Source organism: Pteronotus mesoamericanus, unplaced genomic scaffold (assembly GCF_021234165.1).
Source record: "Pteronotus mesoamericanus isolate MK-2021 breed Mesoamerican mustached bat unplaced genomic scaffold, CSHL_Meso_final contig_182, whole genome shotgun sequence".
Classification (NCBI taxonomy): Eukaryota; Metazoa; Chordata; class Mammalia; order Chiroptera; family Mormoopidae; genus Pteronotus; species Pteronotus mesoamericanus.
In genome coordinates, this window is record NW_026555078.1 from 21537224 (window position 1) to 21592500 (window position 55277).

Here is a 55277-nt window from a genome sequence, read left to right on the forward strand (position 1 = left end):
CCACTAAGGGTTTTTATTTTTGCAGTCATTGAAGGAGCTCTTTTCGACTTGGTTAGTCGCAGGTTTTCATCATAAATCACTCATGTGCATAATAAAATGGGAAATAGAAGTGAAATAACTGGGGAATGGAGTGGCCAACAGCCTGCAGAACAACATGCCCAAGTTTTGTCATGACCATCATGATACATACCTCACCCATGACCCTCCATCTATGCGAAAGACACACTGCAGTGGGCTAGCCGGATCTCCAGAGGAAGAATACTCTGGAAATTGTCAGTTACCAAGCAACTGAGTCTACCACTTAAGAATCCATACTAGAAAAGATCTCAGTGGAGATTTTTGGGGCCTATGACAGAGGAACTCAATAAATTTGTGGAAGAGAGAGGGAACTCATTTAAAAGATTTATAAAATAATTTACATGTTAACATATAATTATTTGCATATCCTAGAAAGGACATTGACTGGGAACTGAAATACCTGAACCTCCACTTAGAAGTTGTGTGACATTGGGCAAATCCCTTAACCTCTATGGGATTCATTTATCTGTGAATCAAAGAGAGGGCTATTGTGAAAAAAAGAAAAGATAAATCAAAGTGAAAGTACTGGTATAGAAGACTAAATAAATGATGGTTGAGGTGAAGACTTATGTTTCGTCTCTTAAAGGAGAGAACAATTGGGATATTGAACACCATAATGCAGTGTTGCAAAGCCATCCCCTTCCTTCAGCAGCTTCAGCTCCCTTTCCCACCGGAATTGGCTGTCCCAGCTCGGAGCATGCTGCCATCTGCTGGGAAGAAGGGAGAAGGCATGCCACGGCATTCCTCAACACTGGGCCTTCCCGGGAACAATCTGGAAGAGGGGAAGCGCCCGGACCCAACTCCCCCTCCGCTATGATTTTTATGCCGAGGTAGCCCCCTCACCATTGGCTAACAGTTTGTCAGAAAAATAAGATGTCAATCGATGTTTCTTTTGAAAAGGGATAAGATATTATTTAACCTTAAAGAAGGAAGGAAATTCCAACACATGCTACAACATGGATGAACCTCCAGGACACTGTATTAAGTGAAATAAGCCAGTTTCAAAAGAGACAAATACTGACAATTCTGCTTTTACAAGGTATCTGAAGTCACGTTCAGAGAAACAGCAGAATGGAGGTTGCCAGCGGCTAGGGGAGGAGGAAACAGATAAAGAGTTTCAATTTTGCAAGATAAAATATTCAGAAGATTAGTTGCACAATGATGCCTTACATTATTAAACTGTGCAGTTAAATAGTTAAAATGGTAACCTTTATATTATGTATATTTTACCATAATGAAAAACATCAATAAGTGATAAGGATAAGCCCGGGGTAGGTGCCTGACTTCATGATAAAATCCTGGTAAGTATCTGTTGGGTGAGGATGGAAGGAAGCGATGCTGGCAGATGGGCTCAGACACCGGGGTGGATGCAAGAATGCACACCTTTCCTTTCCCAGGAAAGCCTTGCCGGCAACTCTACTGAGTCACAGCCACCTTGTGGTGATAAACCGGTTCTCTTTCCTGCTCTCATCTCAGAACTGAAACTTTTTCTTTTCACGTCATCTGACGACAGCACAGCATCAAATCCAGCCTGAGCCAGAACGTTCTCCCAGGGAACTATAATTTTGATCAGCACTGGCTGTGGCAGTTCCGTTTCTGTTGATTCCAGAGTTGCACGTTCCCAGATCGCAGAACTTCAGAACGGTAGGGGCTCTGAGCAGTGTGGTGAGGTTTAAGAGATTTGTCTTCTACTTAATAAACAATATATAAATACATAAGACATTTTAAATAATGACTTTGCAGAAGCCACAGAGCCGGAAAGTGGCAAAGCCTTTCTCCCTCAGAGCCCCCCACCCCTCCCATCCCTCTGCTCTCACTGTCCGCCACGGCAGCAGGCAGAGCATGGGGCAGGTTACCCCCCTCAGCTTCTAGTGGACAAGGCCACTGCTCTGCAAGAGGAAAGTTCCCCTTGTGGTTAGTGACCCATGAGGCCCATCTGCCATGGGATAAGAGGGCAGCTGAGTCTGTTCACAGCAGAACTCTCAGCCCTGAGGCAGGTGTCAGATCCTCCAGGGGAAGCAAGGCAGAGAGCAAAGAGCTCATGAGCCCAAAGGCACTGCCAGCTGGCTCCTCAGCTGCCTGAATATCTCCCGGAGGCTTGGAGGCTCTGAGGTCAAGCCTGTGAACAGCTCTGTCTCCCTTCAACTTCCCTGCCTGATTGTCCTGTCTCACCCAGAGGGACGCAGAATGCCAGATCTTACTGAAACTATTGCAGGTAGAATTCACAAGAGGATTTAGTTCATTGGCCCACAACCCCTAGGATTCCTGGGCTTGGAGTGCTTCCTAAACTTCCTCTAACCACCTCTAACCCAACAGGATGGAGAGGGGAGCTTGTTTCTGGGTCAAGGGAGTTGGTTGCCATGAGTGGAAGCCCAAGTCTAGGGAAGGGAAGGGAAGTAGAGATGGGACGTGCAAAGAACCAGGAACCTGCAAAGAACCAGGAACATTACACTGCACCCATCCACACCTGCTTGGAAGTTTGAATAACCAGTTTCTCCCCGTTGCTTTCAGTGTCCAGGAGTGGATCTCTGTTTCCACGTGTCAAGAACAACACTGTATCCTCTCCCAAAGCCTTGCCAAAGACATTCCTTTGCCCTCAATCACCAGGGGTGGGGCGAGGTAAGAGAACTCAACACTCCCCCTTTCCACCCCTCCCCATCAAAGCTGCAAGGTTTCTCACTTTGGGGGGCCCTTAGGGAGACCTTGCAGTGGGATGGGGTCTGAGCAGCTTCATCCTGGCTCATCACAGGAGCATAAGGTTCCCAGGGGCAGCTGGCCTTCATCTGAGGGCTCCAAAACAGCTCATCTGTGGGTTTAAGTAACTACCTTCTTAGTTAAACCAAATCCCACACACCCGGAGACTTGAGCGAGTTTCTGTTCCACCATCATCTTTTCTTAGGGGTTCCAAATGTCACGTGGATGGCGCCTGAGCATCCACAGGCTGCCCAGGTCACATGGAGCTGGCTGGGATAGGATGGGTGGTGGGCAAGAATTACATCCTCCAGAAACAAGTACACAATGGATCCTCCCCGGGGCAGAACCCACTGCTTTATGGGTCTCAGGCCTCATCCATTAACATATCATTGGGGAAAAGCAGATGACCATGGAACTATCATCCAAACTGGGACATTTATGATAGCAAATGAACATCATGAACCAAGACATCCCTGGCACGAGGATACCTCACCTATCCCATCAGGAAATAAACCAAATAGGAGAAACCAGCTATTACCATGTCTTGCTTTCCCTGATATGATTATGAAACCGAAGCATGAACCTCTCCTCATCAGAGCAGGTAAAATCGTCAGTTTTTGGTGGTGATACTGAAACCAGAAGGCCATAAAATGAGGTTTAAAACTTTGTCTCCCTGAGGCTATTCTCACTGGCAAAGTGCACTCTGTCCCTTTGGTTCATGCTCAAATCAGAAGAAAATCCATCTGGTAGCCCTTGTTACATGAGAACATCCAGGACCGCAGGGCAGGAACACAGATTTTTCAGTTAATTATTAAGAAGCCACTTCTAGGAGGTGCAGCAGTATGGAGTACTTCCTCAGGGGTAGAGAAAATTTCCTGAATGTTAAGAGTACAAGCAAGCTATTCTGTAATTCCATATTTGACCTGCAGGGGGCAACATCTCCTCAGCAATGACCAATCACAGGCATTATTGCAGGAAACATTTAATTGGCCAACGAGTAAGGGGTTAAAAAAAAACCAGATCAATATATTTCCAATAAGCAATTTCCACCTTTACATATTTTCATACATGGATTTTGCTCTTTTTCTATTTACAGTACAAGGTACACAGTGAGTTTTTAACAAATAAATACTTATGAATTGACCAGTTTGTTGAAGAGAAACCCAGATTTGCCTGAGGCATTGTAAGTACAGGGTGAAACAGGAGGAAAGAAACTAGGGATTGGTGAATGTGCATGGAAAAACACTTTCCTTTCTGGTTGATAGCTGGCCCAGAAAAAATTAAATGCATTTGAGAATGTCCAAATGGTCTTTCTCCAAAAGCAAACCAGTATTAATATAATGCTTTAAAAACAAAGATGCGAAAAATAAAACAGTGATCTTGGTGTTATAAGTCTTCCCCGACATTTCAAAGTCCATCCTACATACACATTGCATAAATTATTTCCAGGTTTATGCAGGTTTCTACATGTTTAAAGGTCTTACATTTAGACTCTGATTTAGATGCATTAACTCTGAAGCACCTCCACCTCTGTCCCCACCTAGACTCGGAAGAGATTGGCTGAAGCCATCAAAGTCCACCATCCACGGAGGAAGGGCTGCTGAGATTAGTCTCCCCAAGCAGCTCTGAGCACGAGCAGGGGACATGCACGAGTGTTGAGTCAGCAATACTCCTCTTCCCACAGAAGAGCCCCACACAAGTCCCCAGGGAGCCGCGCCTCTGCAGGGACTGACCCTGCAGCCATCTGTCCATCTCTCTGATTGAGCTCCTCACTCAGTTTTCTAAGCAGCAGAGAATCAGCACCTTTAATGCCACCAGTGTCCCTGAGCACCCTAATCCCAGATGGATCCCCTTTCTGAAGGGACCAACAGACTCGGAAGCTTTGGAGGGCGGGCCCTGAGAGGGAGGGGCTGGGTGAGGGGCATACCCCACAGCCCTCAGCTTCATGGAGGGTGGTGGTTTTCCACAAAAGCTGCAGGTAGGTGTTTCAGCTTCACCCCTGATGACATGGGCCAACCTGGGGCTACTGGCCATTTCACAGGCCCAAGCCCCATCTTTCAGGGTTCACGGTCACACTGCTTCACTGGGTAAAACCTCTGCAGGGAGAGGAAGGAGCAAGGCCACCAAAGCAGGGGCAACCAGGAGGGAGTCATCTGTGACACCTTGAACCAACAGGGCCACCATAGCCAGAAGGAGCGGCCTCTCTGTCCAACCGGAAGACCCTGCAGGAGCCTGGGCCACCTTCCCCCGCTCCCCGACTTGCTGAGTCCTCTGGGAGAGCTCTCAGCGTCGCTGCCGCCCCAGCTCCGAGCCAGGGGCCAGGGCCCTAGGTACACATGCAGGTGGGATGCAGGGGATGGGAGCTGCATTACATCACCCCCACAGGGTGCAGAGGCTATAGGTGGGTGAGCTCACCCAAGGAGGGGAGCGAGCAGGCGATCCCACAGCCAGGGCCCAACCTCAGGACAGGTGATACTGTGGCAGTACGGTGTGCCACGGACCCAGATGTGGCCAAAGCGAAGGCCCTCCACTAAGGAATGTCTATAGGTCGCTGAAGCAGAGAGCATTAGGAAGCCCCCCAGGGGAGGCAAATGTCAAGGTGAAGAGGGGAGGCCTTCACGTACCAGGACGGGCAGGGTGGCAGAGTCACAGAGAGGTAGAGTGGGCATGTCAGAGAGCTGTGGGCCCTGCCCACCACACTCCCCAGCCAAAAAGAAAAAAGTCTCCACATGCAACCAGGCCTCTTCCCGGCCTCGTCATGACAACCAGGCAGCTCACAGTTGGGACCAGCATGGGCCTGGTATAGACCCAAGGGTAGAGTCTGGGGCAGGGGGTGGTGAGGGAGGTAGTGTCCTTGTCCTTTGAGGGTGAGGCTGCCCCCAGGTGCAGCTCTGGCCCAGAGGAGAGCTGAGAGAAGCCAGGTAGAGTCAGCCTCCCCACTCTGCCTATTCCCAGCCCCCACCCAGGAAAGACCTGGGAGATGGGGAGGAAAGCACATCACTTTCCACCCTGGGGAAGCGCCGAGGATGGTCCAGGCTGAGTCACCATGATGTGGTAGATAGATTCCCGGAAGCGCTGATCTCGGCTCAGCCGCTTAGCCACCTCTTTCAGCTCCTCTATGTTGTTGGCTTCCAGCTGGGAGGTCATGAAGGACTGGGACGGCTTCACTGGGGAGATGACGGCCCCACGGGCTGGTGAACGGCCCTTCCTCCCTCACGGCTTGGCCCTGTCCCCACCCCCAGCTCACCTCCCTCACTCACCGCCCTAGTGCGGGTGAGCTTTCCCAGCCTCTTCCCATCCATGGGCTCTTCTACTCCTGGGAGAAACCCAAGGCTGGGGGAGCAGGTTCAAGGCCACAGTGTCTGGCCTCAGAGCTGGGCCAGCCCTTCCCACTCTGCACCCTGCCCTCGTCCTGCTTTGTCACTGGTGGCCTGCAACTATCCCCATTCCACCAGGACACACAGACGCACACACTCACTGTCATTCCAAGTGGTGCTGGACCGGCGCCGATGGAAACGGCAGCTCTTGATACGGCGAGTGGCTGCCTTGTGGATGTACACGGAGTTCTTCATGATGACCGGCATCTTGGCCTCCAGCTCCGCGTTCCGGATGCACTCCTCGAAGAACCCTGCGTGGAAATTTCACGGCATCCTCCTCCCCTCCCGCCCCATCCCGCCCGCTCTGCCCCTCCCAGGATCCAGGCGCAGAGCGAGAAACTCATTGACCCCATCTCTTGGGAGACCAGCGCCACCTGCTGGAGGGGGCAGAACTGCAGGCTTTTCCCTCCCAACCACGGAAGTCCAACACCCAAAAGGAAGCTGCACCAAGGAGATGGCTGCAGGCAGGATTCTGGAGAAGCTCCATCAATATCTACAATATCTAACGCACACCAGACCCTGCTCTAGGCCCTGCTCCAGGTTCCATGGGGCTGGACATGGCTGGGGCTGAGCTCCAGGACTGAGGGTCTGGGCACCCAGGCCTTACTTTTCAGATGGCTCACGTCAGCCCGCATCCTCTCCTCCTTCTCCTTGTTCCGCACCTTGGAGTTGAGCCCTTGTTCCAGGCTCCTCAGGGCCGCCTCGGCCTCCCGCAGGCGCCTCTCCAGGTCCATGCGGACCTTCACCTCGGCCTGAAGGGAGAGGGAAGGAGAGAGATGTGGGGTCCTGGGCAGCAGGTGCCACCTGCCCCGGAAGCCTTCCCTGATCACCGCCCCCGCCCCCCCCCCCCGTTCAAGAGGGCCTTCTCGCCTTTCGATGTCAATGGAAGCTTCCACCTCTGGCCTTGTGTCTTACACCCTCAACCAGATGCCCCAGACTCGGCTGCACACCCAGCAAGGACGCCCCACGGAAGCGGCAGGCCCACTGCCTCCCCTCAGAGTGGCCTGCACCTGGCTGCTCAGGCCTGCAGACAGCATTCAAGTGGCTGCCTGGTAACATGCAGGCCTGCAAGGGAAGTCTCCGGGGCAGGGGAGGCACCTTGAGCTCCTGCTCCGCCTGCTGCTTCTGTGCCGTCAGCTCCTGCAGCGAGTTCTGCAGCGCCTGGGACTGGCTGGAATAGAACTCGCGCTCCTCCTCCAGGGCCCGCGAGCGTTCCTCGTTCTCCTTCATCCTGCCCGGTGGAAGAGGCCCTCCGTCAGGGCTCACCCAGTGTTTCCAGCGGGAGGGCAGCCCCTCACTGAGGGACCCGGCCGGAGAAGCCTTAAGACCCAGGCTTCAGGAGCCCCTGAACACTCGGGGTCACCTAGGTGGCTAGAGGAGCAGTCTTCGAGTCAGAAGACCTGAGTCCTGGGTCCAGGTCTTTTTGGTTCTGCGACCTTCAGAAAAGTCCTATGACCCTTCCATGGCTCAGTTTCCTCATCTCTAAAAAGGGGCTAAGAGGGCCTTCCCAGAAGGCCACAAAGCATTGTTATACGGACCTACTGACTGTCTGGACGGCTTGCACCATTCTAAAAGATACTGATGCAGTCAGTTCTGGGTAGAGAAGGTTCTCTCATTTGCCTGGTGAGAAAACTGAGTACTAGGCAAAAGGAAGTAAGTGGCCTATATGGGCAATGGCAACTAGAACCTAAAAGCCCAGGTGTCCAGTTCATGGAAAATTACTGATCACCAAAGTCAATGATGAACTCCAGGGTCCCGGGCTCCTCACCGCTTCTCTGCCAGGAGCTTCTCCTCCAAGAGCTGCTGCATCTTCTCCTCGATCTGCCTCAGGTTGCTATGGAGACCCCCATTGGGAGAGGGCTGCTCGCTCTGACTGGCCAGTGTCTGCAGTTGGTTCTCATTCTTCTCCAGCATTTCCAGGGTTTTCTTCTTCTCTATGGAGAGTTCCTGGCATCAAGGGAGGGAAAAGAGAGAGAGAAGGAAGAGAAAGAGCCTAATTTAGGTTCTCCACCGTGGCTGCCCTCACCTGCCTCCCAGCTTCAGGGAGTGATCCCCTCCGCTCTCAGGCCTCGGTGAGGCCCAGCTCAAATGTCTGTATTCCTCTCTTGAGGTAAACGGCCAACCAAGACTCCTTCCTCACAGCAAGGCAAGGTCACCCCTCCATCGAGAGTCAGAGAGGAGCCCAGTGAGGCTGCCCCGAGGAGGGGGTACCTACTACAACCAGGGCCCAAGATGCAAGGGCATCATGACCGTCTGGGGTTCTTGATCCTCCAGGGACAAGTGTGTAGGGGCCATGTGATAAACACCCAACAGGACCAGACCTAGAGCTGGTTTACATCGTCTGCATTTATCAGGCTGGGATCTTGCACTCCCCGGAAATTCTGGAATTGAAATATCCAAGGGAACCCCCTCCCACAATATGAAATGGAAAAAGATAAACAAATAAAGGCACCACAAACAAAGCCCCAGTCAGCCAAGGAAGAGTAGAATCCCTTGCGCTCTGCCAGGCAGCTCATGAATACAGTAAACACTATGCTCCCAGGTCACGCCAAGCTCGCTTTAAGCGCTGGGTTTGGGGAGACCTTAAGACACAGGTTAGCGAAGTTCTCAGTGTGGAAAACACAACCTAGTGTATTGAGAGCCATAACAGATGTACAAAGTGCCGTGGGAGCCCAGAGTTCAAAGCAAATTCCTGCCGCAAAAAGTCAGGGAAGCTTGACCACAGTGACATTAAACTGAGCCTTAGAAGGATGAAAGAGTTCTCCAGGCAGAAAAGAGGTAAAAGACCCTCCGAGTAGAAGGGACAGTGTGAGCAAAGGTGTGGAGGATGAGGGATCTTGGCTTCCTCAGGGCACGTGTGCTCAGTGTTTGGAGTAGGGGCTGGGTGTCTTCGATCGGGGTGTGGAAGGGCAGCAGAGGGCAACAGGGGAGGAGAGGCTGGCGCCAGAGTTTGCCCTTGCATGCCATGCTGAAGAGTTGGCACTTTGTCCTTGACACATGCCACGTCATCCCCTTCACAGTTTCTGTGGTATCAAATGGAGGTGATCAGAGCGTTGATTTCCCTTCATGCTCAATTTCACCCTGGAGTAGCTAAGTGAATGAGCCACAAGAAGGAAGTGGTGAGTGGCCTGCTACCCGTCCTAATCAGTCCTCCATCTGGTATAAAAATATAAGCACTGGAGAAGGTAGATTTCCTGAGGCCACGGTCACAGCAAGGGCGAACTTGAATTTGCCCTTCTGGGTCATGCCATGGGCCTCAGAAGTTGGCTGGAGTTCCCAATGGTCCACAGAGAGGGGCCCCGTAGACCAGTGCCCCTTCATGCTCTGTTTAGGTTTGCAGATGGCTCAGTAACTGGAGAAACACTGTTGGAAAAAACGGTATCACATGACCCAACTAACCAGCCTGCTTCCTGGTCAACCAGCCCACCAATGGCCCCTCACCTCCAGCGTCTGCTGCAAGGACTCTGTGAGGTGCCTCAGCTCCTTCTTCTCTTGCTCCACACCTTTGAGGCATCTTGCAGTCAGTTCTAGCTCCCTGCAGGGACAGAGGATATGGGTATATGGCAGTGCCCACCCCTCCCAGTCCCTTTTGTACACAGAATAGCTTGTTTCGCCTCCCAACAAGGCTCAGTGGGGTCCTTGGAAGGCCAGCCCCCCTGCATGACTGGGTCCTGCCAGCAGCTGTAGGGGCCCAGGGCTGAAAGAAGGAGACCTCTGCTAAGTGGGGTTGAAGTCATTTGCTCTAGCGACTCATGCCTTTGTCAGTGGGGAGAAACCCAGGGCCACGCCACACGCAGAGAAGCACTAGGGGAACAGGCAGGTCCTGGCCTCACCCTGTCTTCCATGGACAGTCCCTGCTAGAACCCACATTCACTCTGACATGGGACACAACCGAGACTTTTCTCCGGGGTGACAAACTCCTTGCAGCTTCCTTTTTCTTTCTTCTTTGCTGCTTTCTTAACAAACCTGGGCCACTTCAGGCTTTTATGCCTGGTTTCCCCTCCTCCTGCTCAATTTTCCAAATCCATCCTCAAGGGCCAACTCAGTCCAATCTCTGTTCAAGCCCATGAGGATTGTGCATATATTTTAATTCCTATAACACAGGGAGTCTGCCCCGTGCCTCCTAGCACTTGGCCATATATTATTGTGTTGATGTTTCCTAGATCTGAGTCTGGTTTTCTGAACCAAATCTCAAGAGAGAGGACTAGTCTTCTATTCTAGGGTCTGGCATAATTTTGGAAGTGAGTGGGTGTTTGGGCTATTTACTTAGTAAGAGTCTCTGAGATTCTCCCTCCCCAGGTTATGTATCTAATGACTTCCTTCGTAAGACTATTGCAGAAAAGTCTTCCTGGGCTGTCACTGATGATCAACAGTGATGATGATGGTGATGATGATGCAGATGATAACCATACCGCCACCAACAACAGTGCCCAGAGCAGGAGTCTCCAAATTCCCGGATAAGCTACATCAGAATGACCAAGGGAGCTTTTTAAAAATACAGATTTCTGGGCTCTACCTTTAGGAGATTCTGACTCCATTAAATAATCACAACGTGCAACTGGTTTGGAAGCCAGACACAGGACTAACGATCCCAAGGGACATCACCTGCCAGAATGTGAAGGGATTGTGCAAGAAAGACAGGGAATGCTGAGGATCTTAGCAGACGGCGCCTCCAGACCAGCTTGGCCGTGTCTGCCCTGGGTAAGGAAGGTTTGATGGAGGCAGGAGGGCTTGTTGCATAGGGGATGACTGTCTGCACGTGCACGTGCCTCAAGCCCCAGTGGGCAGAAGTGGCCCATCTGTGCGGGATCTACAGCTTTCTGGGGCACACCCCAAGGCCTGGAGCAAGGGTGTCCAACCTTTTGGCCTCTCTGGGCAACACTGGAAGAGTTGCCTTGGCCACACATTAAATACATTGCGACACATAATCACAAAAAACATCTCATAATTAAGTAAATTTACGATTTTGTGTTGGGCCCATTCAAAGCCATCCTGCACCACATGCGGCCCACGGGTTGGACGCCCTGACCCTGGAGCACTGGGAAGACAGATCAAACCAAGTCGTCAAGTAGTGAGGTTCCTGGAGAGGGCTGACCAGGGGCGTGACTTCTAGGTGCCCTCGCCCAGCTGCGCCTTCCTCCCGCTCCCCTCCAGGGCACCGCCACTACCTCTTGATCTGCTCCTGCTCCACTCTCAGCTCCTGTACCACCTCCTCGAACTGCTGCTTCTCAGCCTCCAGCACCTGGTTAAGGCGTTCGAGCTCCTGAAGAGAACAGAGAAAGCGGGGTCAAGGGCAGCAAAGGGGACCCCTGCTGTGACCTGGGGCGCCCTCTGGGATTCAGCACAGCCTGGGGCGCACGCCGGACCAAACTTGAAGTTAAGTCCTACGGAGACCTGGCCCCTTCAAAGACACAGATTGTCAACCAAACTGAAATCTGTGATGACCTGGGCTCACTTAAAACACACTTAGCGAGCTGAAGGCGGAGTTTAGGATTGATCCCAACATCATTTCTTGTGATATCTTATTCTAGATGTCACTCACACCCGAAGGCATGTTGGCTGACCCTCCAGCCCTGGAGGATAAAGTGGTGAGTGTATTTCCATTAAAGATCCCTGGAGTGACATTTACCAGAAGTGGCAAAAGAAAAAAATAAAAGCTATTTTCAATCCAAAAGTCAGGACATAAGAATTCTTAGTTTCTCAAGGCATCTGTGAAGCAATGAGTATATAAGTAGCTGCAGCTTCCCCTGCGCCCAGCCCCAAGGGAATGGAAGAGCCAGGAAGCCCAGGGCAGGCTGGCCCAGGGGGCCAAACCAGTAGCTCCAGGAATTCTGGCAAACATGTGGGTTTCTCACCGAGCATGTGCCCTCCAGGAGTCCTGCTTTCCTGGGTCTCAATGGCAAGTGGTATTGGGGGACACGCTTCAAGTGAAGCTTGGCTAGAAGCATTTTTGTGACGGCTGCTTTGCTCCTACACATTTCACACTGTGGAAGGGTTTAATTTCTAGGTCCACTTTCTTTCTCATCTTCTAGCTCCAAATTATACTCTCATTTTTCACCCAGGGGCTGAGTTCTCAAGGATCACGGAAACCCCACCAAGGAGTGGGGCTCCTGGAGGGCAAAGTTGCCATTGGCTTTGAGGAGATAAAACCTAAAGAAAAGGGAAGAGACTGATTCCAAACCCCATGTCCTCCTTTCCTAAACTCCTTACCCCCCAAAAGTTGCTCTTTCTGCCCTGGCCAGTGTGGCTCAGCAGACTGAGCACAGGCCTGAAAAACAAAGAGTCGCCGGTTCAATTCCCAGTCAGGGCACATGCCTGGGTTGCAGGCCAGGTCCCCAGTAGGGGGTGCATGAGAGGCAACCACACATTGATGATTATTTCTCTCTCCCTCCCTTCCCCTCTGTCTAAAAATCTTTTAAAAAGGAATAATAAAGTTGCTCTTTCTTTCTCTTCAGATCGTTATTAGCACTCTTGGTGTGGTTCACTAGTGGTCACCATGAAGGCTGTTCACTGGCATTCTGATGCCCCTCTGGGCACAATGCATGGCCACAGTGCACCTGCACAAGCGGGTGGGCCCGTGGGACAGACTAAGGCCAATGGAACGTGAGCAGAAGTGTGTCACTTCCAGGCAGATGCCGCTAAGAGATAGGGCATGACACACTATGTTCCCTTTCCCCAGCGATAAGGGCCAGTGTTGCTGCAAGTGACGAAGGCTGCATTGGCCTGGATCCCTGAGAGGTGATGTGGAGCTGAGTCCCCAGCTGACCCAGGTCGCTGAGTGAGAAATAGATGTTCACCATTCAAAGCCACTGATACTTTGGAGTTATGCATTATTGCAGTAGACATAGCCATATATAGACAAAATAGAAACTTAATTAAAATTTTATTCTTGTAGACCCTCCCCCTTTCAATGATAGAAAAGTTTAGTTTCAAAAAGTTCAAAAACCTCAATTTTACTACATTCTCAGTAGCTGACACTGGGTGTTGTTAAGGACGATAACCTCTCTGTGGCCCCCAATTCAAAAAACCAACTCTCTTCCTCTCTCTGATGGCCTCTGCCTGCTTGGCTGGGCTGTTCAGGGGCCTGGGAAAGTGGTAGGCTGCAAACATCCCTGAGCTTAGACTCAAAAAATCACAAGGGCAGCTGGTTCTTACAGGCACCTGGCTCCTGCTGCTTCAGAGCTGATCACCGAGGACACCGCTGGGGATGCCCCCCCCTTGGCTTCTCCTCACTGAAGAGCCCCTTTCTCCAGCACTCTGACTGACAAACAGCTCCCTGTACTTACCGTGGCGCTGGGATATCTTTTTGTAATTGAAAATGGGAGAAAGTAAATGATTAACACTCCATGGAAATGTCCATACACTGCTGGTAAGAGTGTAAATTAGGTACAAATTTTCTGAAAAGCAAGGTGGCAATAGGCGTCAGGAGTCTTGAAGTTTCTTGCCCTTTGAGTCAGTAATTCCCCCTACAGGACCCTATCCTACAGAAGTCATTAGAGAAGTAGACCAGGGTTGATATACAAGGATGTTCACTGTGGTGTAATTTATAACCACAGTTATAGCTGAGTGAAAACAGCTCAGATGTCCAAAAACAGATTAGTTAAATGAAACATCACATATTAACAAATCAGTACACAGTCACTAAAAATGATGTTTTCAAAGAATGCTGAATGACATGAAAAATTGCTGCAGGTACAATGTTAATACAGGTATGATGAACGCGCAGGCCACAAAAGTGAATATCTGATATGATCCTATTAAGCTTAAAATATATACGTAAGAATAATGCATTTTTAAAAACATGGGAAATAAACACAGAAGTTGACAGTAGTTGTCTGACAAGTGTGGGATTAAGGATAAGTTTGTTTTCCAAGTTTCCTGCAAAGACCATGATTTCTACCACTAGTGAAAGGTTACGTATTAAAGATGAAAGACAATCTCCTTCCTGGTTGCTCGCTTCTTTTCCACCTTTCATTTCCCCTGTACGGCTCTCAAATGAAGCTGATGTCCAGGTGCAGCTGAGAATGCCGATTAGAGTGGAACCTTCAGCCTACAAACGTGGAGTGGCCAGGACCTCCTGAGGCTGCAGCCCAGGACGCTGTGAGTGTTTGCAGCAACACTGTCACAGACTGCGGTCACCAAGACCTGCTTCAGCTAAAGCCTTTCCTCCCACAGTGTTTGTTCTCCTGACTATTGGCCTTGACGTAAGTTGCAGGAGTATAAGGTTGGACAGGAGTCACTAGACGGCAAATTCCATCTCAATGAAAGGAAGAACTTTCAAACAACGAAGCCACAATGCAAAGGTTACCTCCGGAGGGAGGGAATCGCCCATCAGAGGACCAGGACCAACATCCCTCAGGAAGGTCAGCAAAGAGCCTCACTTTGAAGTGGGAGGTGCTTTCCGACTCCAAGAGTCTGTGTTCTGACCGGAGCATGCGGGTGGCAAGAGCCCTGCCTGGCTGGCCCTGGGCATTTCTGATTTCCCACACGGCTGCCCGTGTGCAAGGCTGCGCTCTCATGGTTCTGCCAGAAAAGAAAAAAGGGCAGGCGGCTCTCCTCCAGGGAGTGTGAGAGATTAGGCCCTAGGGAGCCAGGGACATCAGAGGGACCTGGGATGAAGGAGGGCATGGCCCCCGGGCAGATGCGCCCAGGATGGCTGCCCCTGCGCTCTCTGCTCTCGTGCCCGAGTCCCAGGCCCTTTCCGTGCCGCGGGGGATGTCAGGGCTGCACCGTCCCAGGCACACAGCGGCATGGGCCCCGCCAGCCCGCCAAGGACTCCCCCGCTTTCTATCTCATTAAACCTCACAGCAACCCAGGAGCGAGGCAGGCACAGCCATTACTCTTATTGGAGGAGCAGCACAGATGGAGACGCTGAAGGTCAGAGAGGCTAACTTGTCCAAGGCCACACAGTTAGCAGTAAAGTTGAAACTAATCTAGGTCTCCTAACCCCATACCCTGAGTCTTCCTTTAGGCCCAGGGGCCTCTTGAGACCAGAGAATCTCCGTCTCATCACTGGGCCATTGTCGCAAATGCCCTTCTAAGTGGCACAAGGCACACCCAGACAATCTCCATGACTGAGAGTGGAGAGGGAAAGGGCGCAGGGAACAGGCAGACCCATTATATGGATGATTAAATTAAGGGAGGAAGATCCTGGACAGAGCGCCTCAGTGAGTTCTATTCCTGATCTGGAGCAAGCAGCTGACATGGGATCACGAGCCTGGGCACAGCCCTCTCCCTCCTGCCTGCCCAGAGCAGCCTTCACTGTGGAAACCAGCTGGGCCCCAGTGAGTCTCACTCACATTTTGTACCAAAAAAACCCACCAAAACCAACAACAGGGAGTTCACAGCTGACAGGCATCCCCCCTTCAGAGTGCTATGGCTTTAAGCAAGGCCTGTGTGCAGTGGGTCTCCACTGTCCTCATTTCCTGGCTAAAGACCTAGATAGAGTGTCTAAATTTTCCTCCAGCTGACTCTGCCCCAGATTTAGCCTCTCTGATGGATAAGCCTGTCTGTCTCCCTGCCAGGGGCTATGTCTGTCACTCCATCCCGTCCCCTGGCTTCTTGAGTTACCTGTCTTTAAGTCACTGATAGTCCACCAGAAGTATCCCTTCTCCAAATGTACAGAGCTGTAGGAAAACTTGCCAAAACACTCATGTGGGACTGAGAATGAGAACCTGGAGACCCAGAGGCCCAAATGCTGCCATCACCATGCCGGTCCTCAAATCCGCGCCATTCTAACACAAATCCACAACAGGTTTTGGTCTGGAAGTTTAGTTTGTTTGAATTTGGATTTTTTAATGGTTGTTAATTGGAAAAAAAAAATGATACTGAAGCCCGTCCAGGAGAATAAGTGGGCAAAAATATCTGATAAAATTTTGGAAGAAGAAAAATGAGGGTGAATTGTCCTACTGGATTAAAGTCAAGATGTAACATAAAATTGCAAGAATCAAAAATGTTCAATCAGCCCTGGCTGGTGTGGATCAGTGGATTGAGTGCCAGCCTGCGAACTGAAAGGTCGCTGGTTTGATTCCCAGTTGGGGCACATGCCTGAGTTGCAGGCCAGGTCCCTGGTTGAGGGGTGGTGGTGTGAAATCAACGTATCTCCCATACATTGATGTTCCCCTTCGTCTCTTTCTCCCTCCCTCCCTTGTTTCTAAAAATAAATAAACAAAATCTTTTTTTAAAATGTTAATTTGTTGTTAAAAGGTCTTCTTTGAGAAGAAAAAAAATTAAAAATATGAACAATAAAATGGCAATAAATACATATCTATCAACAATTACTTTAAATTCAAAGGGATTAAATGTTCCAATGAAAAGACATGTGGGGGCTGAATGGATAACAAAACAAGATCCTTTCATATGCTGTCTACAAGAAACTCACTTCAGATTAAAAGATACACACAGACTATAAGTAAAGGGACATCCCCCCCTCAAAAAAAGTAAAGAGATAGAAAAAGATATTTCATGAAAATGGAAACAAACAAACAAACAAAGCTGCAGTAACAATATTTATATCAGCTAAAAATAGACTTTAAAACAAAGAGACAAAGGACAACCTAGCAATTTCATTTCTGGGTATTTATCCAAAGAAACCCAAAACACTAAATCAAAAAGACATTCATATGTTTGTTATAGTATTATTTACAACAGCCAAGATATGGAAGCAACCTACGTGTCCATGAATAGATGAATGGATAAAGAAGTGGTGCATATATACAATGGAATATGACTCAGTCATAAAAAAGAATGAAATTTTGCATCTACATCAATATGGATGGACCTAGAGGGTACTGTGTTAAGTGAAATAAGTCAGGCAGAGAAATACAAATGCCAGATGATTGCACTTATACGTGGAATCTAAAATACAAAATAAATGAGCAAGCAGAACAGAAACAGACCCATGGATACAGAGAACATTCTGATGGTTGTCAGATTCGGGGGCAGAGGTGGTCAGGGCAATGGGTGAAAAAGGTGAAGAGACTAAGAAGTACAAATTGGTAGCTACAGATGGTCACGGGGATGTAAAATATAGCATAGAGAATGTAGTTAATAATTTTGTAATAAGTACGTATGGTGTCAGATGGGTACAAGATTTATTGAGATGATCACTTAGTAAGTTACATGATGTCTAATCAGAGTTGTATACCTGAAACCAATATAATATTGTCCATCAACTATAATTGAAAAATAATAAATTATGTAAAGTAAAAAAAAAAAAAAAAGGGTCATTCATAGAGTCATTCCAAGAACATTTAGGAAGTGCTCAACCTGGGCCAGGGACTTTGCCAGGCCCTGGGACTGTCTCAGGCACTATGGGGACATGACCGTAGGGCCTGTTTCAGAGCCCAGTAAGGGATGCCTGGGAAGGCTGAGCAGGCAGCAAGAGTCAGATCAAGAGTCAGGCGGTGAGCCAAGGCTCACGGCCCCAGCCTGTGACTCACCTGGGCAAGGACAGGGAAAAGCCACTGGGCAGAGAGAAGTGGCCTCCCTCTGTGGGTTTCTCTGGGCAAGCCACTCTGCAGCTGTGGGCCTCAAGCAATTCACATGCAGGATAGGCCCATAATTAATTACAACATGACTGTAATACTAACAAACACAGATATCCATTAAGCATGCATTATGTGCCAAGCATTTTCTATCTAACATGTCATTAATCCCCACAACACCCCTCGTTAGATGGGTTCAATTATTATCCTCAGTGTTCATGTGAGAACACTGACGTTCAGAGAGGTCACACAGACACAGTGTGGCTCCAGGGTCCATACTGCTAACCACGACCCCAACCTGCCCTGCTGGGAAGGAATGACTCAGAACAGGCAAGGCCCAATGCTGCATGGAGATGCCAAATACAGGGGACTTTAGTGGCTCCCCAGCCTCAAATGAGGCACAGGCTGCCTCAGGCCAGAGCTTGGCCCCCTTGGGACTTGCATTATCGACATTTAGAGCATGAAGGAACCCCTAAGATCTCCCAACCCCATCACCCTTCAGGTGCCAGAAGACCCTCTATGAATAGTAGAGGCCATCCCAGCCTCCTGTGAATATCATCCACGGACGGCAAGCAGCTCATTACCTACCAACACAGCTAATGAAATTCTGGGATGGCTCATTCTCTAGAAGGTGGCCACCTACCCTTTTTACGTTGCTCCCCAGGACTGGCCAGAAGAAATACACTACTTGCCAAGAAGCTACTGCAGATCTCAAGCACTGTCCTCTCACTGGCCCCCTGCTCCGCCAGTCTGACTTTCCAGCTGGTTCTCAGGGTGCGCAGCTCCCCCACACCCTTCCCTAACGCTGGAAGCATGAGCCAGCACACCTAGGCTGTCCAGGGCCCCCAGATCGGGAGACGGTGGAGAAGGGCAGCGATTCTGAGTGGCATCGGTGGGCACCCACCTCTCTCTGCTCCCTCTGCAGGCAGAGCTCTTCGGTCTCTTCCATCAGCTTGTCTGCCAAAGTGAGCACACACACACACTCCATGAAAAGCTCACTCCAGATCAGGTCCCAAGGGGTTGGTGGCACGGTCACCTCTGCACCCCAGCATCTCCCAAGGAAGAGGTCAGCACAACGGCACCAGGTCAGCCAAAGGGTGGGGCCGGCTCCTGGGGATGGGGACCGCTACCTTCCTTTCCTGTCATTGTCCCTGTTTTGTGCATTCACAAGTCAAGGATGGTCTTATCCTCAGGTGCTCAAGTGAGTCCCTGCAGCCCCAGGACGCTGTTTACCCCCGCACTAGTGTCTGGCTAGTGGGGGAGGGCCAGTCCTGGGCAGAGAGGGGTATCTGGAGCTGGCAGAGGGAAGCCAGTGTTGGGGCCCCAGGTGTCTAAGGAGGTGCAGGGAAGAGAGTCCCAGGGGAAGGACCAAACTCCAGACTCAGCTTCTTTCCCAAACAGCATGTTAACCAGCCAGTCAGGGGCACCAGGGCCTGGAACCTTGTTTAAAGTGGGCTGGGGTGTGATAGCTGGAGGCAAGCCTGGGACCTGGGGGCCCAGGGCAGGATAGCAACATGGGCTCCATTTACGGAGCCATTACTGCGTGCTTGACAGTGCTCCCACATGTTTTCCCATTTAACCCAATCCCCACACCAACTCTGACAGCTCGGGGCTATTTGTGTCTCCAGTTTAAGGATGAGGCAGTTGAGACTCAGAGAGGTTGTGCTGCCTAAAGACATTCACAGCTGACAAAGCTGGGTCAAGAGCCCAGGCTCCTAACCACCAGGCTCTCCTGCCTCCTGTCAGGGTGGCCAACAGGATGTTTATTGGAAAGACCTCCAGGCTCCAAGCTGGTGTCTGGCTCCTCGAGGCCTGCTAAGTCCCACCCAAGACACAAGGACCTCTGTCCTCCAGCACGCCCCTGGGCCTGAGGTGCCACGATCAGGGAATCCCAGCTTCCAGCCCACCCCTCCAGCCAACCTAAGTACTCCTGCTTCTCCTTGGCCAACTGCAGCCCCTGGGCCTCCAGGCTTTTGATCATGGCTTCTCCGAGCTGGGCGTTCTTCCAGGTCCTGGGGAGGGAGGGCAGATGGGACGGAGCAGAGGAAGAAATACAAAATCGTGAAAACAGAAGAGTACAGGAGAAAGAGGATGTTAGTGTTTTTTGCTGTCCTGTGCCTTCTCTCCAGAATCCCGGTTCACATTCACCCTGGCACCCCCGGCTCTGGGCACGCCACCAGCATCGATCAGTTACGGCCCCTGGAGGCTGGCCCAGGCTGCAAAGTGGGCCACTGTGGGCTGGGCCAACAGCACTTTTGGAACAAAGAGGAGATTGCTTCCTGGTTGCTTTCCACAGCACCGACTGCCTACCATGCGGCACAAGGCCTGGCACAGAGCACGCACTCAGGGTTATTTGTTGAACTAAAAGCATGACCCAGCTTGAACAGGCAGGTGCCAGGACCAGGGTTTACGGGCAAATGAACTGTGTTGGGCTGGAGGCCACTGTGATATGGGCCCTGCTTTACAAAGCTCTGGTCTGTGCCAGGATCCATGGTGGGTCTGGGGACTTGAAATGGGGATGCAGAGGCAGTAAAACCCTACTAGTGATGCTGGACTCACTCTGAGGGTTGGAGGAAAATGGTGTCCACACCTGCCACCTGCGACTCTAAACCAGTAAAGCTCACTGTGCTTGATCAAGGCTCACTTAGGAGACCCCTCCCAGACACTCTAAACCTGGCCTGTATCCCCTCTCGCCCACCCTAACCAACTCCCATGGCCCTGTCCTCAAGGAGGCCCAGGCATTTCCCTCCCACCCTGCCCTCAGGGCCCACTGGGACCCCAGCGGAGAGGGAGGGGAGGGTGAGTCCCACCCACACCCCCTCCCCTCGGGACCCCCTGCCCCCTCCCCTGCCGGGAGCACTTACACCTTCCCCGACTCCTGCAGCATCTCCAGCCACTGCGTCTGCTCAAACTCGGACTCTGCCGCCAGCAAGATGTTCCCCTGCCAGGAAGAGGGGCCACGGTGCACCTGAGAGAAGGCCGCTCTGAGGACAAGGAGGCCGCCCCAGGCCTCCGTAGGCCTGGCTCTTCTCCCCCCTGACCCACATCCTTATGGCACTGACTCCTCTCCCAGGCCAAGTCACCAGGGGTTGCCCCCAGGGACCAGGGGATCCCACGGAAGCTGCCCTGTCCCTGCGGAGCCCACGCTGAGATGAGAGCTTTACTCACATGAAAGTCCTGGTGGGAGATTTTCATGGCATAGGGCATGCTGGGCTCTTCCTTAGCCTCTACCAGGCAGCCCCCGAGAGGGATGACGCCCTGAGAAAGAACCAGAACAGGCCGCTCTCACCTCACCCAGCCCAGGTCACTCCAGGCCTGTGGGAGTCCTCAGCCAAAGCCCGGGCCTGCAGGCTGGGAGCCAGACCAGAGCTCCTGCTGCAGGGAGAGGCAGGGCCGGGCCCCAGGGCACGGGAGGCTGGGGGCCCAGCCCAGAAGGGGCAGGGGATCTTGTGCCCTAGGAAGGATTTGTCCTCCAGGCTCTGTCAGACCAGGGACAGAGACAGTTTCCTCCCCTGGCAGAAGACCCTCCCCCAGTGCCCCACTCGGTCCTCCCCTGCCTTGGCCGTGCGGAGAGGCCCCCTCACCTTCGGATGTATATTGAAGTATTTATTGGTTTCAAAGCTCTTTTTTTCACTTTCAGAGTAGTAAAGAAGAAAGCTCTCTTTGATGATGAAAAACCTGCATCCGGAGGTGGAGAAAGAGGGACAACCAGGAGAGAAGGGTGAGGTTTCCCAGGACAAGAAGCAGGTCCTTGGGGGCCCTGCACTCACATGGGGAGCCCCTGGCGACACCAAGACCCGTCCTCACCCGCTCACGCTCCACATCTGGGCAAAGGCCTCAGCCGGCCAGCTGCCCACCGCCCGAGGCAGCGCGAGCCTCGCTCCAGGGGGCAGCTGAGGTGAGAGGCCCACAGCAGCCCCCAGGGCCGGCTCCTCCATCCCTCTTGAGCTGCCACCCTTAGCACAGGGGCACATCTCTGCCACATCCTCCTGGGCACCCTCAGCCCCTTGAGCCATTGTCTCCAGTCCTTTAGGGTCTATCCCAGGTCGGGCAGAAGGTGGAGGGAGGGAAAGAAGATACAAGATTCCAAGACAGGTCTTCTGACAAGCGACCAGGAAAGCTGGCGATCAAACAAAACAATGTGGGAACCGGGCTCACGGCCGGCTGCACCCTGAGTGTCACATGGGCATTCCCTTTGCTCTGCAGCCTCCTTCTGGGACTTGGGTCCCACTTAGGGTTTCTGGGACCCTGGTGCTTTCTGGCTGTTGGGGAGACGACAGTCCTGAGGCCCACACGGGGGGGTACTTGGACCCCCCTGGGGACCACCTCAGGACTAATGATCAGAGCAGATGAAGATAAGAGGACCCCACTGGGCCTTGAAGCCCCAGGGCTCAGGGACACCCAGGGCGGCTGGCTCCTTCCTCCCAGGGCCCCTGCTAATGCCGCTGTTGCAGCGATGGGCCTGGGGGAGCTGGGAGCGCAGTGAGCTGGCGCCGCTCAGCTGGGCTCACAATAGCCAATGGCGTGAGTCTCCTCTGCTCTGAGTTCGGTGACATTGTGTTGGTCGCTTGGTATCAGTCACAGTGGGAGTATTTACACCATGAAAATCATCAGATGCTACAAAACACTGTTCCACCCCACACCACCCCGAGACCCCATTGTTAACCACTGACCAGCACCCCTCTTGAAGGGGGCCTGAAAAGTTGCTGGTGGGCACCATGAAGTCAGTGACTCTCTGAGGGTTCCCCCAGCCACCTGATCCTTCCTGAGGCCATAGCTGCTGCGCGGAGGGCCCCTGGGACTGCTGACAGCTGCCATCCCCCTCCTCCAGGAAAATGGAGCACACTTTGTCTTTTGGTGTGTGTCTTACGCCCATCCACGTTCTCGATTTGCACTGACCCTCTCGGCCCAACCATTCGCCAAACAGAGCTGTGGGCCTCGGAGGTGGCACTCTGCTAATACCAACTCTTCCCAGGCCTTTCGGCCCCCCGTAGGGAAAGAGCATAGGGACACCACCCTCAGCAGGATGGTGAGGACCTTCTGGGCCCCCCAGCACCTGACCCTTGCCCACCTTCTCAGCTTCCCCCCTACTTTTGCCTTCAGCCTCTCAGGTGAACGCTAAGCTCACTGCTTCCCTCCTCACTATGTCCTGTAGGATCCTACAAAGACCATGCAATGCCCCCTGGAACGCCCTTCCTCTCGCCCTTCAGCTGGCAGAAGCCTTCTCACCCTTGGCGACCGGCCCAGCCCACACTGCCGTCTGAGCGCCTCCTGTACCCCCGCTGATTGGGCTGTGCGCTGGCACTTAGAGCCACCGCCATACCCCGTGTGCCCATCTTGTCCCCAGGATGACATTGGGCTCCTGGAGGATAGCCGTATCTCCTCCATCCGGTGAGCTGAGGGACCTTCACAGAGTCATTAACAACACAGGCTTTGCATCACATAGACCTGCCACTTCCCGGCTGGGGGGCCTTGGATGAGTAAGCTCACTCTCTGAGCTTCAGTTTATTTACCTGGAGAACGGGGGCGATGACACCCACTGCATCTGATCACTGTGAGGATCAAATGAGATTGTGCTTACCACTCTGCCAACATGCTCCAGGACAGTTCCTGAGTGATGCATCCCCATGGCCTGGACATACGTCACCAACAGAAAAATGTGAGCCAGGCAGCACAGGGTGGCCGCCTGGGGACACTTCTCTTCCCCTTTTGATGGTTTCTGAAATACTCTCATGGACTGAACTATGCCCCCCCAACACACAATTTGTATGTTGAAGACCTAACTCCCGATGTGACTGTATCTGGAGATCAGGTCTTTAAGACGGATGGGAAGTCCTCCCTTACTGCCGTTGATAGGTTCTGCGACTTTAAGCAAAATGACAAATCATGAAAGTAATTTTACCATAGGCTAATTGATATAAATGAGTTAAGTTCCTATGGCCTCTCATCAACATTATAATGAAGTGAGGTTGAACAAAATGACATTGTTCGAGGACCTACGGTGATAAGGTTAAATGAGGTCAAAACAGCGAGGCCACCACAATCTGATGGAACTACAGCCTTATAAGAAAAGGAAGCATTCTCTCGGTCCCTGCCACGTGAGGACAGAGTGAGAACGGAGACTTCTTCAAGCCAGGAAGAGGACCCTTTCCAGAACCTCGCCATGCTGGCACCTTGACCTGGGACTTCCAGCCCCCAGAACAGTGAGAAAATGAATTTTTGTTGTTTAACTGAACCGTTTAACAGACGGTTACCATCTATGGCATTTTGTTATGGGAGGCTGAGCTGATGAAGACAAATACTTTCTTGCTTCCCCAACACTTCTAGGGCCTTTCCCCGTCTCAGGGCAAAGCCCTGTGCCAGGGACTTGGGGGTGGGGTGTGGCAGGCAGAGGATCACTAGACACGGGGGCAGAAGGAGAAGAGGGGCTCTGGGGTCCAGTGACCTCCGTCCCTCCGGCCACAGCCTCAGGCAAGCTCCCAGACTGGCTGAGCCACCTTTTCCAAGTTCCTCTGTAAAATGGGACTATGAGTATCTGTCTCTTGGGGCTGCTGTGAAAATTCACTCATTGATTTAACAAACAACTACCATGTCCTTTCTGGGCCCTGTGGAGTTGGGCTGGCTGTGCAAGGGTTGGGTGTTTTCATGGGCAAGCTGCTGTGCTAAGTGCTCTGAGAGTGTCAGAGTATTTGATCTGGGTAACTCTCTTGCAAGGTAGGCTTAGGGGTGAAGTAATGTGTGCGAGGTCACACAGCCAGGGCAGAGGTGGAGCTGGGATTGGAACCCACCGACAACAGTCCCGGCTCCTACTTCCCACATGACACTGTTTAAGGAACTCCTTCCTCCCTCGCGCTAGCACCTGGGCAGGAAACAGATGTGCCAGCGGCTGTAGGTATCAAGACTGGGGTAATCGAGGGTCAGAGCTCTGCCACTTACCATCAGGGTGACCAGGGCAAGTCACCTGATCTCTCTACGCCTCAGATCCCTCAGTGTAGCTTGAGGATTATAATAGTGCCTAGATCTCTTAGGATTGTCTAGATTAAATGAGTTTGTTCACATAAAGATTCAGAACACTGTGTGACACATGATATTCAATAAATGTTTAATTTTATTAGTACTATTATGATTAGATTCAGTATCTGCTGCAGCCTCCCCTGACCTTTCTCATTTGTGCTCACACAGTTCCTACCAGTGGGAGCTCTTGGCTCCAACCCCGCTGGCCAGCTCCCTGTCCCCTGAGCTCACGGTGCTTTCCCTCCCTCCTTTCTGAAGCCCCTCCTTCCATTGAGGCCCACCTCTAGTCCTGGGCGAAGCTTTGTCTTCAGCACAGGCCTTAGGACCCTCTTTGCCCACCCCGTTGGGCTGTGGTCAAGGCTGGAGAGCGTGTGCGAGGTACAGGGTCTGTGTCAATCTTGGCTGCCTCCTCTCTCCAGTCATCAAAAGTGGTATTTTCACCTCTAGACTAAGGGGCATTTACAAGGTGCCAAGACACACACTCTGCTAAGTGTTTTATTGATACTATCTTATGTACATCTCTCACAATCACTTTAAAGGTGGAGATATCTGTTTTTCTATTTTACTGGTGAGGAAACTGAGGCACAGAGATTAAGCAACTAGTAAGCGGCAAACTTGGAATCCAACTTTGTCTGCTGACAAAGCCCACCTTCTCCACCAAGGTGCTCCACGGTGCCTGGTCCTCCTCACCCAGTGGCACTGTCGTGTCTGCTAGTTCTGGCCAGCTCAGGTCAGAGAGCCTTGAGGAACTACCTGGCACACTCCTACGCTGGGCCCCCAGGCTTCATGATTCCCAGCCCTCAAGGAGCTTATAGTTAAATGAGGGAAAGAGAACAGAACTCAATAGTTTGCAAAGTAACTAATGTTTCTGGATCTCTTCCTTTGTGCCAGGCCATGTTCTAGAAATACCATTATGTATGTTAACTCATTCAATCCTCACATGAGGTAGGTGAGGTGATGAGCACAGAGAATTTAAGTAACATGCCCCAGATCATGCTGCTGGTAAGTGGGGAGCTGGGGCAATTATAAATGTTTCCCGCAACACTGTAAAGCACCAGGGTGCCCTGTGACATTGTAAGTTTGTATGAGATACAGGAAGAGTGCAGGCCAGGGTGGAATGAGATTTAGGTGTCTGGCCAAGGGAGTCCTCCGAGAGAAGGGTCTGAAGAATGAATGGGAAGGATTATCTTAGGAACCTAAGGGGCGGAAGGGGGAGGTGGGTGCATTCCAGAGAGCAGGAGCAGAGGGGTGTAAGGGGGTTGGAGCCACCGGCTCCATGGTTCCCCTGGCACTTAGTGGACACTGTCAATCAGCTCCCTGAGGCAGGGACCCACTCCTTCTTGTGCCACCTTACACCTGGGGGAAGGAGGCACAAGAGGGAGTGTGGCTGCCCCTGCTGCAGGCAGGACTTGGCTGGGCCCTCCTCATCGGGGCTCCAGCCTTGCAGTGGTTCAGAAGGGATCTGGGCAGGGACTGGAATTCTGGAGAGAGCATTCTAAACCCCGGGGAAGAGTTCAGCTGTGTGCCAGACCAGCCCTACCATGGGGCTAACACCGGCCAAGGCTGAGAACGCTCCACCCCTTTCCTCCTTGTCGCTGAGCTGCCCGGGGCTTTGCCAACAGCACCTCTGTCTCCACTGCTCACAGAGTAAGGGGAGAAAAGCCTTCAACCTCACCCTCCAAACACCTCTCCCTGATGCTCTTATCTCTGCGAAGTGATGTTTTTTACCCCTTTCTCCTTTTGTTCCCCATAGGAAAAAACAAACAAACTCAGCCTTTAGCTCAAGGGCATCTTCCCAGCTGAGGAAGGGAAGGGCTGCTTGGGCGGTAGAGGCTGGAGGCCCCGAGATGGACCCCGAATGGAAGATGTTTTGTGAAAGCCAGCTGGTCACAGCCGGTTCCATCCTGCCCATTCCTTATTTATGCAGCACAGAAGACTTTCCAGGACCCCTCCTCGCAGCTGCCCAGCAAGGGCATCGATCGCCCTAATGGCACAGCTCTGTGGGCTGGGCCTGGGCTGCCCACTCCCCAAGCCTTGCTGTGGCTGCTAATTAGCTGAGGTCCAGAGACTACATCCACTTCACAAATGGGGAACTGGTTCCCAGGGGGCTCTGCTGGGAAGTGAGAGGGGTCTAAGCTTAGCATCATGCCTCTCCCATCCCCAGACGTTGGCTGGCTCTGTCACTGGCCCAGGCTAATAAACTGAGTGTGTGTGTGTAAGGGGGGTTGTATTTCCACAACTCTGAACATGGACAGAGGACAGAGTGATCAGATAGGATGTTAGTTCTTTCCTGAGCCCCAGAGGAAGGGAAGTCTTTGCACAGTAGCAACTCTAGAATTCCTAGACTGGATGGTTTTTTGAGTGGCCGTGGGACTACTGAGGGAAATTCTTGGGGTGTGGGGGTGCTACAATTCTCCAAGTCCTCCTCAGCTCCACCACTGCCTTTTAGCTGGGAGCCTTTGTCCCTGACACCTCCCAGCCCTGGGATCAACTCTGGGTGCAGAATCCATGTCTTCGCCATGTGGATGAACAGGGGTCAGAGACATAGCCTCTGTGGGGTCGGGGCGGGGGGGTACTGGTCATAGGCTCCTAGCATTTACTAGGCATGCAATCAGGTGGAAATGCCTGGCAGGAGAAGTCCTGGATAACAAGGCCCAGAAGCAAAACCAAGGACAAGCAGCCAGACCCAGTGGAGGGGCGTTGGCTGCTTGGAGCAACTGAGGCAGAAGATAGAAAGGTAGGGGCATGATGCTGATGGTATTTGCACTTCCAAGCACCGGAGTGCCCCGACAGAGACAAGGCTGCTCCTGGCCCTCGGGAGCCATGGCTCAGTCAGCACAACACTGGGAGCCCCTCGCAAGGTGTGCCCCATGCTGCCCCAGGCCTCTGCTTAGGGGATCAAAGATAAGCTTAACTCTGGAGGAGCTCAAGGAGCCTATATCCCACTAAATCCCAGAGAGAAACCAAGAAGGACTAATAAAAGTGTGTATGTGAAACCAGCTATGTAATGTGTGAGACACCACCATTCACAGCTCCATTTGTTCTGTGGTCTTGTAGAAATATTAAATTATTCATCAAAATAGAATATTAGAACCACTACTAACTACATCCTCGCGACCTGTGCTCCGGGGGATATCTTAAGTCCCTCACGGTGTGGGACGCAAAGGGGCATCAGGTGCATCCGGACACACTCCTAGTTTCCTGGCAGGGCCACACCTCCAGGGAGCAGGATCAGGGTCGGGTTCTATAGGCCATTCCAGTTGCAAATCTCAGAACTGAGATTGGCTTGAAGGTGGAAACTGTCCGGAAGATGGTCTGTTGCTCCCGAAACCAGTGCATGAGCTCCCCTTTCCTTTCCTTTATACCTTTCAGGCTCGTTCGTAAGTGCAAAGTGGCTACGGATGTCTGGAGAGTGGCCTCTGAGTTAGGGACCAGGAAGCCGCGGCAGCGCCGACCCCTTCCCACCCCCCTCCCTCACACACACCTTCCAAGGGATCAGTTCTTCGCAGGGGACCAATCCATCCCCTCCCCCACTCCCGTCAGTTTCTGCTCCATTTCCACCTTAGCTTAGTCCTTCCCCTCTGTTCCAGCTTCTCTGCTTGAAGCACTGGGATCTCTTCCCTCGGCCCAGGGTTGTGTTTGTTTGTTTGTTTGTTTGTTTGCAATTATTTCAAGGGTTAGTTGGAGTGGCTGCCAACATCGGCTCCTCAGGGCTGGGCACAGACCCTTTCTGGGCCTTCCTCCCTCCCCTGGCCTGAGCCTTTCAGAAGCTCCCACAGTGCGCCCCGGTGGGGTTAGGACACCCGGGCCACACCTCCAAGTCCGCTCGGTGGCCTGGGGGAGGGGTGTTGTGAAGCTAATAGAATCGGCAGTGGGGGTCCCAGGAGACTATCTTGGCTGGAGATGGAGCTTCTCCTTAGGAAGCAGAGTCTGGCCCAACCCGACCCAGCCAGGCTCCTACCACAGCCACGATCTCTTCAGCCCACACCTAACTTCCCCACCCGGATTTAGATCTATTCCACAGAGAGAATTCACCGCCCCCTAGCCCCGGCCGGTGGTCCCACCCCAGCTCCACCGGCCCTCGGGCAGAGATGAACCCGGCCCAGGCTGGGATCCACACTTTTCAGGGGAGGCAGCTTAGAGTGAAATGAGGCGAGGCCAAGGTCACAAAGGGAGGCAGAGGCAGGATGTTAATAAAGGGGATAGAAGGGGGTCCACAGGCCCTGGTCTCCCTCCCCTGGTGGTCCTCAGAGGGCACGGGAGGCTCACTCACCGCCGGGACCACTTGGCGGATGGCCGCCCGAAGGGCCGCTTCCACAGCACGCCGTAGAGCTGCACTTTGGTGCTGATGTCCAGCGCATCCGAGTCAGCCTGCTCCAGGGACGGCGACGGCGACACCGAGTTGGACTTGGACATGAACATCCCGCCTTAGTGGGGTTGCCCCCTGCCCTGTCCAGCCAGTCCCCGGGCCGGCAGGGAAGCTAGGTTCCGGGCGCGGGCGGACGCGCGGCGGGAGGCTGCGGGGAGGCGGAGTGGGCAGGCCGCTCAGGGCGCCGTCGGGGCGCGTCGCAGCGAGCGGAGATGGGGGGCAGCCGGGCCGGGAGCTGCCACATTAAAGCGTGCGGTCCGGGAGCGCAGCGCCGAGGGGCCCCGGGGCGCGGGGCGCGGGGCGCGCAGCCTACAGCTTGAGCTCGGGATTGGGGCCGGCCCGGAGGGAACTCGGCGGGGAGCGGGCCTCAGCCTCCGCCAGCAGCATCCCCACCCCGCCCCGCCACCTTCCCGCGTCAGCCCCAATTCTGGTGGCCCGGATTGGCTGGGCGGGGCAGGTGAGCTGGCTGGAGGCCTGTCGCGAGCGCCAATCAGTGCTGGCGCCGGCTGGAAGGCCGGGCTCCGTGCGTCCGGAAGGTCCGGGCTGGTCGCTTGGCCTGGGAAGCGGCTACTGCACTTCCCCACCCCCACCTCTCGCGTTGCTCTTTCCCGGGTTCCTTCTTGTGTTCAGCACTGACATTGGTACTGGGAACAACGTTTGCCTTGTGATGGGCTTGGAGTCACCCCTGCAGATCCCTACACGCCTCTGGGCGGGGAAGGGTGAGGAGCAAGAGTTTGGGGTCAGACATCCCCAGTTCGGGATGATTCTGGGTTTAGAATCCCCACTCCGTCCTTACGTAGCTCCGTGAAGATGCGGTGAGCCTTGGTTTTCTCACCTGAAAAGTTTAGATGCCTGTGCCTCTTCAGGCAAAGCGGTGGCCAAGTAAGACCAAAGTTAAGTGTCCAAAGCGCCTGCCCCAGAGGAGGCTCCATCCCGGCCGGCGGCCGCTCCCTGCCCTCCCCGCCTCCTCAGGTGGGTGTCACTGTGCGCCGCCGCCGCCTCACGGGGATCAGGTTTCTTTTCCCGGAGCTTGGCCGTCTGCGTCGGCGTTTGGCACTCAGTGCCAAGCCCCAACTGCCAGCGCAGTTGGTGTCTGTGATTTATCTGCGCGCCTCGCCCGTGCTCGCAGGGCCGGCGCTCCACCCACGTCCGCACCTCTCAGCCACTCTAGGTGACCGTCCCACTTTCAGGCCCGGGCAGACTTCTGTCTGGTCCCTGGGGACCGCCCGCGGGAAGGCTGTGTTCGCACCACTGTCTGCCGGCACCAATCCAATGGCAAAGGAGTGAGTTGCGCAGGATGAGGCTGCCAGCCAGACCGCGCTGCACTCTCCCCAGGCGGAGCAGCCGGCCGCAGGCCGCCTCCGGGCAGGCAGGATTCACCTGCGCCCTTGGGAAAACCACTCCCCTGCTCAGGCTCTGTGATTCCTCGTCTGTGAAAGAAGTCCGATTGGAACAGAAGTTTGCAAATAAGGAGTCTGAGCGCCAAGTCAATTTAGAGACAGACTTTAACTTCCCCGTGTAAAAAATTGAGGTATAATTATTATATGATAAAATGCATAGATCTTAGGTATTTATTTGATGAAGTTTATCTGATGAACGTAGAGCAACCACCACCCAAAGCAAGATGCAAAACGTTTCCATCACCCCAGAAAGTTCCCTCACGCCGCTCCTGTCCAGTCAACTCCATTGTCCCCCACTCCCTCCCAGGCAACCACTTTCCGATTCTTAACATTTGCACACTTTTTTTTAAGTTTAAAATTTTAATACCTAAAATGGCCTTCTCCTGCAGAGCCACCATGCTTTGCACAGCTTGCTTCCCTCGTTTACTGCCTGGCTCCTGGTAGGCTCTGGGTTTGTATCCTCACTAGATGCTTCTTCCCCAGGCCTTCCCAGGTGTCACATTTAATGAGCCCAGTGAGGAAGAGGCCCCCCAAAGGGCTCCACACCCAGGCACCCTTTTCCCTAACCAGCTCTGGGGGTTCCCGAGCCCAGGAGGCATCCCCTTGTTGCTCACTGTCCGAAGGGGCCTATCGGAACTCTTACGTGTCCTGGCAGAAAATTACAGGCCAGGCCTGTACACACGGCCCAGGATCTGGCTTCATCAGTAGGAGGAGACAGGACTAGGAAGAGGAGAGCCCATTTCACACGGTTTCGGCTATTTTTGACATGTTCTAACGCTGGGAAAATTTCCCACTCTGGGAGTCCTCCTTTCCCGAGATGGAAGCTAGAAAACTTGTTAGAAGCCTATTGGAGTTCACTGGCCAGGGGCACCAGGACAGGACACTGAACTCAAAGTGGCAGGTGACAAATGTGAGGAAAAACCATGCCCAGGCACCCGTTTTCTCAGGGGAAGGTGGTACTAAAGGCATCTGACTTGCTTGGGGAGTCAGCTGTGGCAGCAAGGTTGTGTTACTAATGCAGCCAGCGGCATTTGCCGTGGCCTCGGTGGCAGCCACTAGTAGGTGGGCTCCTGGCTGCACACATATGGCAGCATGGAGGGCTCTGTGACAGCAGCGGCTTCAAGTTGCTTCCGCAGCATGGTTTGGGGTGGCATTCCTGGAGGCTTCACCTCCGGTCAGGTCTGGTTCTCTAGCCCTGCCCATGTCTTTTTAAGAAATTAATTTTTTTCTGCTTAATCAGGTCAGTACCAGCTAGGACTAGGGATGAGCTCATGAACCACAGGTGGGAGAAAGGCAGGATACCTGGGGGGGGGGAAATCATTCTTAAGGAAGTCCTTCCCAAGCAGGAGGGCTGGGTGGAGCATAGATGGTTCCTGGGAAAGGTTCAGTGTCTTCAATGGAAGAAATAGAGGACAAGTTTCCTCAGGGCAAAGAGAAGACAACCTTGCCCACTCCCTCTGCATACTGGACTCTGTGTACACCTTAACTGATGGCAGGTAAAGCGGGTGGATACAGTCCCCTGCAGTGAACAGCATGAGTATGAAGGACCACTAGATACTTCAGTGGCTTCTGCTTTGCTCAACTAACCAGCCCACATCATGCCAAAGCAGCCTTGGGAGAAGCTGTTTCTGCTTCCGTTGTGCCCTCTGCCCCAGCTGGTGAAAGTGCCAAATGCCTGGCAGACAGTTCTGTGAAAAGACAAAACAAGCTGGGTGCCAACCCAGTGCTCCAGACCAAGTGCGGGCGAGGGCTGCCCAATCTTATCAGGGACTGGGGGAAACCAGCCAGGGATGGAAACTCAGGGTCCTGAGAGCCCTACATGCGCAGACAGAGCTGACGTTCACAGTGTTATTTTATCTTACCCATTTCATTTACTCTTTGAAACAGCCCCTATGAGCTATGTATTATTTCTCGTTTTCCAGATGAGAAATAACGAAGTTCAAATGGGTTGTCTACCTCAGGTCACTCAGCCAGTCATTCCCTGGAACGTGATAGGCACTCGACTATGTGTCAACTGAGGGGAAGTGGCAGGATCAAGAGTGACTTGATGTGGCCTGTCCTAAGCTCACATGCAGCACGCTGCAGCACAGTGCCCTGTGAAGTGCCGTCTGGGAAAATGCTAGACCTCTCCTTCAGTCTTTCCCCTTTTTTCTAATAATTTTTCTCAACTGCCACCTCATCCAAGACTCCAAGTTCCTGCAGAACTGAAGATGCAATTCTATTTGCACTATAAATACCAGCCACTCAGCTGTTTAGGGATAGACTCCTAACGAGCACACATTTTCTTTTTTTTATGGTTTTCCCCCCTGCATTATTAAGATATAACTGAAAATAAAAATTGTATATATTTAAGCTGTAAAACAATTTTTTAAGGTGTAAAATGTGATGATTCAACATATGTGTACACTGGGAAATGCTTACCATGATCAAGTTTGTCAACACATCGATCACTTCATACATAAACTTACTGCTTTTGTGGACACTTAAGATCTACTTTCTTAGCAAATTTCAAGCACTATACAGTATTAACTGTACACTAATCTCCAAAACATATTCTTTCAACTGGAAGTCTGTACCCTTCAACCAACATCTCACCATTCTCCACACCCCCCAGCCGCTGGTAACCACCCTTCTCCTCTCTGGTTCTATGAGTTGGACTTCTAGATTCCACATGTGAGATCATATAGTACTTGTCTTTCTGTCTGGCTTATTTCACTTAGCTATGTGTCTGTGTCCCTTCCAGACGGAGCTTCTTGGGGACAGAGGCCAGGGCATGCAGTAGGGGCTCGACAAATGCTTACTGACCAGTCTTCACTTGGGCCCTGTTCCCGTGCTGCAGTTTCTTGTTCGGGTTTGCTAGCCAGACGGAGCCTGGCCTCTCAGGGCCTCGGCTTTGCCTCACCTATGAAACAGAATCTGTGAAGTGGCTGAGAATTTATGCGAAAGCAATCTTTAATGGCCAACTTGCCACCTGCTTTTCATGTTAAGATGGGTTTAAGGCCAGACTCTGCCATTAACTGTGTGAACTGAAGACAATCACTGGCCTTCTCCGAGCCTTCCAACTTACACCACGTCGTCCTCTTCAATTTTTCAAATGCCTCTGCCATGTCGCTACAGCAGGGTCCCCCAAGGAGTCCTCACTCCCCACCAACACTCATGTGATGTTTGCAAGTCCAGAGATGATCATGTGAGCTTCCTATTTAAAACCCATGGCTGAGACTCAGTTCCTTCGACTCCAGCTCCCAACTCCTGACACTTGATGGTCACACCCTCCACAGTCTGGTCCTGAGCTACTATTCGGGCTCTTCCCATTGCTCCCCCACCCCCTGCTCCAGCCACACTGGATCTAATATTCTGAGAAGCCATCATGCTCAAAGGACTCTTCTGTGAAGCCTTTTCTGCTGCCACCTCCCCCTTTTCTGAGGATTAAAACACCTTTTCACTGAATTGTATGCTACTTTGGCTGCATTTCCTAAGGCCAGGGCTAGGGCTGAGGCTCCTTTGTGGCAGAGCTTGGCTGCCTGAGAAGAGGAGGCGGGGTGGAGGAACCCGGGAGGGAGAGGAGGCAGGGTAGAGGGCGTCACAGGCAGCTTTGAAGCCAGTAGGCCAAAGGACTAAGGGGGTGGGCATCAAAGGGGAGCATGTCCCCTTTAATGAAGGAGACCAGAGGGTACAGGAGTGTTAGGGAGGGAGAACCAAAAGACAAAAGGAAGGCTGGGCACCCCTCCTGGGCCAGGCCTGGTCCTCTGTGTACAACTGCAACACAGATGTTCATAAGTGGGATGAGGGGAGCCCTTGGACCCCAGCCAGGAAGTGGAGGAGACAAGTAGGGATAAGGGAGAAGTCACCAAGCCCCCCTCGAGGTGCCAGAGGAGCCACTGGAGCGCAAGGATCTGGAAACTGAGCTACCGTGCCCGCGAGTCATCCATGTGGTGCCAGGAACTCAGAGGCCAGCCAAGGCGACCTGGCAAGGGGGGGCAGTGGAGTTGAGGCAGGAATTACAAAGACCCTTGTAAGGCCTGATGACTGTATAATTTTAAGTCTGGGGGCTTAGTCATCCTCCAGAGAACTGACATGTCTGGCACACCACCTCTTGCCGCCCCTTCTACTTCAGCCAGCGGCATTGCTAGAGTCCACTGTGCAGAGGTGCTACCAGGGCGTGGCCCATGTCGGTCCTCCCACTCAGAGAAACTTTCCTTTTATTTATTTATTTTTAGACAGAGAAGGGAGAAACAGAGGGAGAGAAACATCAATGTGTGGTTGCCTCTCGCACACCCCCTCCCAACTGGGGACCTGGCCTGCAACCCAGGCATGTGCCCTGACTGGGGAATCGAACCACTGACCCTTTGGTTCACAGGCCAGTGATCAATCCACCGAGCCACACCAGCCAGGGCCCTACCTTCTTCACTAGCTCGTTCTGCTCAGCCTTTACAGTCAGCTCTGGTCTCATCTCCCTCCGGATGTTCTCCCAGGAGTCCCCACTCGGGGTTCCTTGGTCCCATGTGTTCCCTGAGCAGCCTGTGCTTCCTGTCGCCCATGCTTACCTACTGGCAATTATGTTTTGTTGGAATCCTCACTGAACCACAAGCTCCTTAAGGACTGGTATGATCCTCACTCCCTTTTGTACACTCAGCACCCAGGAGTGTCTGGTGCATAGGAAGAGCTCCATGAACTGAATGAAGAGGGGAATGACAACACGTGGAGGAGAGATGGGGCGCAGCCTGCTTCCCAGCCTGCCCTCTGGAGAATACAGGATTTACACTCTCCTCTACCTGAGAGCCTTTGAGTGTCTGCTGATGGCTATCAAATTCTGCCCCCAAGGGCCTCCAGACACAGGTAGACAGTCCAGTTCCTTCCGGGCCTCCTCCAGGGTCCTCGCTTTCCATCCCTTCTCCCCAGGGCTCCCCCTGCTGGCGACTCTTGAACTTTCTCAGGATCCCACTACAGAAGAGGCACCCAGAGTGGGACACACGCTTTCACTCCCATTCCTAGCCAATATTTATAAAGCCGAGCAGTGGCTAACACTGCACAGAAATCAGGAACTGAGCCAGAAATGGGATCCAGATTTTCCAGTTCCCAAATCAGTCATACAGTACCTTACTAAAGTCAGTCAGTACTGGATTAGTAACCTGAACCCCATTAATTTCCCACCTGTACACTCAGCCCCTTTTCTTTTCTGACTCCCAACCTCCTTGCTAATAACACCCTAGCAGCACTCGCCCCAGTGCAAGACAGAGGCGGAGCGACCTACCCGAAGGCCAGCAGCTGGTTCTGCCAGGGGTCAGGGCAGCAGCTGGTGGGGGGCAGGGGCGTAGACTGGAAACAAGTGCTCCCTCAGGGCAGACCAATTCATTTAACAACATATATTTGTTGAGAACTATCTTCCCAAAGCTCATTTTATCGAGAAAGAGAGACAAAGTAAAGACTTATTATAAAGCAGATTAAAAGGCCATCAGTGCTAAAGAAAATTAAATAGAGCAGGGCGAGAAGCACTGGGGTGGGGGTGGGGCAGATTACAATTTAAATAGGGCAGTTGGGGGAGAACAATGGAAGAGGGCTTTGGATCCAGACCTAAAGGAGGGGAGGGGCTAGGGGACCAGCATTCCGAACACAGGGGCAATTCCGGACAGAGGGATAGATACAAGGCTGCTTACTTCTTCCGTTATAGAAACCACACTGTCAGACAGCTCTAGCTTAGAAGAATTAGAAATGAACCTAAACAAAATAAGGATTGCTGGCTATTTGGGCTAAACCTATACACTGTATAGACATTTTGAACCCAAGGAAGCAGGATGAAAGGCCTGTTACTTAGTAACGCTGGCTTCCTAAGATTTCGAAGGTCACTGCACAAGGCAAAGGAGGTATGCAGGCCCTACAGCCAAAGGCTTCTGTAAGAGATGGCAGGAATCATAAGAACATGTCCTTTTTCCTTATTCATGAGAAGTTTTCAGAAAACACGCAACTCTGGTCACAATCTTTGTAACTTACTGTAGGCACATGAGATACATAAAGCAAGCCAGCACAAAGTGGACTAGCAGTAAGAAATGGAATCTAATGATTAAGCATACAAACTGTATATTTAAGTGATACATTGCTGTATATAATGCTTAACTGTATATGAGTTAGAAAATGAGCTCCAGTGCTAAAGCCCTCAGAGGAAGGAAACAGTTATCAAATTTACAAATCACACTTTTATATAAATCTCTGTTTCCAGAGTCAATTGTCCACAGCCTCTGTGTACTTACATAACAACTTTGCTCTTTGCAATGAATCCCCTGTGATGAAGATCCGTGGTCTGCTTCTCCTTTCTGGGAGTGGATAGCTACCTTCATAAACACTATTTGCGAACACCAATAGCAAAGCAAAAAAAGAAAAATTGCAATGAACAGGTATCCCCCCTCTTTTCCTCCCCCTCCTTCTCTAAAGGATGTGCACACAGTGGGTACATCTTTCCTTTGCCCTTCAAATGTGGGTCAAGTCTGGTCATCAAACAGAAAAAACAAATTGCCGAGAGGAAAATTAATGAGCAACTCACATAAAGTATGCACTAATAAAAATTTAATATCATAAAACAAATCAGAAATCAGCAAAACAATTTTTTAACCATTCACAATTAAAGTGGAAAAGAGATAAAATTATAAGGCAGCCATCCATGGAATGATTCATGTTTATAAAGGATCCAGAAAATGGGACATTTAAAATCACTGTTCAGGCTACTGAACCAGGGGAACTGCAGTGTTATCTCATGAGACTTCGAACTTGCTAGTAGATGCTATCAGAAAAAAAGACCGAAGCCAATCTCCTCCTGTCAGGCTGAGCATATCTAGAGAATTCCTAATGGTTGTCTTGTCCTTTCCTACAGGCCACAGATTTCCCTCAGGTCTCCTGAGGTGAATCTAGACATCCCAGGCACAAAGGGGCCACATCACTGGTTTTAATTTCATAGCTTCTCCAACAGTGCTCCTTGGGTGAACCATTCTGTACTGAGCAGAAGTTTTCTAAAGCAAGGAAGGCTCCCCTGCAGGACACCCACAGAGCGTTCTTACCTGGCACTGCAGCACTTTTGGATGTATCTGGTCATTATACTCAGTCTCACAAGGGGCCCTGGGCCTCATAGGCAAGAACATTCTTTGGGGGCTTGTGCTGTTGACATACAGTTCCCATGTTCAGTAACTAGCTACCATGTGCCTGAGGGGCTTAATACACTCAATGCTGGTGTGTCCTCCTAGTTTTAATCCTTGAAAAAGACAAAAACCAGGCAGTGACACTTAGTAGTAGGCTGATAGAAAACAATTACATTTTCTCCTTTCTACAAAGAACTGACCACTCAAAATGGCCACCTCTCTCTTTTTTTCTAAAGATGATTCAAAATATAGGAAGAGCACTGACTCAGATGATTTGAATAGGGAAATAAAAAGGTGATTTGGGGTGGGGTTGGAAGAGAGAACACACAGCCTCCCTCTGTAGATGGTACCATTTCTAACTCTACACTCCAGTGCAGAACCTTTGCCTTAAGAAATCTGGCAACAGCGTGCACAGGAAAGCCAGAAACCTGGAACATCGCTGCTTTGGGGAAATGGGGACTAATAAGCAATTCACTGGAGAACAAGTGAAGAGAATGAATCAGTAGTGTTTTTCAACTTAATTTGCCATTCAAGAGGGTACATGGAGTCTGAAGGCAAGGGAATCAAATTGCAATTAAAATTAACTTTGGTCATGAGGAAGGAAGGACTATGCTTTCATCATCAATTGCATCTTTGGTAGCCAATAATTCCATCTGTAATCATGGCAGCCACTTAAGCACTGCAAATGTTTTCAAATGTATGAGAGCATTAAGGCATCCACATCTAAGGAGGCAGTTCTAAACGAGACAAAAATGGAACTGAAACGTGCCAGTAAGTGACCATCGATGTGGCCTCTCCTGGGACACTGCTCACCGTCAGCAAGTCCTTCCCCCAAGGATGGGGCCTCGGCCGTGCTGCTCAGTCCCTGCTGCCTGAAGATGCATTTGAGCCCTGTTAGGTTAGTATGGCTATTTCTGTCTGCTGACCGGGAGAGAAAAGAGTAGCTCCTGAGGCAGCAGCTTGAAAATCCGGGAAAGCCCACAGCTTCGGAGAGCTGATAAGCCTTGAAAGGTCTGCCTGTTGATGTGAGGTCCAGATAGGAAGGCGAATTTGGAAGTTAGATGGTTCAATCCTTGCCAGAGTTCAAGGCCCTAACCAGCAAGATATTCTAGCCAAACTTTTAAGCGTGATGGCAAGGCACTGCTGAAAGAGGCTTTGGCCAGCAGAACAAATTTCTCATCATTGCACACAACAGTATGATAGAAAGTGCTACTATCCAAACCAGACACTAAAATACGCTATCCATTTAACAAAGTAAAATATCCAGGGAGAATCAAGGCAACCATGTCATTTCGAAGGACCAGGTGAAACCCCATGACTCTATAAGTCAGTGTTGTTATCATGAAAGTCACTTAGACTTTCCACACTGTATCTTTCGTTGGTTTTAATATTGTATGCCGCGGTCGTCAGCCACTATACAAAACCTAAACATACTTATGCTACTTTGGTCTACTGCCAGCAGAGGGCTCCCAAGTTCTATTTCCACAGCTGCAGACCCGGTGATAAATCTAGGAAGGAAATAAATCACAGGCATGCTGGCATATGCGTCATATAAAACATTTTACAAACTCCTAAGTCCACTGCCCTGAAGAAAATAGTCTTGGTTCCCTCTTTATGTCCTATGTTTTGAAATGGTACCAAAAATCAAAATAAATAATACAACATTATACACTTATTTGATAGCATAAGGTTTACAAGAATATTGGCAAATATGGAAAATCATCCTAGTTTGTTAAAACACTTTAACTATCTCAATTGTTTTAAGTTACCAGAGTATTAGTGATTGTGTCATCTCGCCTATGAGGAAGTGCTATTTTAAGGGCTTAACAAAGCTGCATTTGACACAAAGGTAACTCTCCTGAAGGGGACAAGGAATAGAGACAATATTATCTTTGTCATCACAGCTCCAGAAGTGGTTGTCCTGATGAGAACAACAGGACATTGCCACCAGCAGTAAGCAGCAAATTGAGGGAGGAGGGACCGGAGGGAAAAGTGAGGAGAAAGGCATGGAGAAGGTGAAGAGACAAAAAACATGTTTTCAATAAGCTTTAAATGAACAAGCAAACACTTCCCAGGTGGGATACATCTTCACTTCCTTCACTGCTGCAGGTGCTTGGGTGATAACGACCTGGTGTCTACCAAGAGACACCAAGTATTTTGCCAGAGGGACTGCTGGTCTGCTACGATAAATACTTAAAAAGGAAAAAACGACAACATAGGTTTTGGTAACCTTACTTTTACAAAGGCTTTTACAAAGATGTCAGTAATTATCCAAATTCACTTAAAATTAAACACCACTTAATCTCCAAAGATACTTTGGGATCTGACTGTTCTTGAAGGAAAGCCTAGGCTTGAACCTACTAGAACTTTGCTCCTCATGAGGATGTGTTGGAGGCAGGTGTTCTGCAAAGGAGAACTTGAAAAGAAATGCTGCTAAATACGAGTCACCTCTTCAGAAGCCAGTCCACCTCTGCTGCCCCATTCGGTGGAATGGCAGGCTGTCTTCAAAGAGGCGCGTGCTGAAGGAGGTGTTCGAGTCCTCCAGACATCCCTTTTCAGTAGATACCTCTCGGGTACAAAGTCAACTTTAAATGTGTCTTGCCATCATTTTCTTGACTCCTGCCCCAAATTAACTGCAGTTATCTTTAGCATCTAAGTCAGCAGGCGTTATGACCTTCTATCAAGGCATGTGGCACAGATGCTAAAGCACCAGTCTTACACGGTGGGAACCATGTTAAAAATCAATGGATAAAGTGGCAGAGCCTCTGAACTAAGAGATTTAGCTTAATTACAGAACACTGTACTGTCTTAATTACTATTTCACTGTGAGTACGAAAAATTCTCAACTTTTCCTTAAAACTGAATTCCATCTTCCCTGAGAATAGGGTTAAGAGAAACATCAAAACTCGAAATGCCCAGGGCCTTTAAAAGACAACACAATGGAATGTCTATGTCCACTCACAACGTGTTGCTTCTACTCCAAAAGCTTTCCGTTACTCCAGATCGGAATCTCGCCTCCCTCCGGACTCTAGGAACACAGGTGGAGATGGGCAAGGTGAGGCGAGAGACTGAGAAAGTGAGCAGCTGTCACGTGCTGGCTGTCCTCACGGGATGGCAAACGGCCATGGACGGAGGCTGGAACCTGGGCATTTAATGCTGGTGCCCTATTGACAGGATGAGCGGGATGAGGCAACCCAGAACCAGGGTTGCCACCTCCAGGCGGCTGAGGCCTCTTCCGCCGGCGGGGTCGGGTTTGTGGCTGTGCCCCAGTCCGCCCACCTCAGGGAGGACATGCACTGTGGCAACATAAAGAAATGTCCCGGCAGAGAAGAGCATGGCCACTCCAGTGGCATTGACCTCTGAAAGGGCTTCTTTACTGCTCTGTGAATTCAGGAAGAGAAAGGGAAGAAAAATTAAGTATAATCCAGGTCAGGAGGAAGTCCAAACCAAAAGATACTCAGTGTTCACAACCAGTGCTATCCGGGACCCGGGGAACATCTTGAGAGCGAGGCAATGTTATGTTATTTATGGGAAGCTTCTAAATAAGCGTTTAAGACTACTGGTGATGTCCACAACTGCTTATTCAGACAAACTTCAAGCCTGGTTGAACAGGTTTGGTCTGTATTATTGATAAGATGGAATCAACAGCATTATTAATGCATATACTAAATTTCACACATTCATGCATTTAGGCTACTAATATTTAACAAATACTGCCTATGTCCCAGGCTGTAGGCCAGGTGCTTGAGATATAGGGGTAATCAAGATGCAGACCTGCCCTCACAGAGCTCAGAAACATCTCAATAAGCTAACTTCAGCTTTTCTACTTAAAAAGTGGACCTACAGGCTAAGATAATTTCATTAAAATTTTAAGAAAAGATCATGCCATAAATGTAATTCCATGCCTCCAGAATTATCCTACATTCCTGTCAAAAGTTCTAAAAACTTCACTGATCAATGAAGTGATAAATAGGGTACTATTTTTAAAGGAACTATGTATTTGTTCATTGACTGAAAAAAGATAAGGCTCTTCAGGTGAATAGAAAGGGGTTTTATAGCACCTCATTTGTTAGCAATCCCAATAAACAAATCCTTGATTAACAGGAACTTAACCATTCTTTAACAATCTCATTTCTCATGTGTTCCCTTTAATACAAGTTTTACTATACCAAATACAAATCGAATGAAACTCAGACAAATCAATGACCTTCAGAGAGCGTATGGGAAAAGCAGTTCCCACGAACCGACCCTGAGTCAGTCTGGTTCTAAAATTGTCCTCCTATTGCCTGCCAGTTGACATTTAAGTAAAATGGGAAGGGTTGTTGCAAAGAACAACAGCCCTTGGAGATAGAATTACAGGTATGGGAAGGTCCAACAGGGTCTGACATGACAAATGACCCATGCCACTCCAGGTATGAAGCTACATTCAGTACAGTGGCAAAGAACTGGGTATTTATGTTTATTTATTTATTATTTAAGTATAGTTGGCATACATTATATTAGTTTCAGGTGTATAGTATAGTGATTCATCATTTATATACCTAACAATGTGCTTATCTCACTAAGTCTAGTAATCGTCTGTCACCATGCAAACTTATCATACTATTATCGACTTTAGAGTCCCCCTCACTCTTTTCACCCATCCCCCTACCTCCTTCCCCTGTGGCAACCATCAGTTTGAGCTCTGTTTCTATGAGCCTGAATATTTACTATTCAGTGATAGGACAGCTGGGAGCAGGAAAATCTGAATCTTGGCTGAATGCAGACATCTCTGCTCATCCCCGACTCTTCTCAAAGCTGCTGCATGCTTGTCGCTCACCCTTCAAGTGCCTGCTTAAACATTAAATGTGTATTGTGACTTATGTATCTATCAAATATAACTAGCACATCTGGTTAGGTTTAAGTTATATTACTTTAAAGATCATATATTTGTGCAAATATTTTTGGAGCTGATGGGAAAGAATTTTTTGAATTAAATAAATTAAGGAAATGCTCTAAATTTATAAAGAGGGTCAACTTGGAATTAAGACATTTACCTTGTACAGGTTTTTACTCCTGTTTGAGGGGATAATTTAATGAAAAATTCAACATAAGAGACCATATATCACAAAAGAATTAGACCCTTGCCTAGATGAGGTAGGAATGAGTCACTTACCTTACTTAGTCCTAAAAATGTCACCATGGACATTACTGGCGCTGCCAGTGCAAAGACCAGTAAGTGCTTTCTGATTCGATTCCGCTCTAGGCCAGCATGCATTAAGAATGAAACCAGCCCAAAAGCAGCTGGTGCCTAGAACAGAAAAATTATCCCTTATTACTCCAGAAGTATGAATTGCTTCTACATTAATAAGTGCATGCCATCTGACTGAATTTTCATACCAAAAAAAAAAATAAATAAATAAGCATAATATCAAGGCTGACTCTTTTTAGGAATTAATGTTCTAAGAAAATATCCTAGTTGTGGGTATGTTTATGTGTGCATATATGTGTGTTTCTTGGATAGCAGAAAAAGAGAAACAGTCAAGAAAAAAGTATAAGAAAAAAATATTTACAAACAAGAAGTACTACAAAATATAAAAATCTAAAGAGAATTTAACAGTTTGTGTATGACCATAAAAAATAAAATCTGTTCGCCCTGGCCAGGTGGCTCAGTTGGTTGAAGCATCATCCCATACACCAAAAGGTTGTGGGTTCAATTCCTGGTCAGGGCACATATCTAGGACACCGGTTTGATCCTCAATCGAGACATAAATGGGAGGCAATCGATTGATGTTTCTCTTTCACATCGATGTTTCTCTTTCTCCCTTCCTCTCTCTCTCAATCAATAAACAAATTCTCTGGTGTGGATTTAAAAAAAACAGAAAAACCTCTTTCAAGTAAAAGTTTAAGAAAATGGTAACAAAAAAGCAGCTATGACAGTTGTTCCAATTCCCTAAAATGAACAGCAATCATGAAAACGACTTAAAAAACTTCCCATTTCAGGAAAACATTAATGATCAGAGAGAAATTTTAATTATGAATATAGTAAACATTAAATCTTACACCAAAATTTTGCTTACCTTATGTAGCATTATTGCCACGAACACAATTAACTGAACACTAGTCTGTGAAGTAGAAGCTGCTGCTCCCAATGCAACACCATCAGCTAAATTTGAAAAAAACAAAACATAAAACACTATAAATAACAACTATAACAGTATAGCAGTTGACTGTGTACACTGCAGAGACAAGTAGAGCTGGATTTGACTTTGGGAAGGTTACTTAACCTTTCTGAACGTTAGCCTTCTCACCTCTAAAATGGATTCAAGAAACTATATATTCTTAGGGTTTTCATGAGGGTTAAATGAGGTAACATATGTAAAGTGCTTACCACCTGGCCCAGAATATCTGTCAGCCATTGCTGCAGATGTTATTGGATAAAGTATGATGCTCACAAAAATCCAGTGATAAGCCCTGGCCAGGGAGCTCAGTTGGTTGGAGCTTCATCCTAATACATCAAGGCTGTGGGTTTGATCCCAAGTCAGGGCACATATAAGAATCAAGCAATGAATGCATAAATGAGTTGAAGAACAAATCAGTGTTTCTCTCTCTCTCAAATTAATTTTCAAAAAACCCACCAATAATCAAATTATAGTAACAGAAATATCACAGAATTTCAGAGGAAGTATCTCTGCATCGTGCAGATGCAAAAACAGAATAAAGTCACAGGACTCTGCAGAGTTGATATATTAGCAAATGTTGGTTGAATGGATGAATTTTTTGGTTAGAAAAGCATGTGATATTAGAAAGGTTGAGATTACAGGGAGCCTGCCACTTTTCAGTCTTTGTCCCTGACAGAATCCTACCGTGGGACAGGTTTTGGGCTGTGATTCTAAGGCTTACCCAGCCAGCAATGCTGAGACTTCTGTTCTCTACAGTCCACCTCTGCCTAAACTGACACTCTGGGCACATAGTGGGCAGCAGGGCTGTTCAGTACAAAAGTGCCGAGGCTCTTTTTGAGATGAGATTCTTGGGTAGAGATCAGCAAACTTTTCTTAAAGGGCTAGATAGGAAATATTTCATTTTATTTTATATAAATCCTCACCCAACAATATGTTTACTGATTTTTTTGAGAGAGAGAGAGGAGAGGGAAAGAAACATTGATGTGAGAGAAACATACATCAGCTGCCTCTCTTACACGCCCTGACAGGGCACTTAACCTTCAACCTGGGTATGTGTCCTGACCAAGGATCAAACCTGCAACCTTTTGGTGTACGGGACGACACTCCAACTAACTGAGCTACCTTGCCAGGGCCAGTTGGGAAATATTTTAGGCTTTGCGGGACATTTGGTCTTTTGCAACTACTCAACTCCACCATTATTTTACAAAAGCAGCCACAGATAATATGTAAACAAAAGGGCAAGGTTTTGTTTCAATAAAACTGGTTTTTTAAACATTTTTATTCATTCCTCGAGTGAGGGGAAGGGAAGGAGAAAGAGAGGGAGAGAAACATCTATTGGTTACTTCTTACACACACCCTAACTGGGGATCAGGCTGCAACCCAGGTATGTGCCCTGACTGGGAACTGAACCAGAACCCTTTCACAACGTGGGCCGACTCCCAATCACCTGAGCTACACCAGTCAGGGCTGTTTCACTAAAACGTTACGTATGAACACTGAAATTTGAAATCTATGTAATTTTCATGTGCCATGAAATAATCTTTTTTTAACCAATAAAAAATAAAACTCATTCCGCATACCAGGGCGCGTGCTTGTGTTGGAGGACTTTATTAAGCACCCCTCTCCCTGAAGGCCAGCCCAAGAGTGGCTCATGTCAATGGTCCCTGTGATGTAAACACTAAGTCACTCACTATGCAACGAAAGAAAAGGGTTCCTACCTGCGGCATGAACGACCAGACCCAGCGTGGTGGTGATTTTGGAATTGCTAGACCTTGCTGTTTCTGGATCTGAGGTAAAAATAAGCAAGGCAGCCATCAGGCAATGTGAAACAGAACTGTTAGACCACTGACCTGCAGGTAGAAGAATCCTTTGAAAACTCTTGAAGTAGATTATTTTTCTCACTACTGTCTTTTTTCTTCTGCTTCAAACACTTAAAAGTTTCCCCTGCCCTGAAGAGGTAGATGGGAGAAAACTCTTCACTTGACCCAGCCACCTCCCAGATGCGAACTGCTAAAAACAGTAAAAATAGGCGCGCGCACACACACACACACCCCCACACCCACACCCCCCCCCATCTTGTTTCAAGGGTTGTCTCCCTTCCAGAATTTGCCTGCTTTAGATGATTCTCTTGTGTCTTTAGGTAGTTGCTTTTTAAATTTTGTCTAGAGTTTACAGTTACCTATAGGGAGGTTGGTCTGACAGGAATTTACTTGCCCACACTGAAAGCAGAACGTTCTAATGTCATTAATCTTAGTCATCTCATCAAGGTATTGTCTGATTTCTTCATTCAGTTATTTCTTTTTCCCTTGCAACTAATAAACACATCAAAATTTACCCCCTAGATTTAATATTCTTTGATAATTTTTTGCCTGAGCCAATTTTTACTATGAAGCTTGCAAAAATTATGGTTTCCAACTCCAGCATTCTTTCCACATTTACCAGATGAGAGTCAGCATTCTACCCTTCTCCTTTAACTTTCTTTTTCCCTCCCTCTCCCCAACCTTCCACCTACCTACTCTCACTCCTCAAATGGGCTCATCGATTTCCATTCTGTCAATGCTTTACACTTCATTACTATTCTTAATTATTTTGGTGTTCTGGCTGTCTTATTATCTGGACAGTGGGAGCCCCTTCAAGCTGGTTCACATATCCTTTAACATGTTTCCAGCTTCTTCCTTCTTGCTTTTTTTCTTTTTCTTGAGTACTAGATGTTCCAAGCTCATTTTGTGCCTAACTTGCCCCTGTCTAGAATTAGCCATTTCTCTGAAGAGCCCTAATATGTTCTTTGCTAGTGGGATGTCTTTCCTTCTAGACCCTGCCTGTAGACAGGGCTAGGAGATGCATACATGCATATATAAACACACACACATATACATACACTTACACACATATAAGTTTCAGAAATCACAAGTCTAATCGTTCCGATTCTAATCCATCCTTACAGGGGTTCTTTCCTGCCTTCCCCCATTCCATATTTGTATATCCCTTCTTCCACAGTAAGAACTCTACTTCCACCGAAATCAACACATTTACTAATTTGCTTAATCCTATAATATACCTACAACAGTTTTAGAATTGTTTTGCCCATACCATTACAAAAAAGCAAAATGTACTAAGAGGAGTTCAGTTTATTTATGCTGCTTCTTTTTCTGGAGTTTTGTTCTGTCCTTTCATTTGGGCCTTATTTCTTTGCCTCCTCAATCTGGCAGCCCCCCTTTGTTTGCTTCTCTGTATTAGGTAGAGCCGCTTTGGCTCCTTGTCTTCATAGCTGGTCTATTAGAAAAAAGGCACCTATAAACTGCGTGGGGCGGAGCCTTAGGTAATCGCCCGGATAGGGCGACCCACTTCACTGCTTTGTAGCTGTGTGTGGGGAGAGGGCTCAGAGAGGGGACAGTGCTGCTGCCTGGCTTCTGGAGGTTTGCCCGGCACCCCCCTGGGTGACTGGAGCCCTCCCAGCTGTTGCCCTGGTACTGGATCCCAGAAGGGGTGGGTCTGTGTATGTTTTAAGTCCATGTGGGCCCTTTAAACAGAGTCTCCTAAAAACCCAGCAGGTTTTCTGCTGCTCCAAACCTCACTGGTTTTTCAAGCCAGAAGTTATAGGGATTTATCTTCCTGGTGCTGGAACCCTGGGCTGTGCAGTCTAGCCTGGGGCTGGGATCGCTCACTCCCAAGGTATCCCTCCCGATTTTTATCCACCGCACGTGAATATGGGACTGCCCATTCCACTGCCACCGTCCCTCCCTCCGTGAATGTCTCGGTGTCTCTGCCCCGCCTACCAGACTGAATGAATGTGGCTTTTTTAAATCCTTGGTTGTCCAACTTCCATATAGCTCGGTTTACTGACAGTTCTGGCTATTACTTGTTTTGAGGTCTAGCTGTAATTCTTTCTGTGGATGCGCGAGGAGGTGAAGAGCACTTACCTATGCCTCCATCTTTAACCAGAAGTTTGAGTTAGTTTTTAAAATCCTGTTCAGTGTGATTGTGTTACTCATTTAAAATACAGTTCATCTTTTTCAGTTAGCTCCTCCATCCTTGTTGATTTCATTTTATTTTTTAATAAGGAGAATATTAACATGTTTCCAAAAGTCAAAACTATATCAAAAAGGCATGCCCAGGGAAAGGTCATACCCTCCTGAAACCCTTCTACCCTACCATAGCCCCCACCCAACCCTACCCCACCCCTAACAGGTAACCAACTATGTTTTCTAGCTGGCCCTTCTATCCCTTTTCTTATAAAAATAAACATATCTACTCTTATTATTCCTTCTTTCTTACACAAAATATAGTATATGATAGAAGCAAATTTACATTTTTGCTTTTTTATTCATTTAACATGTCCTGGAAATCTCCCTATCAGTACATAGAAATCCGATTTCTTATTCTTTTTCATAGACACAGAACTCCATTATATATACACACCACACTTCATTCAACCAATCTCATGGCTAGACAATTTAAGTGGTTTTATGATAAGTAGAGCTGCACTGAATAATGTTGTGCATAAACATCTTCATAATGAAGCCATATTATCAGAATGAGTTTCTAAAGTGGGAATGTTGGCTAAATACACATGTCGTTTTGTTAGATATTGCCAAATTCCCCTCACAGGGACTGTACCATTTTGCATTCCCACAGCAATAGGTGAGAGTCTTTTTCACCATAGCTTTGCCAATAAAGTATATTGACAAACTTTTGAATTTTTGCCTGACAGGTGAGAAATAGCATCTCAGCAGTTTCAATTTGCTTATTTTCTTAAGTGAAAGTGAACATCTTTTCATATGCTTAAATATCATTTTTATATCTTTTTATGAACTATCTATTCATGTCTTTTGCCTGTTTTCTCCAATGCTTTTTAGGCCAAGGATTATTAACCTGGGATCCACAGAGGAGAACACATGCAGAATGCAGGTGTGACTGGGACCTTAACTTGGGGAAAAAATATTTTTATTTTTACTACCCTCTATCTAAAAATTAGCATTTCCTTTAATTACAAATGTAGATAATAAATCACAAATAGTATCTGTACTACCTATACTTTATTGCCTGAGCCCAGATAATTTCATATTATTTTACAGTTGTAGATATCTTGATATTTTTGCTTTCACTCATCACTACCCTAAATCAAGGGCTTATAGAACTGCTGCCACATTTACCGATTAGTCTTCCTGTCTATAGATGCGCATGTGACAGAGCTGGGCAACTAACTATCAGGCATCTCTGCACCTAATAGTCATTTAGTTGTCTAACAGTAAAAGTCATGGGATCGCTGTCCACTGGGGACTAAGATATCTATACTGCTTTCCAGTAGTTCCTATCTACAAAAATTCTCTGTCTATATATTTGAAAGAGATATCTGTAAAACCCTAAGTCTATTATAACTCTTTCAAATTGATTTCTATTATGATGGCTTCAAAGTCGTATCATGGACCAAAATCCATTTTTTGTTAATACAAACCTTATCAAAGATGCTGACCTCACCAAAGAGGAATTCAGTGCTCTTAGGACAAAAGTTACTATGACTGGAGTTAAGTTTACAAAGTCTTAGAGAATTCTAGTTGTCCTTGAAAGAAGCTTATCTTCCCTTAATAGGCAAGTTACAAATGTGCTTACATACATTTGTAAGAAAATATCTTTGTGAATCAGGGTTTTCTACACTGGTGACCATGAAAGCAAACACCCAAATGAAACAGATGTTCAACTTGACACTCACGTTGCCTTGTTAAAGCCCTTCTCACAGTTTAATGTTCTTAGTCAATCTAAGCAACAATAGTAGCTATCATACAAATATCCTAAAAAGATAAAACATAACCTTGTTTATAATTTAAATGTATTAACTCATTATTTAATGCATTGATAAAGATGACACACATTACTAGATCAAATTTGTATGATTGCTTTGGAAACTGTATTTCAACATAATTAGTTTTCTCTGTTCCCTATACACTATGCTTTACATATTTAAAAACATTACTCCAAAAAAAGGTCCACCAGCTTTAGACTACCTAAGAGTCCCATGGCACAAAAAGGGTTAAGAACTTCTGCCCCAGACTCTTAACAAAACTTGACAGTGTCAAGATAACCAGGGTAGCGCTCAATAAACACTCTCACGTTCACATGTCACAACTCACTAGCTCCCTCAACTGAATAGAATGTTCACAAGAACCTGAAGAAGACAAGAGTTTTAACACTAAATCAGGCCCGTGACACACATTTAAATATTCAATCATTTGTGATTTTCTAAACTGCAAATTTACTGCACTGCCCAGAAAGCCTTGGAATCACTTACCATCAGTAGAATGCACATGGGAGCTGCCAATCTGGTCCACCAGCAACATGAAAACAAAGCCCAGCACGAGGGAGACACCAATGTAGGCATGCAGCTGTGTGTGGTCATGGCTGTGCTCATGCTCGTGAGCAACTGGTATTTGTTCTGCTTTGTCTGATGCAATCACATTCTGTGTTTCACTCCCTTGGTGATGTTTTCCTAGAACAGAATGAACCATAAAGAGAAAAAATGTTTTCCTCTTAAAACATTTCCACATAGAATCTTCCATTCTTTTGTGTTTCAAGCTCTACTTACTTCACTGCAAAATCACCCATTTCCTATATTGTAATCCAGCTAGTCATAAACTCCTTCAAGTTAAAGTTCATGATGAAAAAAATCCTGTGTCTTCAGCTTTTGGCATGCAGACCTTTTAATTGCCTATTAACTCAAAACCTAGGAAATGGAAGCCAATCACCAAGCAAGAAAACAATCACAAATCCAAGGGACATGGTCCCCAAATCCTCACTTCTGGCTGAGAAATTCGTGCCAATCTCATCAGAAACTACAGTAAGTTTTGTTCTGATGAAAACAGGTGAATGAAGAGCAGTAACAAAAGTAATTACAATCAACTTCATCTGGTTTCACACCTAGGTTGATATTAAAACTGCAAACAAAGAGCAAACTGAATATAATACTTTCAGCTTTAAAAAATATTAGGGGGCAATCACTGAACTAAAAACCAGAAGGGGAGAGCAGTTTAAAAGAGGCACATCCTGCAGTCTAAATTCAGCTCTAGAATTATCATGATTGTTGGGAGATTCTGATTTATAGTAAGTAACACCTGGCCAAGTAATACTACTAGCTTTTTTTTTTTTTAAAAAAAAACAAATTATTTATTTTTAGAGAGAGGGGGAAGGGAGAGAGAAAGAAAGGGAGAGAAACATCAATGCGCAAGAGATACATCCATTGGTTGCTTCTCGCAAGCCCACAACTGGGGACCTGGCTCACAACCCAGGCATGTGCCCTGACTGAGAATCGAACTAGCAACCTTTCAGTTCACAGGCTGGCACTCAAGCCATTGAGGCAAACTAGCCAGGGCTAATAGTTTATATTCACACATTTGACACTCAAAACATAAATGCTTCAAGGCCAGAATCCTTATAAATTTTTTTACAAAGTTTAAATGTAGAGCAAAATGACAGAGAAAAGCCCTAAGATGGTAAGTGTACCTCTCTTGAAGAAGTTAGTGGGAAATCTATATTGAGTCATCCCATATAACAACAATTTGGATGATTATATATGAATACATCACATTTATATTTAGGTCTTTGACCCAATAGCCTGCTTTTCTAAACATGTTCCAAAGAATTATGGTGGTTTCAAAGTTTAGCTCTGCAGTTAGCAAGCACTGCAGTACTCAACAAACTGTGTTCTTAAAATTTGCTTCTACAGAAAGATAGTTTTCTCACATGAATGTTGATAACTAATTCCAGTGATTTTAGAGCTATAGTTATAGAACATGTGAGAGATGCCTTTGTACGTTAATTAGTATTTAATAGTGCTTATTAAAGTATCAGAGCACTTAGTTAACATGGTATACTGAGCTCTGAAAAAAATACCTGTAAATTACAGGGTCCACAGAAGAACTAAACCATAGGCTGCCGTAACGTATAAACAAACTCCTTTATTTAAGTTTAAAGAAAAGTTGGTTTGATCTACAAATGAAGAATGAGGGGGAAAAGGTGAGGGGAAAAAAGGATAAAGTAGTAGAAACTATGATGATTGTAACTAAATTCATCAGTATGAAGAGAGACATGGAAAATCTGGAGAGAGCTTAGTTTAAAAAAGATAATATCATGGTTAAGCTACCTAAATTTTTTTAATAGAGTGGAATATTAATATTTACTTTTTATAAAGAATGATGGGCACTTCTGGTGCTGGCCAAGTGGATTAAATCCACTATAGCGTCAATCATGTACTGATTAAGACAAAAATCTCTGTTTAAAAAACATCTAACTACTTGAAGGCTATAAAAAGTAAACAGTATCATGAAGAGAGAGGGCAGCAAAAGCTTCCAAAGGACCAAAGGACCAGGAAAAGGGGCTGCTGAGAGGTATGGGCATGGAGGGAAGTCCTCACTTCCCCTTTTTTTCTTTCCAAGCTCAAACTTGAAGGCAGCCCCAGCTGCAGAACACATGGCAGTAACACAGGTAGTTAAAACCCCAAGAAAAATCCCATCTTTCTGGCCACAGTGACTGAGAAAATGGCCTCAGTCATCTGAAAAGTATGGAGGGAATTCAGTTACTCTGTTCTCTCTCTCCTGTCGCTTTGCTCCCGGGGCAGCCCAAGTTACATGGAAATGTGCAATGACGGCACAGGCAGCTAAAACTCCTGGAGAAACTTCTTCTGGGTCCCCTGGCAGCCAGAGAATATGAAAGAAATACCAGAAAGAGCTGGGGGTGGTGTTCCCTCTAATCCTGTGTATAAATGACACAAGTCCGAGACTCACCCCTGAACTCTGCAGGGACATGACATACCCAAAGCAGCACTGCAAAGGCTTTGAAAATTGAACTAAAATTGGAAATATCACCCCCAAAAAGGCAACAAAGAACTGGCAGCCTGAGCCCAACCAGGGTAACTGCCTGCTAAAATGAAAGAAACATTCTCCAGAGGATTTTGAGAGGACCTAGAGTCTCAAATTATTATATTCAAAACGTCCAGGATATAATCCAAAATTACTTGACATACAAAGAAAAATGAAAATATGGCAAATTACCAAGAAAAAAATTAACCAACCCAACCCCAATATAACTCAGATACTAGAATACGCCAAAGACTTTAAAGCAGCTATGACTATGCACACTGAGGTAAACACATTTCAAATGAATAGATGTCCTCAGTAGAGAAACAGAAAGTATAAAAAGGAACCCAGTAGAAATTTTAGAATTGAACAATATAATATCTGAAAGAGTAAGGTCACTGAATGGGCTCAACAGCAGAATGGAGATAACAGAGGAGAGAACCAGTAAACTTAGTTACCAAGGCAGAGTTGAACAGGACCAATAGAGATCACATGGCTCACAAAGTCTAAAATACTTACTATCTGACTCTTTACAGAAAGAGTGTGTCAACCCGTAGTCTAAACACATCAATGAGAAGACAGAGATTGTCAAATTAGATTTAAAAAACATGATCCAACTATATGCTAAGAAACCCACTTTAAATATAATGAATGACATAGATTAACAGTGAAAGAATGGAAGAAGATACACCATGTAAACACTGATCGAAAGAAAGCTAGAGTAGCTATATTAATATCATATGAAGTAGACTTGAGAACAAGGTCAATTTATCAATAAGACATGCAATCCTAAATGTGTAGGCACCTAACCAAAGGGGTTCAATATGCATAAAACAAAAACTAATAGAACTGAAAGAAGAAATAAACAAATCCACAACTGTACTTGGAGACTTAAATACTTCTATCTCAGTAATCAATAGAACAAACAGAAAATCAGCAAGGATTTAGAAGACCAATATTATCAAACAACTTGACCTAACTGAAATTTATTGAACATTCTACCAAATAACAACAGAACACATGCTCTTTTCAGTGTGCATGGAACATTAGGCAAGATAAACCATATTCTGGACCATTACAGAAAGCATTTACAAATTTGTAACTATTCAAATCATACTATGTTCTCTGACCATAAATAATAAAGTTAAACAAGAAACCAGTAACAAAGAATCTGGGAAAAGGACTGAAAATTAAATAATACTTCTAAAAAATACATAGGTCAAAGAAGAATTTGGAAGGGAAATTAGAAAATATTTTTAACTGAATAAAGATAAAAATATAAAATTATCAAAATTCCTGGGATGCAACTAAAGCAATGCTTAAAGGGAAATGTATAGCATTAACTGTTTATACTAGAAAAGAAGAAAGATCTCAAGTCAATAAACTTCTACTTAAGGAAACTTGAAAAAGAAGAGCAAATAAAGCCTAAAGCAAGCAAAAGGAATTATGAAGAGCAGAAATCAATAAAATAGAAAGCAGAAAAATCAACAGGAAAAAAAAAAAACAAACCCCAATGAAATCAAATAGTTCTTAAAAAAAAAAAAAAAGGACTGAAACACCTCCAGCAAGAATGTCCAGGTAAAAATGAGAGAAGACAAATCAGCAGTATCAGGAAAAAAAGAGAAGAAATTACTACAAACATGAAAAGAATAATATAAGATTATTATGAACAACTTTAAGCCTATAAATTCTTCACCTCAGAAGAAATGAATCAATCCCTTGAAAAACACGTTTCCAAAGTATATTCAAGAAGAAACAGAGAACTTGAATAATCTTATATCCATTGAAGAAATGGAATTCATAGTTAAAAACCTTCCAACATAGAAAACTCCAGGCCCACATGGTTTCACTGGTAAATTCTAGAAAATGTTTAAGGAAGAGAGTTTTTTTATTCTATACAATCTCTTTTGGAATATAGAAGAGGAGAGAACACTTCCCAATCCTATGAGACCAACATTAGTCTGATAATAAAAACCATACAAAAACCTGGTAAGAAAAGAAAACCACAGGCCAATATTCCTCATGAACAGAGACACAAAAATCCTCAACAGGATATTAGCAAACAGAATCCAGCAGTATATAAAAAGGGTAATACATAATATCCCAAGGGTGAGGTGGGGAGGGTGGTGCATGCAAGTTAGTTTGATATTTGAAAATCACTGCATTTCACCACACTAACAGACTGAAAAAAAGCATTTGACAACATCCATTTAAGATTAAAAAAAAAAAAAAAACAACACTCTCAGCAAAATAAAAATATTAAGAAGTTTCTTTAACTGAAAAGGGATCTATAAATCTAACATCAGAGATAATGATGAAAGACTGGATGAGAACAAGGCAAGACTGTCCATTTTCATTCCTAATTAACCTCCTCATAATGGACAGCATAGTCCGTGCAATAAGGGAAGGAAAAAAGACATACTGGAAAGGAAAACAATTAACTGATTCTATTCAAACATGACATGATTATTTCTGTAGCAGATCCCAATGAAAGCTACAAAAAACTGTAAGTAATATATGAGTTTAGCAAATTTCTAAATACTAGAATACTGGAAATAGAAAAAATTGAAGTATCATTTACAATTGCACTATTAACATAAAATATTTAGGTATAAATCTAACAAAAAAAACCAACTGTAACACTGACTAAAGAAATCAAGAAAGACCCAAATAAATGGAGAGATACACTGTGTTCATGGATTGAAAAACACAATGTTCTTAAAATGTC

The 55277-nt window shown here is 47.8% G+C and overlaps 2 protein-coding genes across 3 annotated transcripts in view; both read right to left on the reverse strand.

Moving 5' to 3' along the window:
* Positions 1–3800: 3800 nt before the first annotated feature.
* On the reverse strand, positions 3801–29103 carry PLEKHD1 (pleckstrin homology and coiled-coil domain containing D1). Of its 2 annotated transcripts, none has more exons than XM_054567019.1 (13): positions 28923–29103; positions 21220–21313; positions 20804–20893; positions 20500–20576; positions 19556–19647; positions 18540–18592; positions 11318–11412; positions 9591–9684; positions 7918–8096; positions 7248–7380; positions 6757–6901; positions 6251–6400; positions 3801–5939 (listed from the first exon to the last, which is right to left on the reverse strand). In XM_054567019.1, the coding sequence occupies exons 1-13, from the start codon at positions 29069–29071 to the stop codon at positions 5770–5772; spliced, it is 1521 nt and encodes a 506-aa protein (XP_054422994.1). In that variant the 5' UTR covers positions 29072–29103; the 3' UTR covers positions 3801–5769. The 2 variants fall into 2 exon arrangements, with proteins under 2 accessions (XP_054422994.1, XP_054422991.1); XM_054567016.1 differs by having other exon boundaries at positions 20500–20603.
* A 7839-nt stretch (positions 29104–36942) lies between these two features.
* SLC39A9 (solute carrier family 39 member 9) overlaps positions 36943–55277 on the reverse strand; it is a 40954-nt gene continuing 22619 nt past the window's right edge. The window contains exons 3-7 of the mRNA XM_054567370.1: positions 49990–50187; positions 45422–45490; positions 43602–43687; positions 42698–42832; positions 36943–40923 (exon numbers count right to left, since the gene is read on the reverse strand). Coding sequence (XP_054423345.1) covers positions 40693–40923; positions 42698–42832; positions 43602–43687; positions 45422–45490; positions 49990–50187 — 719 coding nt within the window. The 3' untranslated portion in view covers positions 36943–40692. The remainder of the gene's footprint in view (positions 40924–42697; positions 42833–43601; positions 43688–45421; positions 45491–49989; positions 50188–55277) is intronic.

Coding starts and splice junctions, on each gene's coding strand:
- PLEKHD1 (XM_054567016.1), bottom strand. CDS start 29,071: ATGTTCATGTCCAAGTCCAACTCGGTGTCGCCGTCGCCGTCCCTGGAG. Junction 19,648..20,499: donor CTGCAGGAGTCGGGGAAGGT/GTAAGTGCTCCC, acceptor CTCCCTCCCCAG/GACCTGGAAGAACGCCCAGC. Junction 7,381..7,917: donor AAGCTCCTGGCAGAGAAGCG/GTGAGGAGCCCG, acceptor TCCACCGGGCAG/GATGAAGGAGAACGAGGAAC.